This window comes from Muscardinus avellanarius, assembly GCF_963383645.1.
Source record: "Muscardinus avellanarius genome assembly, chromosome: 19".
NCBI lineage: Eukaryota > Metazoa > Chordata > Mammalia > Rodentia > Gliridae > Muscardinus > Muscardinus avellanarius.
In genome coordinates this window covers 7,803,974-7,876,062 of record NC_137805.1, presented here as the reverse complement: position 1 = coordinate 7,876,062, position 72,089 = coordinate 7,803,974, and the positions used below count along the sequence as shown (strand labels likewise).

The window sequence follows — 72,089 nt, the reverse complement described above, 5'->3', positions numbered from 1 at the left end:
GGCCTCACTGAGTAGCTGAGACTGTCCACGAACCCCAGTCCTCCTGCCTCAGCTTCCCAACTGCTGAGATTACAAGCGTGCACCACCATGCCTGGCTTCTTAATTTATTTTTAAAAGAATCTCCTTGGCCTCTGTGTTAAGAACAGATCGTAATTGTAAAAAGACTATGGAGGAAAATTTGTAATAAGTTAGTCAGTAAGTAACGATGACTTGGATTCACTGGTGCCAGTGAAAAGAGAACTAGTTGAATTTGGAATATATTAAGAAATAGAACTGTTAAAATGTGCTGATGAGTCAAATATGGAATATGAAAATGAGTGTCAAGATTGACACCCGAACAGCTAAAAGAATGAAGGCACCGTTAATGGAGAACGGGAGAACTGGGAGGCGCAGAGTTTGGGGAAAATTTATGAACTTAGTTTTGGACGTGTTAAGTTTCAGGCAACTGTTATACATGTAAGGTGTTGACTGGGGAACTGAATGTAAGAATGTAGGGTTCAGAGGAGACCTCCACGTAGAAATGGATAGTTGGTATTAAAAGTCACGACGCAGGATGAATTCAACTACAAAGAGAATGTAGGTGGAATAAGACCCGAGGATCGAGACCCAGATGATGTCGTAATTACCTCCATCTGAGCTGAACACTCCAACCTGTCATGGCACCCTGCTCAAAACTTCATGATCCTTAAAACTAAAGGCAGCATCAGAAGTTCTTTAGAGTGAAAATTACAAAGGTTCCCTGGGTGTCTTCGGCATCGGGGAGAAAATGGAAAAGAGAGAGCTTTGAAGATGAAATTAGCACACTCACTGAGTTCTTCTGTGATACCTGTAGCTGCTCCGGCTTGTGTAGTCGGGACCACAGGTAGAAAAGTCTCCTTGGAAGCGTGTGAGAATAAAAAGAATATAAAACCCAAACTGGATAATTGAAGAACCAGTGTCAAAAGGGTGGGTGTTCTGAACCCAATTCCGTGACACCATCGGACACTACCCAGTTAGTGCAAACCCATAGGTGAGGAGCCTGTTCCCGCAGTTGGCCCTCACTTTATTTATTATTATTATTATTATTATTATTATTATTATTATTATTATTTTGGTGGTGGTACTGGGGGTAGAACCCAGAGGCTTTCTACCTCCAGGCTATACTCCAAGATCTTTTTTATATAGTATTTGGAAACAGGGTCTCACTAAGCTGCTGAAAGCCTCACTAAGTAGCTGAGGCTGGCTTTGAACCTGTGCGATCCTCCTGTCTCAGCCTCCCAAGCGCGGGGATTACAAGCGTGAGCCACCACGCCCGGCTTTTGGCCCTCACTTTATACACCAGCACAGTGGGGTCCCCAGGACACTGCAGTTGTGAATGGCCAGTTACACATTTAGTGAATTCCTCTGACCCTCCTCAGGCTTGGCAATTTCTTACAAATATTTACAGGACCCAAGAAAGTCCTATACGTTTGACTGTAATTGTGTTATAAAGGATGTAGGTCAGAGGCAGGCCAAGGAAGGATGCTCAGGGCAAGGTCCTGGGAGGAGAGACGCGAGCTTCTATGCTCTGTCCTTGTGGGATCCAGGTGCGCGACCCTCTCGGCACACCGGTGTGTGTCCCAACCAGGAAGTACCGTTGAGCCTTGGTGTCCAGTGTTTTTACTGGGATTTCATTTTTTGAGCCTGATGGAGTAAATTGTCAGCATGTGGCTGGGCACAGTAGCACATGCCTGTGTAATAGGGGCTCTTTTAATTATTTTTTGTATGTATGTATGTATATATGTATGTATGTATTTATTTATTTATGCAGTACTAGGGATGGAACCCAGGGCCATGCTGCCGTTGAGCTAAACCCTCAACCCTATTTTTTTTTTTTTTTTTGAAACAGGATCTCACTAATTTGCAGAAAACCTCACTAAGCTGTCCAAGAACCACAATCCTCCTGTCTCAGCCTCCCAAGCGCTGGAATTACAAGCATGTACCACCATGCCGGGCTGTGATATACTGTTTTTTTTTTAAAAAAAGAGGCTAAACTGGGTGTGGTGGCACACGGTGGTAATTCCAGTGCCTGGGAGGCTGAGACAGGAGAATCATACACGTTCAAAGCCAGCCTTAGCTACTTAGTGAGGCTCTCAGCAACTTAGTGTGACCCTGTTTCCAAATAAAGAATAAAATAGGTCTGAGAGCCGGGCGTGGTGGCGCACGCTTGTAATCCATGCACTTGGGAGGCGGAAACAGGAGGATCACACAGGTTCGAAGCCAGCCTCAGCTACTTAGTGAGGCTCTCAGCAACCTAGTGAGACCCTGTTTCCAAATAAAATATAAAATAGGTCTGGGAGTATAGCCAAGAGGTAGAAGGCCTCTGGGTTCCACCCCCAGTACCACCAAAAATAATAATAATAATAATAATAATAATAATAGGTCTGAGAGTATATCCCAGAGGTAGAAAATCCCTTGGGTTCTACCCCCAGTACCACAAGAAAAAAAAAAAAATTGTCTCACTAGGTTGGTGAGTCTCACAACTTGCTGAGGGTGTCCTCGAACCTGTGACCCTCCTGTCTCAGCCTCCCAAGTACTGGGATTACAAGTGTGTGCCAGCATGCCTAACTAACTCTTTAATTTTTATTTTGACACAGAGCCTCATTAAGTTGCTGGGGAGGGACCTCACTAAGTTGGGTCTCAAACTGTGATCCTCCTATCTCAGGCTGCCAAGTCGTGGGATTACAGGCATGGGCCACCACGCCCAGCTCAAAGTTCTAACTTTCTAATCATATAATTGGTCTTCAATCACCAGCTCCTTTTCTGACACAAAAAAAAACCCGCCTTAAATTACTTCATTAGCACAACAACAAACTCCTGAGACAAAAAATCCCAAGGCTCTCTGAAGTTCTGTGTCAGAAACTGGGAACCAAGACCAACACATTGTCCATTATGCCCCAGCCTGGCAGATTGCAGGTCCCCCCTCCCACCCCCGCACCCCTCGCTCTTCTTGCCTCCTCCTCATGGAGACACAGGTCTCCTTAAATCTGGGTATGCTGCAGCTCTAGTGACTTTGACACTGACCTTTGAAGTTAGGTTATAAAAAGTAATGCAACTCCTGACTGGCTCCTCTACACTTGCTCTCAAAGCCCAGAAACCAGCTGTGCTGAAGCCGGCTGGAGAAGCTCCGTGTAGAAGCCTGTCTCCCAGCTGCCATCGAGGTCATGGACGGAGCAGCATCACTCAGAAGACACACGACTGAGAACAGTTTCCAGAGGACCTTCAACTCTGACCTCTCACTACGAGAGAGCCCTGCAGCTGTCCCAGTGAGCCTCCGCTGTGTTTTCTTCTCTTCTCTTTTCTTTCTTTGTGCTGGGGATTAAATTTAGGGGCATTGTATATCCAAGCTACACCCTCAACCCTATTTTATTTTTATTTATTTGTTTATTTGTTTATTTATTTATTTTGCGGTACTGGTGATGGAACCCAAGGGCATTCTACCTCCAAGTTACACCCCCTGCCCTATTTTTTATTCTTCATTTTGAAACAGGGTCTCACTGAGTTGCAAAGTGCCTCCCTAAGTAGCTCAGACTGTCAGCGAACCGTGACCTCCCGTCTTTTATTTTTAAACAGCTAAATTGCTGAGGCTGGCCTCAAACCTGTGATCCTCCTAAATACTGGGATTACAGGCAAGTGTTGCCACGCCTTTTTGTTTATTTTTTTGTTTTAGTTCTGTTGTGGTTCTGGGGTGGAACCTGATTAATAAATAAAGATGCGGCGGGTCCCATTCGCGCACAAATACACGCGCACAAATACACCCGCAGATCCATTATAGATGGTATGGATGTCTTTATTGGTGGGAGTCGGCCGCCAGCCCGGCTCTCTATCCCTCTATCGGGCTTCTCTCCCTGAACTCTGAACTCGCTTCTCCCTGATCTGGAGGCATGGTCCCCTCTTGGAATCACCGGGCTCCGCCTCCTAGCTTCTGGCCCTGCCCCCTGCGGGGCAGGGGCGGCTGGAACCTTTCAGAGCCTAGTGCCTCATTCGTGCTAGGCGAGTCCCCTGCCGATGAGCTGCACCCTCAGCCTGGATTGTTGCTGTTACACCACTGACTACACGGCAGTTGGTTTTGCATCAGGGGGCAACTGATCCACAGGCATTTCCTGTGGCTAAAATTTTGCCAGATGATGTAGCAACTTAATATTTCTTATCTTGGGAATAAGAACTGGGCGAATCCAGCACGGTGGTTCACTTCTGTAATCCTGCTGCTCGGGAGGCTGACACAGGATGACTGCAGGTTCAGGGCCAGCCTGGGCACCTTAGCAAGGCCCTCAGAAACTTAGTGAGAAACTGTTTCAAATTAAAAAATAAAACAGATCTGGGGGGGGGGGGATAACTTCAAAGTAAAAGTGCCCCTGGCTCCACCCCTAGTAACACACACAAACACCCACAGAGAATTAGATGAATTCATCTGTGCCAGTAGGGGGAATGACCTAGGAAGATTTGGGAAGGCTCTGATTATTAATATATTTCAAAAGAAAATAATTGGTATATTTCAAAATAGTTGTGTCAAGATGGAGGCAGACATGGATAAAGAAAGGACTTGGTTTGGCCTAACAACAGGCAGCTATTCCAGTGTAAATCAACCTAGCTCAAAGTACTTAACAAGTCAATAGAGGAGAGCTAGGGCTTTCTCTTTCTAAAGACAGATCTACATGATGATCTAGGGAGGATGGGGCAGGGTTTGACCTTGCCCTTCATGAAAGGAGACACCTCACCACACCTTGCTAGGGGAGGTACCTTACAGGGACGTTCACTACGTCAGAGTCACGCAAACAAGATGGAGGTCATGGGTATAAAAAGTCCGGTCCACGTGTAAGCCCTTTGGTGTACTCATTCGAGTCATCCCCTCAGGCCATCTTGGCATGGGGCTGTATTTTTATTTTCTGTATTTCTGTCTTTCTAATAAACTTCTTTAAATCTTCAGCAGCGGTCCACGCGATGAATACTTATTCTTAGTTTAGGACAAGAATCCACGGTTTTTCTGTTTGTCTGTCTGTGTGGTGGGGGGATTGCTTCTCCACACACACACCACGCACATCCCCCCCCAACATCTCCCGCAACATCATTCAACAAAATGAACCTGAGGGAGGAGAACTGCAGGCCTGCACTCCATGCTCAACTCTCTTTAGCTTCCTACAGGATCTTTGCATCCTTGTGGCCATCAGGTGTGTGTGTGTGTGTGTGTGTGTGTGTGTGTGTGTGTGTGTGTGTATTTTATTAATTTTTGTGTGTGTGGTACTGGGGGTGGAACCCAGGGACTTTCTACCTCCGGGCTATACTCCCAGACCTTTTTTCTATTTTATTTGGAAACAGGGTCTCCCTAAGTTGCTGAGAGCCTCACTAAGTAGCTGAGGCTGGCTTCGAACCCGTGCGATCCTCCTGTCTCAGCCTCCCAAGCTTTAGGATTAAAAGCATGCACCCCCACCCCCACCTGTGTGTATGTTTTAGAACTAGAGATTGAAAACAGGGACATTTTACCTCTGAGCTACACCTCCAACCTTATTTTTATTATTACATTTTTCATCTTGAAACAGGGTCTCACTAAGTTGCTGAGGCTGGCCTCGAACTTGCGATTATCCTGTCAGGGCCTCCCAAGTACTGTGATTACAGATGTGCACAACTACACCCGCCTGGTTTCTCATCTCTTAGGGATGGGGATGATCTCGCTGACTGCAAGGTTCTATCCAGTTGAGCCGCTTGGTTTTTCTTCTCTTTTTCACTTCTTTGATTTATGCTTTTCTTCCGCAAAGATAACAATGACAGATTGGTTCACTTGACATTTTATGTTGTACTTAAAGAAAAAAAGAAAGCAAATGGGGTGATAAATCTTCATTACCCATGACCCATTTTGAGGAAGGAAGAGTGAAATTGTCAGCAATTAAACTACAAGCTCAGATTTGAGCAAATGGGTTTAAAATATCTACCCTGACCAGGAAGCACTTTTCACTCAGAAAATGCTGTCATTCCTCTCCCAAATGTTCTGCTTTGGACAATTACTTGCCACAGATGATTTTTCTCCCACCTTTTTGAGGCTGAGGATGATTTATACAAGCCCTCTGAGTTCTAAGCCAAGGCTTTCATAATGAAGAGGTTCAGGTGCCCCTGGGCTCTTCCTATCACTCAGGCCAGTGCTAGCATAGCATAGACTCCTCTCATGCCCACTGATCCTCTGAGTGGAACAGAAATAACAAAGATAGGCAGAGGCAGGAGAATTTTGATTTTATGGTAGACAAAGTAATGTGTGATGTTTGTGTATTGGAAAGAGGTTTCAAGATGTATTAATGTGCCAGTATTGGGAAAGATTTCCAATTTTAAAAATATATCTTTGGTAGTGAAGAAAGCCAGGAGCTATGGGAGAGGGCCTGCAGATTTCTCCGTGGATAATTAGCAAAAGAGTAGAAGAAGCCTAGGGCCGTTTTACATTTCTAAAGAGAGGCAGAGTTCCTCAGGGATGGGAGGAAATCCCAGACTCTGGAGAAGCAACCTAACACATTTTGGAATGTAACAAAAGGTGTGGGGGTCTGTGCCAGAGCTGCCCCCTCCCAGAAGGGGCAGATTTGGCTGGGTTGGAGACAGAGAGGAATACCTGGATTAGAGATAGGGCAGGATATCTACATATCAAAGGACCTGCTGCAGACTTGGTCAGGATAAGAACACTCAGCACGCAGGGACTTTGGGTGTGTTCCTTCTAATCGCCCCCCCCCCCATGCCATTTCTGAATGGTATGGGACTGTAACTATCTTCTGTATTTCTATCTTTTTAATGAACTTCTTTAAATATTCAGCAAGAGTCCAGGATAATGTGTATTTACCCTTAGCTCAGGACAAGAACCCACGGTTTTTCTGTTTTGTTTTTGTGTGTGTGTGTTTTGAGGGAAATTGTGTCCGGAACCCTAACAGGGGTCCTCAGGGACAGTTTCCCCAAAAACCATATCATCTCAAACCGTAACAGCTTGTTCATAATATGGACTTTTTGCCGGGTATGGTGGTGCACACCTGTAATCCCCGTGCATGAGAGGCAGAGACAGGAGGATTGTGCAGGTTCGAAGCCAGCCATGCTGGCTTAGAGACCCTGTTTCCAAATAAAAATAAAAATATAAAATAGGTCTGGGAGTGTAGCCCGGAGATAGAAGGGTTTCCAGGAACCCAAGTACCACCAAAATAATAATAATAATAATAATAATAATAATAATAATAATAATATGGACTTTTTCTTTTCTTTCCCTTATACATGATTTTATGGCTTTTGCTCAACTTTGCCTGCTATTGCTAATTATTTTTAATTCAAGTTTATTTACACTGTATTCTTTTCTTTCCTTTTTTCTCTCTCTTACTCTCGCTCTCGCTCTCCTCTAGCTCTTTCTTGCTCTTTGTACTGGGAATCAAACCCCAAAAGTATTCTACCTCTGAGCTACACTTCCAGCTCTTTTGTTTGTTTGTTTTGAAACGCTGAGAGTCTCACTAAATTGCTGAGATGTGATCCTCCTGCCTGAGCTTCCCAAGTACTGGAATTACGAGCATACGTCACCACACCCAGCGCTACTCTGTATTTCTATTTTTATGGTAGGATAGTTTCAGTAGTCTTTTTGTTCAATGCAGGAAAATAAGTTTATACTGGGAAATTGATGAAAATTCTTATTATTTGCATTGAAAATTTATTTATTTTTATTGGTGCACTGTAGTCTCGGATTAAAATTCTTGAATGCATCATCTTGTTTATAAGCACCGAAGGGGCACATGAGAAACACTGGTAAGCATGCATTTACAAAAATATTTTAAGTGGGTAAGAATAAACAACTTCCTTTCTCCCCCTCCTCCATCAAATACGTTTCCATTAGTTCTGGTTATACACGCATGTGTACCTGATGTAAGACAAAGGTGGCTTTGCAAGGCAGTGGGTAAAGAAAGGTCTTTTTAATAAGTAAGTAGTACTTGATCAAATGATTTCTACTGTTTGAAACACACACACACACACACACACACACACACACACACACACACACACCACAATTTGACCCTTCTACACCTTATGCAAATATCAATTCCAAATGAAACAGATGTAAGTATGAAAGGTAGCAAAGTTTAAAAAATAACTCATGAGATATTTAAAAATATTCATGAACTTGGTTAGGTAGAAAAGGTTTGGGTTTGGCTATTTTTGGTGCTAGGAATTGAACTCAGAGGTATTCTACCCCTGGAATATACATGAGCCCTTTTTTATTTTATTTTGAAACAGGGTCTCAGTAAATTGCTGAGGCAACCTCTAACCTGTGATCCTCCCATCTCAGCCTCTCAAGTGCTGTGATTACAGGCATGTACCACCACACTGAGTTAGGGCAAAGATTTAAAAAACAATACAAAAGCACTCGCCACAACGGAAAGAAGCTAAATAAGTCCTTGCATTTTAGTCTTCTTAAGCTGGATTGTATTAAAATTATAAACTTTTGTTCATCAAAAGTTGCCACAAAGGGAATTATAATACAAAAAGATATTTGCAATGTAAATATCCAACAAAAAGACTTTTCTCCAGAATTTTAAAGAACTTCTTCAAGTCAACAGTAACAAAAAGAGACAAGGTAGACAGGCATGGTGCTGTATGCCTATAATCCCAGTACTTGGGCTGAGGCAGGAGGATCAGAGTTTCAAGGCCAGCCTCAGCAACTGAGTGAAGCTCTCAACAACCTAGTGAGATCCTGTTTCCAAATAAGTAAAAAATAAGGTTGGGAGTGTAGCTCCGAGGAAGAAAGCCCTGGGTTCAATCCCCAGCAACACATACACACACAGAATAGCAAGTGAGAAAATCTAATTTATGTGTCAGAAGTCAGCACTGTAGCTTATTTCTCTGTAGTAGAGTAGTTTCCCTCTAGGAAGGATTGGTAACAGAGTATGTTCTGTTTCTTTATCTGCATGCTGGTTACATATGTGTGTTCCGCTTGTGAATATTTATGTGTACTTTTGTATGTTATAGATTAATAAAGCATACAACAAGTCACACGAGAAATACCCTGTTAGTCAGCTTTGTGTCAATTTGACAAAATTCCTGATATCATCAATCTTTAAAGAGGAAAAGTCTATTCAGAAGTTCCAGTCCGTGGTCATATGTCCCTGTTGCTTTTGGGCCTGTGGCGGCACAAGACATCATGGTGTGCCGGGGGACAGCCCTAGCAAGAGTCGAGGTTTGTGTGTTGGTGAGAGGAGAGTCGAGGTCGTAGGAGAAGACACTGACACACGAGACCAGATGGCAGCTTCTCAAACTTTATTTTGATGGAAGCTTCTCCAGCTTCTCTCTTATTTTTTTTTCAGGATTTATTATCATCTTTATAGTCATGCAAACAGGAACTTTAAGGACAGAAAAAGTCTTTAACAGACTTCAGGGCACAGTGCCAGACGTTTAAATAGTCATAGAAAGTATGCTTTGTCTTATTTCGCGAGGCCAACTTGAACTTAATCTTATATATTGGCCCAAACTAAGGTCAGTTTGAGCTTATCTTTGGCCCAAACTTTATCCTTGGGAAAAAAAAAAAATCTTTGCTGTCTGAGTCTCTCACAAGCTTCTGCCCATCAATTTTAGTTATAATGTTTATATACAAAATTTTAATTATATATATTAATGTAAATAACCCTAAAATAATTTTTTGAAGAAGGAAATGCTAGACGTACTTCATGGGGGATTTACGCCCTTGCGAGTCCCCTGACTGAGCTTTCTCCAGGTCTGCATGAGATGCTGTAGCAGTGGTGAGAGTGTGGGATAGGAAGCTGTTCACCTCCCGGCAGCCAGGAAGCGGGGAGGAGGGACTGAAGGGCTGGTATCCCCTGCAAGGACGTATCCCAATTGACCTAACTTCCTCCCACTAGGCTCCGCCTCCCAAGAGTTCTGCCACCTCCCATAGCACCATGGGCTGGAGGCCATGCTGCTGACGCTTTTCAGTAACATTCAAGATCCAAAGGATAGCAATTACCGTCCAATCTTTTGGAAGATTCCAGCTCAGAATACAACCGCAGTCATAGCTGACGCAGCAGCATTTTGATCAGCGACAGATCACATACAGAAGAGGTATAAATCCCACAGATTTTATAACTCAGTGACAACATAGCCATCTTTGCCTATGCAAGTACCCTACGGGATAGTCAACGATGCTAACTCACCCACTGATGCATTTCTCAGAACATTACCTTGTCATTAAATGACATATATTATCATATCTAATAGATGTGTTCTTAAAAATGATAGAGATAATCAAATTGGGGTTATTTATTTATTTTGTTATTTATTTTACGTGCTCAGGTAGAAGCATCATTTTATTTTTAATTTTTTATTTTATTTTATTTTTGTGGGTCTGGAGATGGAACCCAAGGGCATTCTACCTCTGAGCTATACCTCCTGCCCTATTTTTTATTCTTTATTTTGAAACAGGGTCTCACTAAGTTTCGGAGGACCTCACTAAATATCTGAGGCTGTCTGCGAACCGCGATCCTCTGGTCTCAGCCTCTGGAATGCTGGGATTACAAGTGTGTGCCACCACGCCTGGCTTGGAAGCATCTTTTTAAAGGAAGCCTGAGGCAAATCTTTTGATGAAATGAATATTCATTGTTGGTGACATTTCAGAGTTCAGCTGTTCCCAAAGTGAGCCTCTTCCAAAATCTTTTTTCCCCATTTCAACTCTCCAATCAATAGGTGCAGAATTAAATTAAATTAAATTCTGTCCACTTGGGAGCCTAATAATTTCAAGACCTTTTGAAGATTTCTCAACTGTGAATCTACTTTTGTGTTTTTGTATTGAGCAAAGGTGGCCAAAAATGTCCTTTCTGAATGTCATAAACTATGAAAATCCTTAGGGACAGAGATTTAAATGCCTATTCTACCAATATTTTCATGTAGAAGACATTATAAAAATGCTACAGGACTTACACGACAATCAATAATTTAAAAGAGAAAATATTTTCCAACATATAATTATAAGATATATAAGTTGCTACTGCTTTCTTACAAGAAAATATTTTACACTTCTCTAACACATACAAAAATAGAGGATTATAGTATAATGCATTTTTACATACAAATCATACAGTATCAATCACCACTTACATAGTCTAAATATTTCCTTTTTATTCCCCACTGAAAGGTTCGAGCCCCTGCCCTCAGGCGGCGTGGCCGGAAGCTAGGAGGCGGAGCCCGGTGATTCCGAGAGGGGACCACGCCTCTCCATCAGGGAGAAGCGAGTTCAGAGTTCAGAGAGAGAGAAGCCCGATAGAGAGACAGAGAGACGGGCTCTCCCCCACCAGCCCCCGCGGGCTCGCGGGGGCTGGCGGCCGACTCTCCACAAATAAAGGCATCCATACCATCTATAATGGATCTCCGCATGTATCTGTGTGCCAGAGGGACCCGCCATATCTTTCAGTTGGTGCCGAAACCCGGTGGATCTCCACGTGTATCTGTGTGCCGGGGGACCCGCCATATCTTTCACCCACTACATTTTTTTTTTCTCAGATCTGGGGATGAAACCCAGGGGCATTCTATGTCTGAGATATAGCCCCGGCCTTTTATTCATTTTTACTTTTTATTTTGAAACAAGGTCACACTAAATTGCTCACTAAAAGCCTCGCCTAGGAGCTGAAGTGGCTGAGAACCTGCGATCTTTCTATCTCAGCCTCTTAAGTACTGGATTCCAAGCCTGCGCCACCAGGCCCAGCTCCTTACTACAATTTTAAATCAAATCTCAGACAAATTCATCTGTAAATCAACACACACACACACACACACACACACACACCTTTATAAGATTTATAGACCATGATGCACCATTATCATTACTAAAATATGCTCACAAAAAGTCTTTAATATCAAATAGTAAGCCAGTACTATAATTTTCCTCATTATCTTGTGATTTTTTTCAGTTTTTATAAAGTTGTTTTTTGATTCAGGGGCTATATGTTGCATTTGAATACTGTATTTTCTAAATATTTTTCTCTCTTCCGCATTCTCCTTCTTTATGGTGCTGGGTATAGACTGCAGGGCCTGGGGCACGCTAGGCAAGCACAGCACTGCTGATTCACACCCCAGGCTTTTAAGTCTCCTTTGAACAATAGAATCCCTACCCTCTCATTCTCTTCCAGACACTTATTTACTTATTTGTGATACTGGGGATGGAACCCAGGGGCTTTCTACCCCTGGGCTACACTCCCAGACATATATATATATATATATATATATATATATATATATATATATATATATATATATATATATTGTTTGTTTGTTTCTTTGTTTGTTTTTTGGAAACAGGGTCTCACTAAGTTGCTGAGAGCCTCACTAAGTAACTGAGGCTGGCTTTTAACCTGTGCAATTCTCCTGTCTCAGCCTCCCAAGTACTGGGATTACAAGCATGCCTGGTTTATCAGGATTTAAATGTACTAAAAAAAAATAATGACCCAGTTTCCAAATAAAATATAAAATAGGGCTGAGAGTATAGTCTGGAGATAGAAAAGCCCCTGGATTTCACCCCCAGTACCACCAAAATAAAATAAAATTTTATTAAGTTCTATATGTTACCAAAAGTCTTTTTTTTTTTTCCTTTGGAGGATCTGGAGATGGAACCCAGGGGCATTAGACCTTTGAGCTACATCCCCTGCCCTAGTTTTTATTCTTTATCTTGAAACAGGGTCTCACTAAGTTGTAGAGGGCCTCTACTACTACTACTAAGTAGTAGCTGAGGCTGTCTGCAAAAGTCCTTTCTGAAACAGAATTATGTTGCTGTAAATAGGGCTGTCCGCAAATATTTGTTGAGTGCTTCGTATATGTGACACTATGTTTAGCATGTTACACCATTTCACTGGGTTCTCACAGCTCCACTGTGAGGTAACTGTTATTATCCCCATTTTACAGATGAGAAAGGTGAGACAGAGAGGTGAAGCAACTTGTCCAATGCTGTTCACTAGAGACGAAGACTTGGGACTGAAATAAAATGTATTTAACATCAAACTCACACTGTGTGTGTGTGTGTGTGTGTGTGTGTGTGATACTGAGGATGAAACCCAGGGGCATTCTACCTCTGAGCTATACCTCCAGCCCTATTTTTATTTTGTATTTTGAAATAGAGGATTTCACTAAGTAACTGAGCTGGTAGCAAACTGCAATTCTCCTGTCTCAGCCTCCCAAATGCTAGGAATACAAGCCTGTGCCACCATGCCCGGCTAAACCCATACTCTTAATGACAACATTATTCTATGAGTTTAAGCCCTTAGAAAATATCCCAATTGTGACAGAGTAAGGAGATGCCACCCTCCAGACCTGACTTCCATGTTTTTCCAGTAATGTTTCTTTCCTTTCCTTTCTTCTCTTTTTCTTCCTCTTCCTCCCCCTCCCCCTCCTCCCTCCTCCTCCTCCTCCTCCTCCTCCTCCTTCCTCTCTCTCTCCCTTTCTCTCTTTTTCTTCTCTCTCTCTTTAGGTCCTCACACGTGCGGGGTAAGAACTCTACCACCAAGTTACATCCCAGGCCCTTTCTAAAATTTTTATTTTCAGCCATTTCATTTATTTATTTTTGTGTGTGTGATACTAGGAATTGGACCCAGGGGCATTCAACCTCTGAGCTACGCCCTCAGCCCTGTTATTTTTATTTTGAAGCAGGATCTCGCTGGGGTGATGAGTGAGTGTCTCATCACTTGCTGAGGCTGTCCTCAAACCTGTGATTCTCCTGTCTCAGCCTCCCAAGCCCCACCTGCCCAGCTATTTTCAGCCATTAAAAAAAAAAAAATGTAAGCTCTCTATACCTTAGCTACATTCCAGACCTCTTAAAATTTTATTTTCAGAGCCAGGCATGGAGGCACATGCTTGTAATCCCAGTACTTGGGAGGCTGAGACGAGAAGATTACAGGTTCGCCACCAGCCTCAGCTATTTAGTGAGGCCCTCTGCAATTTAGTGAGAACCTGCTTCAAAATAAAGAATAAAAAATAGGGCTGGGGTATAGCTTAGAGATAGAATGCCCCTGGGTTCCATCCCCAGTATTGAATAAAAAACACCCAAAAAACAATTATTTTCAGAGTCTTGCTAAGTTGCCCAGCTGGTCTCCTGAGCAGTTGGGATGATGGGAGTGAACCACCGAGTCTAGCCAGCAATGTTTCTTTATCTTTTGTTCTTCAAAGTGTGGCCCATGGACCACCAGGAGACATGCAGAATCTTAGAGCCCACCCCAGACGATCTGTAATAATGTAAGTGACATTAGGATGTTTGGTATTATATATAATAACCTTTGGAAGTGGGGTCTAGGGAACCTGTAACAAATTCTCTCGGCGAATTCTAATACCACCCTAAACTCGAGAACCCGAATGTTAAGAGGCTTCCAGCTTGGCGACTGGAGCTAGCTACACAACTATCTCTACTTTGAGACCCGTTGAAAGAGATATAAAGGGCAGCTGCAACACTGAAATATGTGTTTGGATTTTATGATAGAAAGTAATAAAAAATGCTTCTCCCATTTTTCTTTACTGTTTTTTTTCCCCCTTTTGGCGGCTTTTTTCCCTCTGTCAGTTTGGTTTTTCATCTCCCTCTCTATTTCCTTCTTCTTACCCACCCGACTCATAACCTCTCTAGGGCTATTGTGTTGGTCTGGAACTCCTGGGCCCTGAGAAACAGGCACCCTGTATGATGGACTTACCATGAGGAGGCCTCCCTCTGCATGCTCTCAAAGTGGCAAGCTGGGTGTGGTGGTGCGGTCTGTGATCCCTGTACTTGAGGGGCAAGAATCTCAAGGTCAAGGACAGCCTCTGTAAGTGGTGAGACTCATGAACCTAGTGAGACCATATTTCTGAATAAGAAATAAAATCACACTGGGGGTGTAGCTCGAAGGTAGAATGGCTCTGGGTTCAGCTTCCAGCACCCCTTCCCCACACACACACACGGTCCCAAGGCAGTGGTCTTTTAACTCCAGGACTCAGCCAGCCTACAAGCATTTCCTGGGCGAGTCCACTTTGACAGCCCTCTGTCTCCCTCAGACAGCATCTGTTACAACCTCATCTCCTCTCTCCTGGCACCTTGAACTGCACACACCCCACACCGTCTCCAGAACACTTATCACACGGCCTGTGCCAAATGTCGAAGAGCCGGCTTCCTCTACCCCACCAGCTTATGGCTTCTTGAGGGCTGTCGTTAACTTGTTTGTTCCTTTATGATCTGCCCCCTATATCTAGCACCCAGTAGGTACTAAATGATTTTTGAATTACTGAAGTGAATGCAATGAGTTACAGCCCTAGCATTCAGGTAATGGGACTGATCTCCAAGATACAGGAGCAAGGATTGTGTGTGGGCAGGTGTGGGGTTGTGGGCAGAGACAGGAGAATAAACACAGACCATGGAGGCGCCCTGGTCAGATGTGGAGGAGAGAAATATGCATTTACTGCTGATCCAGGCATAACGTCTTACAACCACTTTGGCAACTCAGGGGAAAAATCCTGACACTGGCGAAGAAGGTCTAGACACACCTGGATGCAAATTCCTTAAATAACAAAGTGCTGAAATTGTTTCTTCAGAAACAGCTTCCAGAAAGCCACTCAAGGACAGTTTGAAACAAGGTTTTTACAAATGGACAGGTGCAGAGGAAGTCAGCTCACCAGGCCAATGCCCTTTTGTTACAAGCTCAAACCCCCTTGGTAGGATGGGGTAAATCCCTCCCCAAAGAAACACAGGGCCTGTGAGGAGGTGCGGTGGCATCTATGCCTGGGCACTAAACCCTGACGCTTCCTACCAGGGTGCTATTCAGCTAGTCCTCTCTTACCCCTGTTTCCTGGCAGTCAAGTTTCACCCCCAGAGGAGGCTGTGGGATGGAGGGCAGAGATCTGAGAAGCAAAGAGTTATTTCTAGTTCAATAATAGCTGCAAAATGCTGCCTTTGGGAAGATTTACTTTAGTAAACATATTTTCCATTGGCTTGAATTAATTTCTTTTAAAAAGCCATTTTTTTCATCATATAACCAATATATATTTGCTGTAGTTTTGTTTTTTTTTTTTTTTTTTTTTTTTTTTTTTTTTTGGTGGTACTGGGATTCCTGGAAACCCTTCTACCACAGGGCTACACTTCCAGACCTATTTTTTATATTTTTATTTGAAAACAGGGTCTCTTAAGCCAGCGCGCTGGCTTCAAACCTGCACGATCCTCCTTTCTCCGCCTTCCAAGCGCAGGGATTACAAGCGTGTGCCACCATACCCGGCAGCTGTAAATATTTTTTAAAATGCAGAAAAATTGAAAGTCATTCATAATTTCATTACTCAGAGAAAATTAATATTTTAATGTAACTTTTTTGTGGTTGGGAATGAAACTCTACATAATGGTTTAATTTGAAATATATACATAACAAAATTTTCAATTGCCTCTGTATGTTTAAAATGCTTGAAGTGACATTAGGATGTTTGGTATTATATATAATTGATAAAATTCTTGGTAATGAGTATAGCTAACAAAATGAAAGTCCCTTGCTCTGTAGTTGAGGATAGAGAATAGTCTCAATCATTTCATAATTTATAAATAATTATAAATAAATATATAAATTATAAATATAATAAATTATATAAATTAAATAAATTAATTAAACAAATATAATAAATTATAAATAAATATAAATAATTTATAAATCAATATTTGTTTTGACTGAAAATATCAACAAGTGACCATTTAATCTAAATATTTTTCTCTTTTCAAAGTATATTTTTCTAGCAATAAATTGTTCTTATTTACAGAGCAGGTACACCAAAATCATCATTGTTTTATCCATTTTGACATCAAGTTCCTCAAGAATCATGCAGGTGGATAGGCAGGTCTGACAATCATAGGCCAATGAATGTTTTTAAGATTGAAATGATGCTCTCTTCCTAGATCAGTGGTTATTAGATGTACTTTTAGGCAGATTCATTACTTGTGTAGCAATTGGAAATATAAAAGCAAGGCAAAGGCAGTGTTTTCTGCTTTGCAGAAAATGAAGGCAATATTTATTTTAAGAGTAGTACTCATTAAATTCATTGGCAATCAGAGAGATACAAATCAAAACTACCCTGAGATTTCCCCTAACTCCAACTAGAATGGCAATCATTCAAAACAAAACAAATGCTGGCCAGGATGTGGAGAAGTAAGAACTCTAAAACATTGATGGGTGGGATTGCAAATTAGTGCAACCACTTTGGAAAACTGTAGGAAGGATCCTCAGAAGAATGGGAACAAACTTATGATCCAGCAATACCACTCCTGGGTATCTACCCAAAAGAATGGAAACCAAGCTACCAAATGCATTATCTATGTTCATAGCTGTACAATTCTCCATAGCCAAACTATGGAGCCAGCCAATATGTCTATCAACAGATGAATGAATTACAAAACTATGGGATATGTACACAATGGAATTTTACTCAGCTATCAAGAAAAACACATTGCATCATTTACAGTGAAATTGATGGAACTGGAGGACATTATGCTAAGTGAGATTAGTCAGTCACAAAAAATAAGAAATCGGATGCTCTCCCTAATATGCGAAAGCGAGGGAGAAAATGGGTCATAGGAAGAACTCTAGATGAAAAGGAGATACTACAGATGAGCAAATAAGGAAACCTAACTGAGGGAATGTGAGGGGAGAAGAGGGCAATTCTCTAATGCACATGATGTACTTTAACAAACGTATCAATGTCAGTCACTAAGCCAAACATGAGAAGGAGGACGGGGGAGGGAATGGGGTGGGAATTGGGTTAGGGCTAATTGGGTGATGTGTGCATGTATGTCTCTACCATCTTTTATCCCATTAAGATGTATGACTACAATGCACCAATACAAATTTTTTTAAAACTTGATTTTTGACACTTTATAACAGTAAAATAAAACCTACAAATTAATGATTTTCTACAGTACTCACTGTCTTGTAAATCCAAGCATTTGGGGACACTACTGACTACATCCTTTGGTTTTATATTCCAAATGATATGTTTCTTAGCCAATAGAGGGTTATAAATTTGGAAAACCTGGAAAGTCTCAAAAGAAAATAAAAGGAGTTCCAGTTAGGCTCCTTATCTATTCAAATTATACTGGTAGTCCTAGTAAATGCAACAAGGTTCTGCAAAAAAGGAACAGACAGAACTGTCATTTCTTTCAAGTATAATTATTTATTTTTAAAGGGCAAGAGATCTAACTAAACTATAAGAAACAGTAAGGGCGAGGAATTTGAGTAAAAGTCCAATATCCTAAAATCAATGCCCTGGACTTTGATAATCAATTATGTGGAAAGTTATAACCAACTGGAAAACGTGACATCACAGTTTCATTCAAGCCAGGCATGGTAGTACACACCTGTAATCCCAGTACTTGGGAAGCTGAGACAAGAAGATCAAAGGTTCAAGGACAGCCTCAGTAACATAGACTCTCAGCAACCTAGCAAGACCCTGTTTCAAAAATAAAAAATAAAAAGGGGTATAGCTCATAGGTAGAATGTTCCTGGGTTCAATCCCCTGTACCGCAGCATCCTAGTACTCAGTATCCCAGTACTAAGTATCCTAGTACTCAGTATCCTAAGACTCAGTATCTCATGGTACTGAGGATTGAACCCAGAGCATTCTACTTCCAAGCAACACCCCAGTCCTATTTTTTTATTCTTTACACTGAAACAGGGTCTCATTAAGTTGCAGAGGGCCTCACTAAGTAACTGAGACTGACCACAAACCTGTGATCTTCCCGTCTCAGCCTCCCAAGTACTGGAATTACAAGTGTGAGCCACCACGTCTAGCTAAAAAAAAAAAAAAAAAAAAAAAAAAAAAAAAAAAAAAATATTGCCCAAGATAGGTATGGTGGTGCATTCTTGTAATCCAAGTTACTTGGGAGGCTGAGACAGGAAGATCACAAGTTCAAAGCCAATCTGGGCAACTTAAGGAGACCTCATTTCAAAAATTAAAAAATGGGGGGCGGTCCTAGAGATACAGCTCAGTGGTAGAGTGCTTGCCTAGTATGAGTGACACCCTGAGTTCAATCTCCAGTGCCTGTGAAAACAAGAAGTTAACTCTAACTATCCACCATCTAGCAAAGCTCCTGCTGGATCTGTCTGCTGAGAGTATCTTTAGTCTATCCATGTCTTTCTTCTTTGACACCTGTCATAGGTTCTTCCCTATTCTACTGAATAGCTTTTTCTTGGTGGTACTGGGGACTGAACCCAGGGGCATTTGATCTTTGAGCTGTACCCTCAGAGCCCTATTTTATTTATTTGTAAATGTTGAAACAGATTCTCACTAAGTTGCAAAGGGCCTCACTAAATTGCTGAGGCTGGACACAAACCTGCGGTCCTCCTGTCTCAGCCTTCCAAGGGATTCTAGGTGTGTACCACCACGCCTAGCTACCTACTGATGAGCCTTCTAATGAGGCCAGTCTCCCTAAACTCACTACTTCTCTCTCTACTGCCCTCTGATGTCAATTTAAAACAATGTCAAGATTACCATTGTTCTTAAGATTAATCCCAAACTTTTCATTACAGTTTATATATCTCCACCTGGCTTGGCCCCATGAATGCTTTCAGAATCACCATCCATAGCATTTACCCTCACGATATAAGCCCTCATGATATAATTCCTCAGAGATGTTCTCTCCTGCCAACGGGCCTTTGCTGTTCTTTCTGCTTGGAATCATCTCATTTCTCCCTTATCCCAATGAACTCTAATCAGCCCTAAGATTCCATATCAGTCATCTTTTCCATAGGCAAGGTCTCCTCGATCCCCATGACACTCTTCTCTGAAAGTCATTATTATTATCTCTTCTTCATAGCTTATCTGTAAGTTTATCTTTAGGTGTGTGATTAGTCTTTAACTCAAACAAAACCAAGAGTTATGTCTTTTCATATTCACCATGGTCCCTAGCTGTGGCACTAGGTGCTGAAAAAAATTGTATAGAGAAATGAAGTCAGACAGGAAAAATATGTGCACAACTTGACATGGTCGATAAATAGGTCTGTCAGGCGGTGGCCCACGCTTGTAATCCCCGCGCTTGGGAGGCGGAGACAGGAGGATCGCACAGGTTCAAAGTCAGCCGCGCTGGCTTAAGAGACCCTGTTTCCAAAAATAAAAATGTATAAAATAGGTCTGGGAGTGTAGCCAGGAGGTAGAAGGGCTTCCAGGAACCCCAGTACCACCAAAAATAAAACAAATAAATAAAGACTAAAAAATAGGGCTGGGGCTGTAGCTCAGAGGTAGAATGGAATGCCCCTGGGTTCCAGCCCCAGTACAAAAAAAAAAAAAAAAAAAAAAAATAGGTCTTTATTAAATGAATGAGAGGAAACAATCTGCTTCTCAAAAAGTAAGTCACAGGTCAGAACACCAACTGCAAACGCCTTATATTTAATTTCATATTTTAAAATTATCTCCACAGCAGAGTCTCGGTATTTATATCATTAGAGTGAAAATAAAACCAGAAATGACTTAAAATATGAGAAGAGAGACTCAGCTGAGGGGAATCGAGAATTATTTTATGGAAGAAATGATTAAGATCTGTCTTAGAATGCTCAAAGAAGAGCAAAAAAAATATTTAAACAAAAATTAAATTCATCTGTTTTAAAGAATTTGGTTTCACATATTATAAATTAAAAGTTTTATTATATTTTATTATCAAGTCAATGTAGCCTAATTTAATAAAATGTTAATGCATAGTGAATTCCGAAGTAAAATAAATAAGATGGCTGATAATTTCTCTCGAGGAATTGATGGGAATTTCTGTTTTAGTTTTGAAAAAGCTATTAATTTTGCTAAGTAATCCAAGGATCTCTAAGTTGTTTTATAATCTTAGAGAGTTCCAAACTTATTTCAAGCATATTTATTAATTTCTTCTCACCAAAATACAAGTAAAAGCAAAGAGATGCAATATAATAGTTTTGATCATATTTTAAATACCATCAAGAATTATGTTAACAATTTGATCATAAAAATTAAATCCAATTTTTAAAATACAAGGCACATCAAATACCTTTGTAATGAAAGCACTTCCTCTCTATGCACAGAGCCTTTGTACTGATAAAGTGAAATATTATACAACAATCTCTATGTCCAGTATACCGAGATTGTCATGAAAATATAATACATATTCCCATTGTAGTTAGTCCCTAACATAACCTCAGAGAATTATAAGGCATCCAGTTAAGTCACTAACCCTTACAAAAAGACTTCAAAATTAAGCAAATGATTGAATATCTTTGGAAGTACTTAACTAAACTTAAAAATTTATAGTGCCTTATCTCAGCTATTTTTTAAGTTTTTTTTTATTTGGGGAGAATTTTAAAATTAAAGTGGAATTGTCTGATTGTTGGATTTTGTTGGAAGATTTTGTTTAGCTCCACTTACTGAATGCTGTTTATGGCCAGGCTCTGTATTAAGAGCTTTTAATTAATTGTTTTATTTGTTCTTCAAAATAACCCCACAAAGTTAAAAACTCACAAGCGTTTACCCAAGTATATAAACCAAGGTCTCAAAACACCAAAGTTCTTGAACATTTAAGACATCCTTCCTTTCATATAAATTGCTTAGATGCACATATTTCATCAAATCTACAAAAGTCTGTAGAACATGTCAATTGTGTGTGTGTGTGTGTGTGTGTGTGTGTGTGTGTGTGTGTGTTACTGGGGATGGAACCCAGGGGCCTTCTACCTCCAGCTCCACTTCTAGACCTAATTTATATTTTTCTTAAATTTGGAAACAGGGTGTCTTAAACCAGGGCGGCTGGCTTTGAACCTGCACGATCCTCCTGTCTCAGCCTCCCAAGCACGGGGAATACAAGCGTGCGCCATCACACTCGGCAAACATGTCAATTTTAATAACAATTTTTTTCTTATTGCAGTACTGGGAATGGAACTCAGGGGCATTCTACCTCTGAGCTACACTCCAGCCCTATTTTTTATTCTTTATTTTGAAACAGGATCTCACTGAGTTGCAAAGGGCCTCACTGAGTAGCTGAGGCTGACCATGAACCACGATCCTCCTGTCTCAGCCTCCCAAATGCTGGGATTACAAGTGTACACCACCACACCCAGGAAATAATAACAGTTTTTATAAGGAAAAGAAGGACAAAATAATATACTTGGATTTTAGTAAATGTTCTAATTTTAGAAAAGTTAAATGTGGGTAAAATAGCCATGTAGATCTTAAAGCTATGTGTGATTTATTATTTCCACTAGTAGTGAACAGTAGTCATACCTTGTTTGTTTGTTTGTTTGTTTGTTTGTTTGTTTTGAGATGGGATCTTTCTAAGTTGCCCAAGTTGGCCTTGAACTCAAGATCATCCTGCCTTAGCCCTTAGAGTAGCTGGAATTATGGGCATGGACCACTGTGTCCAACTTAACTTTTTCTTTTGTGCTGCTGGGGATTGAACCCAGAGTTCAGAGCCTTTGTAAGGCGTATGCTAGCGTATACTAGTATGCTCAGTATGCGGCTAGGCAAAAGCTCTATCACCGAGTTATATTCTCAGCCCTTTTTAAATTTGAGGGTTTCAATAATTTTCCAGTCTGGCTTCAGACTTGAGATCCTCTTGTTTTAAACTCCTGAGTTGCTGAGATTAAAGGTTTGAACCACTGGGCTCAGCTTTTCATGGTCTTTCAAAATTATAGAAATATAGTATTAGGCATTTAATAATGGCTAACTATTCAAACAGCAAGAAAATAATGAAATATGCTGGGCATGGTGGCACATGCCTGTAATTCGAGTATTTGGGAGGCTAAGGCAAGCGCCTCAGCAATTTAACAAGACCCTTAGCAAACTTTTCAAGACTGTTTCAAACTAAAAAATAAAAAACAATTGGCTAGGGGTGTAGCTCAAAGGTACACCCCTAGCCTCTAGTTTAAGCCCAGCACCACAAAAATAAACAAATGCAATGAAGTACTTATGAAGTAATATAGAAATACTTTGATACTTACAATGAAGAACTTTAATATCTTAATGAAGATCACAAGACCTGAATAGGGCCTATGGTGCAGCTCAGTGGTAGAGTGTATGCTTAGCATGCACAAGGTCCTGGATTTGATCCTCAGTACAATACAAAATGAATTAATAGAATGGCCACCATATTCTTGAGTGGAAACAATAATCCCAAATGAAATTTTTTATTATTATTATTTTTTTTTGGTGGTACTGGGGTTCCTGGAAGCCCTTTTACCTCTGGGCTACACTCCCAGACCTATTTTTACAATTTTATTTGGAAACAGGGTCTCCTAAGCCAGCGCGCGCCACTGGCTTAGAACCTGCGCGATCCTCCTGTCTCTGCCTCCCAAGTGCGGGGATTACAAGCGTGTGCCACCACGCCCGGCCAAATGATAATTTTTCTATGAATTAATATCTACGTTTAAAGTGAATTTCAATTCCAATTCATTGTATGTATGTATGTATGTATTTTTGTGGGTCTGGGGATGGAACCCAGGGGCATTCTACCTCTGAACTACACCCCCTGCCCTATTTTTTATTCTTTATTTTGAAACTGGGTCTCACTACGTTGCAGAGGGCCTCACTAAGCAGCTGAGGCTGTCCGCGAACCACGATCCTCCAGGTCTCAGCCTCCCGAATGCTGGGATTACAAGCGTGCGCCACCATGCCCGGCTCCAATTCATTTTAAAACTGCATAAAATTAGCTTCAAGTTCATGTGGAAGAATAAAACTTAAAAATAGCAGGATCATGTATTCAAGAGAAAATCAACTGGGTGAGGTGGCACACGTCTTTAATTCCAGCTACTCAGAAGGGTGAGGCAGGAGAATTGCAAGTTCAAAACCAGCCTCCACAAGTTAGCCAAACATATCTCAAAGAAATAAAAATATAAAAAAGTCTGTATGTGTAACTTGTAGAGCACTTGCCTAGCATGCCTGAGAACCTGGGATCGACCCTAACACTGCAAAACAAAGACAGAAACCAAACAGTGAAATAAGGGCTTCCTTTAGCAGACATAAAAATTTTATGAAGCCACTGTCATCAATAGATGTGATATTGGTTTACGAACAGGCAAATAAATCTGTAGAAAATGTTGTCTACAAATAGATCTCCACACGGATGAAAACATAACATATGACGAAAGTGCTATTTCAATTAATTAGAAAAAGAATGTTTTTAATTTTTTAAGATGAAAGATGTTGGCACAACTGGTTCCCTATAAGAAAATTAGGTTGAGTTTCTACACTATAACATATGCAAAGATAAATAATAGGTGGCTTCAAAACATATTTTTAATTGCTCAAATACGTTAAATTTTTTTCAAAGAGCAGGGGGTATGGTTTGGAAGTATAACTCCCTTAGGTCAATAGCTGACACCATAATAATAATAATAATAATAATAATAATAATAATAATAACAACAACAACAACAACAACAAAAATAATAATCAAACAAATGAGAACAAAAAGAAAGCACCACGTTTAGTCTGAGGATAGGCAGCTGGTTAGAATCATGATGACAGGCTTTTTGCTTTAAAAAGCTAAGTACTGCCAGGCATGGTGGCGCATGCTTGTAATCCCAGCGCTTGGGAGGCTGAGACAGGAGGACTGCACAGGTTCGAAGCCAGCCTCAGCTACTTAGTGGGGCTCTCAGCAACTTAGTGAGACCCTGTTTCCAAATAAATTATATAAAAAATAGGGCTGGGACTGTAGCCCGGAGGTAGAGGAGCCCCTGGGTTCCACCCCCAGTACCACCAAAAAAATAAAGAAATAAATAAAAATAAAAAGTTATGTACCTAAATATACATAACTTTAATGACGCATATAAGAAAATAAGTATAAAATATATGTGGGGCAAATTAATGTACCAAGTGAAAATGTAGAAGGCCTGTTAAGAAGTATTTGACCAAATTCTACTTGCAATGGTGAGACTACAATTAGCTAATGGTCCTCCAGGTTGCGCATCAATATACGCTAATCACCGTGTGTGAAAGCACTCACATTCCTGAACTTTTGCCAACACTAGTTACTATCTTTCTGTTATGGTTTGGATTTAGGAGGTCTCCTTGACGTCAGGTCATAGACAAGGCAGCCATGTTGAGGAGACTTGTTTCTTGTTTGCTGAGGAAGCCCCTGGGGGTGAGGCCTGGAGGTTGTACACGGTTCCTTCCCCTCTACTCACTCTCTGCTTTAGGTCTCCGTGATGTGAGAGCAGAGCCTGCTGCACTCCCTGCGTTCTCCATGCCATGTTCCAGGTCCTCTGATGTAACCTGGCCTCACATGGACTGAAGCCCTGAAAACTCTGGAACAGGGAGCAGGTAAATCTACCTTTGTCTAACTTGTGTGATCGGGTGTTTTGGGTCACAGCAGTGGAGAATGCTGACTGAAACACTTGCTAATTTAATAACAGAAAATAGACTCTTTTTAATTTGCACTTTAAAATTACTAATAAGAGTAGACAGTGTGTAGCCTTTCCATTCTGAGTACCTGTGGACCAACCAATCCTGATTCTATTATTTACCCTAAAGAAATAACTAGGAATATGGGAAAAAGACATATACAAGGTGTTCATTGTATTGTTGTTTATATTAATACAAAATTGAAAATAGATTAAAAGCTCATCTCTTTAATTAATTATGGTATAATCTCTACAACTAAAAGTTTCTTCACATGTTAAAAATGATACAATAGTAAAATATGTACTGATTTATTATTATTATTATTATTATTATTATTATTATAATGTTCTTGACTTTTTAAGTAGAAGGAACAGATTGTAAATAACATCCTATATGTTTATATTGTTAGAAAAGTCTTCACAAAAATAAATTTAAAATATGCACATAAAATGTAAGCAGTGGTTATCTTTCAACAATTGGACTACGCTTATTTGTATTTTCCGTGTGTGTGTGTGTGTGTGTGTGTGTGTGTGTGTGTGTGATATTTTCCAAATTTTTTTATTATTGCAAGGTAGTGTTATAATACTTGTATAAAATTACTTTAAAAAGTAACAGAATCAACTTCTTGAGGCCAGGAATTTTAACAAACTGCGAGTTTTCTTTTTTGGGGGGGGTCTTGTTTTCTCTTACTTTCAATACTATTAACTATCATGTCTGTCAAAAACCAAACAAACAAACAAAAACAAACCAAAACTTAATTAATACTTCCTGAAGTTAAATCACATTACTTCGAAAGCTAGAGGGCAGCTCGGCATGGTGGTACCCGCCTGCATTCCCAGTACTTGGGAGGCAGGAAGATCACATTTGAAGTCAGCCTCAGCAACTTAGCAAGGCCTTTAGCAACTTTGTGAGACCCTGTTTCAAACTAAAAAATAAAATTAGGGTGGGGGTATATGTTAGAGATAGGACCCTTGGGTTCAACCCCCAGTGACCTCCCACAATACACACAAAGCTATAGGGCTAGCTGCAATGGCCTGTGAATGTGATCTCATCTACTCCAGAAGCCAAGGCAGGAGGATCTCAAGTTGGAGTTCAGTCTGGGCAGCTTAGTGAGACCCTGTCTCAAAATAAAATGGGCTGGGAATGTAGCTCAGTGATGTAGTGCTTGCCTAGTTATTTGCAAAGTCCATAGGTTCAATCTCCAGTAATGCAAAATAAATAAAGAAATACAATTTTAAGAGTTATAGCATGCCATAATTACTCAATGTAAACAACTATATGGCAAAGTACAAAAATATTAGATATTCAAAATTGTCTTTTCCTTCAGATTAAGAGATAAATTATTTAGACCGCTCAAACAGAGCCCTAGACAAGATATTTAATCTCTTCGACTATTCCCCAAAGATTATCGGAAAGGAATAACCTAAATGAATATTTTGACAGGCCTTACTTTATGAGAGGGATTTTTGTCCATGATACTATTGAATTATAACCTTACTGATCTACATGACTACAAACAATGTTATTTTACTTTACAGTTATCCAGAAAACTGTCCCACAATATAAGAATTTAGAGTCTAATGGTTGACATAGAAGTACTTAAAATTTCTCTCCTATCATCTAAACATTTTATATCCAAACAGGTTTGGTTATACAAACTAGTGAGTTGAAGGATACCTATGATAATAAAAGATACTAACAGCATATAACTTAAGTATCCTGTATAAAATACTTTACCACAATGTTTGTTTAAAATGTGTAACAAATATTTTTGAATAAGACACAAGTGGAAGAATTAAGGCGTAGGGTATACGAGACTAAATAGTGGTTTGACTTAAAATGCCCTCTACTTTGCTTTACTTCTCCGCTTTTTTCTTTGTTGCCCCAAACCCTGTCCTCATTTGAGTAATAAGAGGCTAGTTCTGTCTCTGGCTAAGACACATGATACAGAAAACTTTAATACCTCAGGTCCTGTGAGTCCTGCAAAAGTCCTAATCAACTATCACGGACTTCAGCCGGTCTGACCGCGCCCCTCCTTTCCATTTCTTTGTGGTTATTGGGGTTTCCTGTGTGCGGAGGTATCGCATAAGGCAACATCCAGATCTCAGTCTTACTTTAAGCCACTGATCTGTACCTGAAGCTTAACCAATTTTTTTTTTTTTTTTTTTGGTGGTACTGGGGGTGGAACCCAGAGGCTTTCTACTTCCGGGCTAAACTCCCAGACCCATTTTATATATTTTTGGAAACAGGGTCTCACCAAGTTGCTGAGAGCCTCACTAAGCAGCTGAGGCTGGCTTCGAACCTGCGCAATCCTCCTGTCTCAGCCTCCCAAGAGCGGGGATTACAAGCGTGCGCCACCACGCCCAGCTTACTCCCAGACCTATTTTATATTTTATTTGGAAACAGGGTCTAAGTTGCTGAGAGCCTCACTAAGTAGTTGAGGCTGGCTTCGAACCTGTGCAATCCTCCTGCCTCAGCCTCCCAAGTGTGAGGATTACAAGCGTGCACCTAACCTTTTTTATTTATTTATTTATTTATTTTTTTTTGCTATTTTCCCTTATCATTTATGTCCCAATGAAATTTTCTGAAATTATTTTCAACTCAACTTTTACCATCTGAGTTTAAATGATGATACCCTTGAACTATTAAGAAAGTCATTTTTGTTTTTTACTTCTACTATTTTTCTTCTTCTCCTCCTCCTCCTCTTCCTCCTCCTCCTCCTCCTCCTCCTCCTCCTCCTCCTCCTCCTCCTCCTCTTCCTCCTCCTTCTGTATTAAGGATTAAATCAAGGGCCTTTTACCTCTGAGCTCACCCCCAGACCATTCTATATTTAATTTGAAGTAGGGTCTTGCTGAGTTGCTGAGGCTGGCCTCAAACCTCTGATCCTCCTGTCTCAGCCTCCTGTGTGCACCATACCCAGTAACTATTTTTCTTTTTATTGAGGCAGGATCTTGTTATATTTAAGGACTCAACTGGTCTTAAACTTCTGGTATTAAGCCATTCTTACACCTCAGCCTCCTAAGTATCTGAGACTATAGGTACACGTTACCAAGCCCAGATAGTCCTGGTATTTCCTACTAAGGCTTATACATAAACTTAGGAAACTCAAATTCAAAATCTGTAGACATTTAAAGGAGAAAGAAGGGGTAAAGAGAAAGACCAGAGGAAAAGAGAATGATATATAATGTAAATATTATATATCATATATATTTTATGATATGTAATATATATTTATACATATTATGTATATTATATATCATGCATAATATAGGAGATATAACATATACATATATAATATACACACGTGTATATATTATATATGCATATATGTGTTTATGTGTGTGTATATATATATATATACACACATATATGTACATATATGGAGAGAGAGAACATATGTGCAGAAGCGTGAAGAGTGTGTGAGCGTGTACCAGTGAACTTCTGCTCCACTTGGGACCACAGTCCCCGCCAAATACCTAAAATAGCATCGGCCTTCACCCACATGGTCCTTGGATCTGCTCAGTGCGAGGAACCAGTCTTCCGCCACCCTCAGAAGAGGGAGCTGTGACCAGTGGGTGGGTCGGGACTTTGTTCCAGGGCTCAGAAGGGAGGAAGAGGGCAGAAAAAGAAGCCGCAGCTTCTTAGGAGAGTGCGAGGAAGGCGGCTCAGATGGCCCAGCAGGTTCTTGTCCTCGGTTTGCCTCCTGAGCTGGCTCACTGGAGATGTCCTCTGCCTCTGGAGAGCCTCCCTGGACCCCGCCAGTGACGAGGTGATGATGCCTTCCCAGGTCCTCTGCTTCAGGTCTCTCCTGTGGCTGCAACAGCGGGCTGCACTCATCCCAGGCTCCCCAGTGAGAAACTCCTTCCAAATTCAGCTTTGTGGCTGTCGGCAGCATCGGTGCCTGGGGCTCTTGGCTGGGGACCGCTCTCAACTCGTGCTAAGCGGCCAGTTGGCAGTTTCCGTCGTGGCTGCTGGACTTCATCGGAGGGCAGATCAAGAGAGCAGCACATTCTTTTCCAGCCTGATGTCTGAAGTGACGTCCCACTGAAATCGGATAGGAGGAATAAAGTAGAAAGGGGGTGGAAGGGAAAAGGGAGACTCGAACATTCATCTGGAAACCTGGAGCTAAGGCTCCTCCTCTTTTCTCTTCAGGGCAGTGTTTCCCCCAGGTCACTCCCCCAGTTCTTGAGAAATGTGTGTATCTTTTTTTTTTTTTTTTTTGCGGGTCTGGGGATGGAACCCAGGGGCATTTGACCTCCGAGCTACACCCCCTGCCCTATTTTTTATTCTTTATTTTGAAACCGGGTCTCACTGAGTTGCAGAGGGCCTCACTAAGCAGCTGAGGCTGTCCGCGAACCGCGATCCTCCGGTCTCAGCCTCCCGAAGGCTGGGATGACAAGCGTGCGCCACCGCGCCTGCTTCTCACCTTTGAGGTAGCCTGCATTCTGCTCTGAGAATGTGTATCGTCAGTTCTCACTTTGTCATACCTCTGAAAACACCCTCTTGAGCCTTATGATGATACCATCACTAGGCCCAAACTGTACCCAAAGGTTGGGTCACCTGGATGTGAGATCACTGGGAGCCATCTTGGAGACTGTCTACCATATACACCCTCCCTTCCCGGTGCCCAAAGTCTCAATTTATTACAACATTATCTCAAACTCCAGAATGTCATTACTGAAATCAGGGTGGGGCGGCTGAGGCTCTGCAGATATATTTCTTTAAATTCACCTCCAGGAGCCTAGTTCCTTTTCAACCTCAGACCCATCAAGCTAAAGAGGGAAGTTGCTGGGCTGGTGTACACGCTTCTAATCCCAGTACTTGGGAGGCTGAGACAGGAGGATCACAGGTTCAAGGCTAGCCTCAGCTACTTAGTGAGGATGTTTCAAGATAGAGAATTAAAAATAGGGCTGGAGGTGTAGCTCAGAGGTAGAATGCCTCTGGATTCAATCCCTGGTATTGAAAAAATAAAAATTAAAAAAATAAAGACGGAAGTTATTTGCACATGCCCTCCTTCCCCACCGCCAAACATTTCTGTTAACAGAAGAGAAAAATAGGAGACAAAGAAGTGTCTAAGTCCAGTCTACATTCAAGTCCTAAAACCAGGAGGCGGGAGTCCTTAGGCCATCTTAAAGGCTGCCTGCATACTGCCCTTCTATTTGGTTCTAAAAATAAAAGGAGTAAAACTATAGAGAACTGCTTGAGGAAGAGCTAATTTTTCAATGTCTTCAGCATTGCTGTGAATTTGCATATTGCAATTTTTCCTACTAGAGGAAATTGGTTAAAAACTCCACTTTCCTTTATCATGGCATAGAAGTGATCACTGATTTTCTTTTTTTTTTTTTTCAGTACTGGGGATGGAACCCAGGGGCATTCTACCTCTGAGCTACACCCTCTGCCTATTTTGTATTCTTTGTTTTTAAACAGGGTCTCACTAAGTCGCAGATGCCTCACTAAGTAGCTGAGGCTGTCCATGAACTGTGATCCTCTTTCTCAGCCTCCGAATGCTGGGATGAAAAGCCTGCGCCACCACGCCCAGCTGATCACTGACTTTTTAATTCCTTAATTTCCCAAGACTTTCAAAATGTTTTCCTAGAGTTTAATGTGACACCTATTAGAGGGTCATATTTATTCCAGTAGCTGTTTTTATTTCATCTTCAACTATCAATACACATTGCTGTTTTGTGAAATTTGGATAGAATATTCTTTATTTTCCTCCTTTTTCTATCAGTCCAGACCAGTGGTTTTCAAACAAAGATGGTTTTGCTCCCTAAGGGAAAGTAGACAATATCTGAAGACAATTTTAGGTTTTCAACTTGGGTGTGCTATTGACGTATTAGGTAGAGGCTGGGCCCTGCTAACCTCCTACAATACACAGAACAACTCCTGCCCATAAAGAATCACCTAGTTTTGAAGTTAACAGTATAAAGGCTGAGAAAGTCTGGTCTAAAAACAAGTAAGTCCTTCCCACTTTACATATGAAGATATTACAAGGTCGTTCCAGCCTTAGCTATTATATAAAATGATTTTTTTACACAAACATTGCGTTTGTGTAAAATTCAAACTATATTCCTGGGTGAAATTTCTACTTTGAATATGTGAGCTGGTCTAGCTTCTTTTATTTACTATTGACTGAAGTAGAGAAATAACTTCTACTTCCTTTTTCTATGCTGTTTTGTGAAATTTGGATAGAATATTCTTTATTTTCCTCCTTTTTCTATCAGTCCAGACCAGTGGTTTTCAAACAAAGATGGTTTTGCTCCCTAAGGGAAAGTAGACAATATCTGAAGACAATTTTAGGTTTTCAACTTGGGTGTGCTATTGACGTATTAGGTAGAGGCTGGGCCCTGCTAACCTCCTACAATACACAGAACAACTCCTGCCCATAAAGAATCACCTAGTTTTGAAGTTAACAGTATAAAGGCTGAGAAAGTCTGGTCTAAAAACAAGTAAGTCCTTCCCACTTTACATATGAAGATATTACAAGGTCGTTCCAGCCTTAGCTATTATATAAAATGATTTTTTTTCCAATTACACATTTCCTCAAAATAACAAAAATATGAAATTGTGATCCAGACTAGGGACTGTAGACAAACCAGTTTTACATAAAAACTCAACTACCAAGTAATACAGTCTGAGATAAAGGACACTGAGTACAGTGATATTTCACTAAATGTGCAGTTTTAGAATTTCTTTTATTAAGAAACATATTATGTGCTTTGTAATATTTTGGAACCCAATTTTATACTCTAAACATCTACAACTGCTGAAAATTAGAAAATATCTTTAAATACATCCAAACTAGAGCATGGGTTAGAAATTCTTAAATTTTTGTATGTTCTTAGAATGACATTAAACAATAAAAGATCACAATGTACAGCAGTTGCCATGGAATTACTAAGATAACTACATCTTTAATAACAATGCTTCAGATTTTTATTATCCTAAGAAATTTTTATTCAAGAATCAAACCTTTCCTTAAACAAGTGTGTTTATATTTTTATGAATCCTCTGTCTACATATGCACTAGAGGATTTTGAGAGAGAACAATACACTCAATATTTCTCTTCCCCGATACCTCAATAGTTTGTTTCACAATATAAACATGTTACTCCATTGTATTAATTTTTATCTTCAATGACACATGAAATATCTAAAATCAAATTGGCCGTCTCTACAGCTGCCTGCAGGCCACTAAGCTTTGCGGTCAAACAGTCCACAGTCAGATTGGCAGCTGAGCCCACGACTTCATGAGGAAGGCATGTATTGGGTGCAAAAGGATGATGCGTGCTTTTTAAGAAAGACCAGCTGAGTTCTTCCTGGCTCTTGTATAATCCACAGCCACATCGTGAAAGCGAATCTGGCCAGTTAAAAACAGAAGGAGTATCTGCCTGAACTGACCAGAAGTGTCCATACTTCATGTCGGTGAGAACGTCGCCTCCATCGTGTTCTAAGGAGCCAGCCACAGACGCTAGGGCACTGCAAAATGCTTCAACAACCAGATGGAGTTCCGCCCGGGTACATCCATTATCACTGAGAATGCCCTCCGGTTCCTTAAAAGCCTAAAGGTGATAAAACCATTCAAAACATATGCAGAGCGATTAATATAAAAATGTTGCAGAGAAGATACTTGGTTAAAACCTTATTCCTAAAGTTACTACTTCCCTTCATATATTGCAGAGTTTGGCAACGATGCTAATGGGCTTGTCTGGATCGGGCCTTAACCTGGTCATGGTCAAAATGTCCGCTCCCCATCATGTTGCCCGATGATTGGGTCAGAAGAACCCCACCACCAGCTTATTCTACATGACTGTCTTGCAATGCCTCCTTTCCTGTATGAAGGGTAAGGCACAATGCATATATTACAGGCTTTCGTGCACACAGGGGGAAGTTCCTGAATAACAATAATACCCCGAATGAAGTACTTATCACATCATCAAAATGTTTCGGATTTGTTTACAATGAGAATGCACATATTACAAAGATACCATTTTGGGATAGGTACAATTTTCACTTCATTATTTTTAAAATGAAGATTCTTCTTATTAAAAGAAATTAATTACAACATTATAAGACCTTAAACTGCTTTTTGGCTCTACTACCCTAAAATGCTCATTCTAGAAATTTCTTAAAAGAGAAAATTTAACGTATTACCAAACTATTAACTGGATGATGGTTAAAAAACACATATCCTAACTATTTAAAAACAGCCACCACTTCTTTTGGTAACAGGTGAGATCATCTGTATTGCACATTTCCCCCCATATCCTCAATGCTACACTGTTTCTTCAAAATCTACCAAAGATATCTCCTTCAAGGCAGGCATGATGACACATGCCTATAATCCCAGTACTTGGGAGGCTAAGAAAGGAGGATCACAGGTTTGAGAGCAGCCTCAGTAATTAGTGAGACTATCAGTAATCTAGTGAGATCCTGTTTCAAAACAACAACAACAAAAATAAGGGCTCTGGATATAGCTTAGAAGTAGAATGTCTCTAGGTTCAGTCCCCAGTACCACACCTGAAAAAAAGATACTTTCTCCACAATACTTTCTCTAGTTTATTCAATTTAATTTGCAGATTTTATTATTGCCACTCAGTATTAGTAGATTGGCATGGACTTTTTCTCATAATGTGTATTTTGATAACTTTTCATGAATGAGCTTTATTTCCAATAGATTTTATTTGGGAAAGCAGAAAGGGCATGTTGATAGAAAAGTCTGCTCTGTCTCCTACCCCAACCATCCACCAGAAGCTCTGTGGAGCCTCTCAGAAGCTCTGGTCTAAGAAGTGAAATTGACTGTAAACATTTGGAAAACACATACGCCTTTCTGTATCTGTTTTGCAATGAAGTAGTCTAGGACTTATGAAATAATTATTCAGAACTACAATATACTAAAGTAATCTGACAACAGTCAGGAAATGGAATTTTTTTAGATTAATATGAATTTCTGTTCAATGGAACTAATATACCATACATGGATACAAATTAAAAATGATAATAAATCTGACATTTGAAATGCTTTAATACATTAACTTTTCCTGATGTTCTAGAAGGTACAGACATTTTGTAAGACCCTCAATTCTTTCATTGTGAACATCAATTATTGTTGAATTTCAGTAGTTCCTCTCTCTAAGATGAGAAGTCCCAATTCAAATTGCTAGCTTCTGTAGACAATGAAGAAGGGGATCATTTGCTAAAAGATCTGCAATAAAGAGCTTACCTTATATTTATAAGCATTGTCAAATATAACATCTGTGGTGGACTACTGAATAATTAGGCGTTAAAAGTTCTAGGGTATTACAACTGACTTATGATCTCTTAGAACACAAGCTGCTGAGGACTCAGGTAAGTGGAAGAGGCCAATCTAACTTACCTTGTGTCTGATATATGCCGCCAGATGGGTTTCAGTGCAGCCACCTCCCAACAAAACCCATGGTTCCCTGAGCGTTAACTGCAAGACGTGCAGTGCCGCTTGACATGTGAGCTAAAAAAGAAACTTGAATCAGGCACTGGATCAGATACAGGAAGAAGTACAAACGTGTTCTCAAAGCAACGCAGATGGTAGACTCAAAGAGCCCAATTTTAATTGAGAAGGAACAAAATCTGTTTTGTCAGGGTTGTAATGAGGTTAATACATTTTAGAAAAATAAAGATTAGGGGTAAGCCAGGTATAGTGGCACATACTCATAATCTTAGTACTTGGGAAGCTGAGACAAGAAGATTCCAGGTTTCAGACTAGCTTCAGCAACTGAGGGAGGATCTCAGCAACTTAGCAAGACCCTGTTTCTAAATAAAAAACAGAACAAAGCTGAGGTTGCCTCCAAGTACAACAAAATAAAATAGACAAATAAAATTAGGTATTAAAGAAAAACACTTTAGCCAGAAGCCTATTTTCCTAAAGCTAGATCAAAATTTTCTTACATATGCCTTTAGCTTTTCAAATTATGATTTTCAAATGGCCTCAAAATATCTGGGTCAGCAAGGTTTGCTTGTACTAACAAAAAAATTTAGTCTAAATAAATCAGTTGTATGAATGCTATAGTATTTATTTAAAACTGTTTTGAAATAGGCTGGCTTTAAACCCATGATTCACCTATCTCAGTCTCCCAAGTACTGGGATTACAGGCACGCACCACAGTATCTAGTTTATTATTTTCCTGTGTTACTATTATCAGAGAAAAATAAACTACTAAGATGGATGATTGGTACTGACTGGAACCAATGTTCTAAGTGACCTATTCATACACATTAACATTAAAGAATATACAATTACAATTATTATTTTTGTGTATGGTATTAGGGATTGAACCTAGGGGCATTCTCCCTTTGAACTACATTCCCAGCCCTTTTTAGTTTTAGTTTTGTTTTGTTTTGAAATAGGCTCTCCTAAGTTGCTGAGGCTAGCCTCAAACCTTCAATTCTTGAGTGTCAGCCTCCCAAGAACTGGGATTATAGTCATGTGCCATCATGTCCAGCTTAAATTAATTTCTTAAGAAAAAATCAGGGTTGGGGATGTAGCTCCACCATTGGGTAAAGTACTTGCTCAGCAAGTTCAGGGACTTGGGTTCAATTCCCTAGTATCACATTCGGGAAAAAAAAAAAAAAAAGCCATAACAAGGATCTTTTAGGTTTCTTGTAAATAAAATAATAAATAATAGAATGCCGGGCATGGTGGCGCACTCTTGTAATCCCAGTACTTGGGAGGCTGAGACAGGAGGATGGAGGTTCACGGACAGCCTCAGCTACTTAAGCAAGCCCTTTGAAACTTAGTGAGACCCTGTTTCAAAATAAAGAATAAAAAATAGAGCTTGGAGTGCAGCTTGGAGGTAGAATGCCCCTGGGTTCCATCCCCAGTACTCCAAAACAAACAAACAAACAAACAAACAAAAATTATAAATGCAAAACATCAAATTTACGATGTCACAATTAAATTAGCTTACTAAAAATAATTAATTAACTTACTTGTGACTTCTCTTTTTTTGGAGTTGGAAATGAATCCAGGACCTCAGCACCACCCCCACTTCTTTCATTTTTATACCACTACTGAAGTTATGGAGAAAAAGTCATGGCTCCCTAAAGTGAAAAGACAATTATGGTACCTGCTGAGTGACTACTTTATCCCTGCATCAGCCCCTGGCAATGGAGCTCAGAGTTTACTCCCTACCTTCAGCTCATCCCAGGCAGTGTCATTTCTGTTGCAGAGAAGCAAGCTGCAGATAGTCGCTTCATTAGGGATAAGATGAAAAAATTGTTTGGAGCCAAATTTTGCAGAGCACAATTCTTTCACGGTTCCATAACTACTAGGCGATATCAAGTCCAGGGAACCAATAGGCTGTGTTCCTATTTTTTTTTTTTTAAGTACAGAAAGCACAAGATGTATAAGTACAGATAGAGCAAACCACCATTTAAAATGAACAAATATCAATAAGTTAATATTTATTTCTAGCTAATATAAATGCCCCCCAAAAGCTTGTCACTTAAACATGAAATGTGAATAAAGAAATAAAAAGCATCTTCCTAAACCTGAAATTAGTATTCTGCTATTAAAATGATATGCAAATAAAGCCAAGACTCTTTTGGTTTACACACCTCTCTCTGAACATCTGTTAGAATCTATTTTGACTTTCTTCACAGAAAAAGGCACAGCGAATGTTGCACACATTCTTAGGAAACCTATTCAGAGATCAGAACCTCACTCACACAGAATGAAGGCGACAGGAGGGAAAAGGCTATTTTTTTTAAAAGGCATTACTATTTTAATTTAAAACAAATAAAACTATCCAAATATTTTAGTTAAATTTTTGGGGGGCTCTATTTAGGGAATGTTGAGAGCTTTTTTGGGGGGGTATAGTGACTGTTCTTATTTAAATAGCTACTTAAATTATGTTAAAATGACATATTTCATTTTTCTATTCTTTGATCTATTAAGTATTTTCCCTCCACCTGTAGAGATAAAATAGTAAGCCATAATCACAATCAAAACTATGGACAAAGGAGAAGCTATGATGGCGTGGATGTTTGCAGAGTCTCTAAGTGGAGTGACTACACCAAGCTTCTACAAGAAATAACAAAGTTAGTTTAAGTCTAAATTCTAAAACTGCAACAGTAGTCACTCTTTTGAACCAGTTTCCTTTTCTTTTAAATTAATGGAGTTCAAATGTTTAATGCTATTTTCTTGCGACATATGAGTTAAATAATAATTATCAACTAGTATGGTAACACACCCTCCATTCGAAATGTTCCATACTTTGATAACTGACTAAATAAGCTGGGCATGGTGGTGAACATCTGTAATCCCAGTACTCGAGAGGTTGAAACAAGGGATAACAGGTTCAAGACCAGCCTCAGCAATTTAGCAAGGCTCAGAGGTAGAACACCCCTGGGTTTAATCCCCAGCACCACAAAACAAAACAAAGCAAAACAAAACATAAACAACAAAAACCCTTAGTAATCTAGAATACTCAATATTCCTAAACTGGAAACTACCAGATTGATGAAAAGATAATAGATATTAAAAATGAGTCTGACCTACAGTATCAATCAAGAGTTCCAAAATATTATTTCGATTATTTCTTAATCATTTTTCACTTTGATGGTGATTCGAAAGTTACAAAGGTAAGGCAAACAGATAGAATATCTGACATGCATACTAAGTTTAATCACTTATAATAAGCCTATAGTGAACATAAAATCATTAAATAACTTAAAAATTACAGGCTGGCTGGGCAGTCTAGTGCACACTTGTAATCCCAGAATGCGGGAGGCTGAAAGAGGAGAAGCACAGGTTCAAGGCCAGCCTCAGCTACTTAGGCTCTCCAACTTGGTGAGACCCTGTTTCAAAATAAGAGTACTGGGGAAAAAAATTTACAGGCTGGGCATGGTGGCACATACCTGTAATCCTAGTTCCACAAGAGGCAAAGGAGGAATCATGTCAGCTCGAAGTTTGAGACGAGTCTGGGCAACACAGTGACACCCAGTGTCAAAACCAAAACAAATCAAGCTGGGCATAGTGGTGCTTGCCTATAATTTCAGTACTTCGGAGGCTGAGACAGGAAGATTGCAGGTTCAAGGACAGTCTCAGCAAATTGTGAAACTCTGATCAACATAGTGAGATCCTGTTTCAAAAAGAAAAAAAGGGGGGCCTGGGGGTGAAGCTCAGAGGTAGAATGCCCCTGGGTTCAATCCTAACTACCACTAACAAAACAAAACTATAATCAGCGCAGAACTAAATGATCATCTGACAGGTTGTCATGCAGTTAAAGAGATACTGAAAAGTGGTTTGAGTCAGGAGCTCTTTATTTATTTTGGCTCCAACAGGTGAATATAAACCTTATGTACACGTGACTTTATTTGGTGGAGATTTTGAAATATAATGAATCTCTTGCCTACTATAATTCATGTTACTAAATGTATACTATCATCAGTTTGACAAGAATTTTATTTACTATATATATATATATATATATATATATATATATATATATATATTGATGGTACTGGGGTTCCTGGAAACCCTTCTACCTCCGGGCTACACTCCCAGACCTATTTTTTATATTTTTATTTGGAAACAGGGTCTCTTAAGCCAGCGCGGGTGGCTTCAAACCTGAGTGATCTTCCTGTCTCCGCCTCCCAAGCGCGGGAATTACAAGCGTGCGCCACCACGCCCGGCATTGACAAGCATTTTAAAACACATATTGGGTAGCCCAGGTTTGTTATAGGTGCTGAAAGTAAAAAATGTCCTTGTTTCTCAAAGTGCTCAGCTGAAAATATTTTTTTATATTTAAAGACAAAACATATATGGACATGGGCCCCTCCACCCCTAATTAGGCACAACTATTTGGGCAGAAGCACTGAAGTTAGTTGGCATTACGATAAAAGTGAAGAAGGAGGCTATTCCAGCTATAAAATTACCAACTGAATTTTTTTCGGGGGGTACTGGGGATGGAACCCAGGGCCATTCTACCTCCAAGCTACACCCCCATCCTATTTTTTAGTCTCTATATATTTTGAAACAGAGTCTCACTGAGTTGCGCAGGGCCTCGCTAAGTAGCCGAGCTGTCTACGAACCGCGATCCTCTGGTCTCATCTCCCAAATACTAGGATTACAAGCTTGTGCCATCACGCCCGGCTACCATCTGAATTTAACATGGTTTAAAAGCTTTGGAAATTTGAGTAGTAGAATAATTTGGGGGTAAAGTATAAAAGACTATGGTTATGAGAATGACGTCTCAATTACTTGTAAAATATTTGGGGGTTAGATTATAATAAACTAGTACATTTTAAGGCTGGAAAGTATCCAGAAAAATGACCATAATCACTCCATTTTTAATAAGTGAACAATAGAGGTTCTTTTTTAGGAACAACCGTGTTGCCAGAAATGCTACACATGCTGTGAGGTTGGCGGCTTCTAAAATTTTTCAAGATCTTAACAGTGACACAAACCAAGAATATCTCTACTCAAAATATAGTGTGACTTATTAACTGTAAGGGGCAGAAGCTGAGCGTGTATTTTACCTGTCACCTTGCTCAGGGGCTCCATCAGAGCCGCTCCAACTCTGTCTATGGCAATAATGTTATGCGTGCTGAAGAACTGTTTCAAAGACGGGTGGATAACTTTCTGGCACAGGACGAGACCTACATGGTCACTAACTAGCTGCCTTCCTAGGTTAAGCAACTGTTCCAGCACTGCATTTTCAAGAGACATCCCGTAACTGACCACCAAAGTTCCTTCTCCGGGATCGGCAAAGTCTCCAGATAAAGATATACAAAAGAGAGCCACTTTGAGGGCGGCTGACTTTTGGATAGGTAATATTAGCTGATCTTCGGACATCTCAATGAGTACCCCAGGTAACACTGCAGAATCGCTAACTCTTTGACCTTTTAAAGGTACAATTAGACTCTTTCCTAAAATGATGTGATCTTCTGCATTTTCTGGAATTGTAAGCAAAAAGGCTCTCAGGACCAAAGTACTGATATGATCTATTTCCTTTTTGGTGAGCATACAGGCAGGTTTACTTGTTAATATACTGCGCACCAAACAGAGGAGGAGCTGGGCACTACCAAAGTCAACGGGGATTCGGCAACCACAGGCCTTGGACTTGAGATAATCGGTGCAAAGACTCAAAAGATGCTTATTTAACTTAATGACAGTGGTGGGTGTCAATTCTATTCTCTGAGCATTTTCAATCAGGTTGCAGCAGAGAATGGCTGTGAATAAGCCACAGTCACTGAAACACGACACGTGGTTCTGTATGGAAGTCGTCAGGATCTTTACTATGGGGTGGGTGACTGGCAGGTTACGAAGCAGGGCTGAGCACTGGGAGGTTGTGCACACAGACCCTCCCCGGCCGTTGTGCAGCTGCTTCAGCCTACCCTCTGGGCCGTAGCACGACGACACAAGTCCCCTGAAGACAGACAGTTTGGCCCTGACTTTCTCACTTGTCAGTGGTTCACTTTGACATAGTGATGGTTTCTTAGCTTCGAAACGAGACATTTTACTTCAGGTGTAGCTTTTATTGTGTTAACCATGTTTTTCCACTTATTGCATTGTCATGTGCTCTAACATTAACAATATATTCTTCAGGAATCAAAGTCTGAACGCACAGCATTGTGGTGATAGAAGAGCTCTACGCTTCTGAAGGTAGTCAGTATATAATGATGTGTTAATCAGATTATTCACTTTGCTTCATTCTTCAATACTCTTCTGTTTGCTTCCAGACTGAGATTTTACGGACTGTTTTGCAGCCCTCTGTATAAAGTATGTTCCAAGATGGACGCCTATGAAAGACAGCCCAGCAACAAGGAGCCAGTTCTTTCTAATCCAACTGGTGTTTTTCATTTCTTCTTTTAATATCAAGCTCAGATTCGAAGCTGCTTCTTTCTACAGGAAATAAAAATAAAAATATTTTATTTATTTATTTATTTATTTATTTATTTATTTATTTATTTGCAGGTCTGGAGATGGAACCCAGGGGCATTTGACCTCCGAGCTACACCCCCTGCCCAATTTTTTTATTCTTTATTTTGAAACAGGGTCTCACTGAGTTGCAGAGGGCCTCACTAAGTAGCTGAGGCTGTCCGCGAACCGCGATCCTCCAGTCTCAGCCTCCCAAATGCTGGGATTACAAGTGTGCGCTACCACACCCGGCAAAATATAACATTTTAGAAAATTAATCCTAAAACATTTTAAAGGGTGCAATTAAAAATTTTAATGCTCTGCTCCATATTTTAAAAATAGAAATTCTGTCACAAGCCTCCAGAAAACAAGAAAGTAAACCAACTTGGAATTAATATTCCTATATTCTTTATTGAATGTCCTCTTTAAAAAAAAGTGTTTATGTTTCAATGATGTGGGATTACACAATAATGCAGTTAGAAAACTTTCAGTACAGTCATCTGAATATGACATACATCTAGAGAAATGTTATACTATAAAACCAAGAATTTGGTCTGTCTGAGTCTTAAAAAGTCTCAAATTTGTTTCTTTTACAGCAAGATTTAATATTACATTATGTTTTTATCTACAACTTTGCTATGCTTGAGGTTTGAACAGATGTGCATTTTCATCAAATCATACTTATAAATAATTATGAAAACAAGATAGTTACTGCACAAATGTCCAGGCTACATTTACCCAAATTAATCTGCACAAGACACAGTATCAAAGTACACACCATATCTCAAACACTTGGCTAAAGTCAGAGATAATTTCCTATCATTTTAGTCTACCAACCAAGGATTTTCTGTTTTTCACGTACTGCCCAACTAACTCTAATTGGTTAATAACAATTAATAAAAAAAATCAGGGATTAGGTTGAACATAGAGAAACGATCTGATGTGCAGTTTGATTTTGACTAGTGTAAATGCTTAGAATGTCATCACATACCAAGTGGATAAGCAGAAATACAGTAATAGTTTCCTCAAGAAGGTAGTAAAAAGCAGGCCCCGAGACACAAACGCCTTCCACTTTAATAATAATGTGTGTAAAGAGTAAAGGTATCAGGTCACGGGCTTATACCTTGAGGGTTGGTGTTTTGCAGGTGAAGGTTTAGCCAGTTTAATTAGTTATTTTGGGGAATATGCTAACCGTGTAGCTATTTGGAGAATCGTAGGCATTAGTAACGCTAATCTACCTACTCGGCCTGAAGTACTTTAAGAAGCGCTTCAAGTACTTTAAAGATTATGGCATGAGCGTGGTGGTACAGACCAAAATGGTGATTTGAAGATGTGCAACGAGGAGGTGAGGAGAAGAGGAAATGTTGTACTAAGTGTTATCTTCGTCACTGCTCTCAATTTAGTTAAAAGGCTGAAACCATGGTAACCAGTCTCAAGTAAAGTGAAGGCAAATGATGGCCAGCTTGCTTACTTCAAAGAAAAAGCTATAGTGACATTCCCCCGAATAAAATGAGGAGGGGAAAAACAAACAAGCAAGCAAAGCCTTTTGATTTTATGCCGGAAACAGCCAAGATATTGAAGTCTAATTTCCATGATTAATTCAGATTCAGCAAAATCTGAGAAACTTTTTTTTTTTTTTGCAGGTTTGGGGATGGAACCCTGGGGCATTTGACCTCCGAGATATACCCCCAGCCCTATTTTTTATTCTTTATTTTGAAACAGGGTCTCGCTGAGTTGCAGAGGGCCTCACTAAGTAGCTGAGGCTGTCCGCGAACTGTGATCCTCTCGTCTCAGCCTCCCAAATGCTGGGATTACAAGCGTGCACCACCACGCCCGGCTCTGAGAAACACATTTACTTGAAACTTAGTGAAGTAACTTTTATATGGTAATCTGCACATGTTCAAACTTGCACACATACAAACAACAAACGAAACTATGACACCGAGCTATATACACAGCCCCTTTTATTTTGAGACAAGGTCTCACGAAGTTGCCTGGACTGACCTCCAACTTGAGATCCTCCTGCCTCAGTTTCTGGAGTAGATGATTGCATTCACAGGTCACTATTTTTCCTCTAAGAATATCATAGTTAATATTCCTTGTATTTGTTTTTGCAGAAGAAAATTACTTTTCCACAAAAGTTGGACTATACCTGGATCCTCAGCTTTTATGACAAAGAGGTCCAATATATACATACACTCTACTGGTCTCAGGAGCGTCTGGAAGACGGGATATATACAAATACGCATTTAATCCATTCTCTAACTTTCTGCTCTTCTAATATTAAGTGGAATAACTACTGCAAACTGCCTCAAGTCAGTTAAGATCAAATTTTGTCGCCAAAGAAGTTATGACAAACATTTTGGTTTTTAGAACCTTTTGGATTCTGAACCAGGGACTATAGCCTTGAATCAATTAGCTATGACCTCTTTATTTCAGTGAGTCTCCAAAGTAAAAAATTATTTTGAAGTTAAAATATTAGATGCTAAAGAATGAATATAACTAGTTTTATCTGTTTGGGGAAAAACAAAGAAGAATATGGGCCATAATACATATATCAGGTGACTTGTCAATTTAGCATTTTTTTCTGGCCATAACTCTATAAAATCATAATTTCCCATTACTGGAACATAAAGTGTGGTTGACCAAATTCAATGAAACTGACCTCAAAACTGCAAGCGTACTATTTCCCTTGCAGTTGGCTCTTTGGTGGACTTGCAAGCCCCAGACTGTCCGGCTCAGCAATGTTGTCCTTAGCAGGTACGTGGAAGACAGGGCTGCTTTTGAGTCTGTACCACCCCAAGTGTATCAGCCCAACCAAAGGTACCATAACCACCAGGACTTTGTAGTCTCTCAAGAAGTTCTGAAAGCTCATAGTCTCCTGGCAACAGTGCACCTGAGATTACAGTTAAAGGAGAAAAAAAAAATCATAAACAAATCATGTCCATAAATCACAACAAGTAGTACATGGCACTTCAGTAAAGGTTTACCATTTTTAATTATAATAGAGTGCAATGTTAATGAACAAAGAGAGGTACTGTAGACACAAAGGGATAGCAGGAACTCAGGCTGGGGAACCTAACAAACACAATACTTTATCTTTTTATTTTATTTTGCGGTACTGGGAATAGAACCCAGGGGCATTCTACCCCTGAGCTACACCCCCTGCGCTATTTTTTATTCTTTATCTTGAAACAGGGTCTCACTAAGTTGCAAAGAGCCTCGCTAAGTAGCTGAGGCTGGCCTCAAACCGCGATCCTCCTGTCTCAAACTCCCAAATGCGGGGATTACAAGGGTGCACCACCATGCTGGGCTCCAGAATACCTCTGTTTCCTTCCTTCCTTCCTTCCTTCCTTCCTTCCTTCCTTCCTTCCTTCCTTCCTTCTTTCGCGGGTCTGGGGATGGAACCCAGGGGGCATTTGACCTCCGAGCTATACCCCCTGCCCAATTTTTTATTCTTTATTTTTAAACAGGGTCTCACTGAGTTGCAGAGGGCCTCTCTAAGTAGCTGAGGCTATCTGCGAACTGCGATCCTCCGGTCTCAGCCTCCCAAATGCTGGGATTACAAGCGTGTGCCACCACGCCCGGCTCCACAATACTTATTAATCAACTATTGTTAAGGAACATTATCTGCTGGCAAAGCCATACAAACCTGTGAAAGCACTCATGCACAGAGCGGTCTTTATATTATTAAATGTTCTCTGAGTCACAATTAAGGCAGCGCTGTTTAACTTTTTTTTTTCCCCCCTCACTGGGGATTAAACTCAGGGCCTACACGTGCTAGATATTGGTCTACCACTGAGCTGTGCCCCCAACCCTTATTTTTATCTTTCATAATTACATTCAGTCACACTCTTAGAGAATAATCAGTGGTAATCCTTAAATATGCAGTAAGGATTTAGGTTCCCGGGTTGTGATGGGATCCAAGTGGCTTCAAGTGAGATAAGAATAATTAAGCACGGATTCCAAAAAAGTTGCAAAAGGCTTTGGGTTGCAAGTTATGAATTAGAATGAATTAACGCTATTTCCACATTTATGTGTTAAACCACTGTGTTCTAAAATGCCGGCCCCGAGTCACTAGTTATTATCAGTGCAGTTTACATTAAAACATTGGGGCTAGAAAACTGCCTGTTACAAAGCTAGTTGGTGCTGAAAATAGACTTTTTTCCCTGCCTTTGATTTGGAAAGCATGGCAGGGAGCCCAGGGAGCCTGAGTCCTGTTGACCTGCTGGTTTCTAACACCCTTTAGAGCCTCTGTCCACTCTTAGTTACGGCACACTCTGCCAGAGGTTAGTTTACAGACTGTGATGACAAGGATGGCCCCGTTCTGCAAGCTCCCTTCTGAGAGAGAATAAGGACTGTGAGTCATAAGATTTGCTTCAATTGTACCTATGAGATTTTAGTACCACAAATTTGACTAAATTCCGTACATTCTGGGTAAATACCATTAATAAAATGTGTAACCAGAATTTCTACTTATTTGCTAACATCTATTTATTTATTTGTGGTACTGGGAATTGAACCCAGGCACATTCTACCTGAGCCACATTCCCAGCCCTATTAAAAAATATATATTGTTTTTTGAAACAATGTCTCATTAGGTTGATGAGTCTTAATACTTGCTGAAGCTGTCCTCTAACTTGTGATCTTCCTATCTCAGCCTCCCAAATACTGAGATTACAGGTGTGTGCCACCACACCTGGCTATTTACTAAAACATTTATTTTTATTCATTTATTTTGTGTGTGTGGTACTGGAGTTCCTGGAAACCCTTCTACCTCGGTGCTACACTCCCAGACCTATTTTATATTTTATTTGGAAACAGGGTATCTTAAGCCAGCGTGGCTGGCTTCGAACCTGTGCGATCCTCCTGTCTCCACCTCCCAAGCGCGGGGATTACAAGCGTGCGCCACCACGCCCAGCTTACTAAACATTTAAATCAGTATTAAAACACACTAGTAAGCTGGGCATGGTGGCAGACATGTGTAATAGCAGTATTTGAGAGACTGACACAGGAGGATTGCAGGTTTGCAGCCAGCCTCAGCTACTTAGAGAGGCCCTCAGCAACTTAGTGAGACCCTGTGTCAAAATAAAGAATAAGAAGTAGGGCTGGGGTGTAGCTTGGAGGTACTGGCTCAATCCCCAGGACCATAAAAATAAAGTAAATAAATAAAACACAATAGTAATGGATAAAATAGCCTGAATGTCTGTTTTTGATGTGTATATATTAAAAGTGAACAGAAGGCTGCAAGTGTTATGCTTACATACATATATACCTAGCATTAGAAACCGTTTCTCCCCAATGTCTAAATGCAAGTTCTAAGGACTTTATTGTTAAACCACTAGATGAACTGAACTTCTGAGTTACATCCCTGGTGCTGTGTACATTTTCCCTCTTCTGTTCCCCCTCTCTCTATATATAATTTTTAAAATTTTGAGACAGGGTCTTCCTGAGATTGTCCTCAAACTTGTGATCTTGCCTCAGCCTCCCAAGTAGCTGGTATCACAGGCATGTGCTGCTATGCCTGCACTGAGACATCTTTTCTTGGTATGTGTATGTTCTATTTTTGGAGGAAATAAAAATTATAAATAACTGTATCATGACTAAATTTCATTGCGAAGCTCACTGCACTAGTTTTTAGAGCATTTGAGATTTGTGGGCTCAATAAAATAACTGGGAGAGAAATGAGGTGATTTGAAGCAATGAGGGAAGGATTCTAGTGTAAGGCTTACTGCCTCAGGAAAGGCTGCACCAGCCACCTGGCTTGTGGGACTGACATGTGGCGTTCCTGCCACAAAACCTCTTGAACAGAAGGTCTAAATGATACTGCTGTGGTTTGGATAACTGTCCCCCAGGGCCCATATGCTAAAGGCTTGGACACCAGCCCATGGTACTACCTGGGCTGTGGTGAAAGGAAATCAGCTTATGGCCGTCATGACTCTGAGGGGATAATGGAACCCTGGCCCTTCTCTCACTCTGCTTCCTGACCACTGAGAAGCTCCCTCCACCAGCACTCCCACTGTGATGTACTACTCCACTGCCAGTCCAAAGCTGAAATCTCCAACACTGGGTTAAAGTAATCCTTTCTTCCCTGTAATCTGATTTGTCTCAGGTATTTTATCTCAGTGATGGAAAGCTAACACAGATATCATCATTCATATCCAGTCTCCTTGACATTTAAGATTACTTTAGCACCTCTCATTCTCAAGTTGAGGTTATAAAAGCCATATCATTTTTTTTGGTATGTGTGTGGTTACTGGAGATTGAACACCTTCGACATAATTTTCTTTTTTTTTTTCCTTTTGCAGTACTGGGAATGAAATCCAGGGGCATTCTACCTCTGAGCTATACCCCCAGCACTATTTTTTATCCTTTATTTTGAAACCAGGTCTCACTGAGTTGCAAAGGGCCTCACTAAGTAGCTGAGGTTGTCCGTGAACTGCGATCCCCCTGTCTCAGCCTCCCGAATGCTGGGATTACAAGTGTGCGCCACCATGCCTGGCTCTAATTTTATTTTTTATTTTCAAACAGAATCTCACCAAGTTGTTGAGGACCTTGCTAAATTGCTGAGGCTGGCCTTGAACCTGTGATCTTGTCTCAGCCTCCCAAGTACTGAGATTATGGGTGTGTGGCACCACACCCCGCTTCCAGTACTTTTTTCAGAGGACATCTCTCTAATTCACCGTTTACTTCTCCAAGATAACTATTATAATTTCAATATTACTTAGTTTGTCTCTGAATCATGAACTTTCAGAAAAGTAGCTGATTGAAAAGAGACTAGTTGGAAAGGATATACTAGTAAGATTGGGACTAATAATATCTAAAATTCAGAACAAATTAACCTATACTTTCTAATGGCAATATTTGGGAAAGCTGTCTGATCTCCGTATGTAGATCACAGTATATAACACAAGATTCTGTGAGCCTTCCTGGAGAAGACAGGAGCGGATCTCAGACTAGGATCAAGTTAGCCCCTTACACATCATCTTGTGGATCATCTGTGAGCTAAAGACAAAGAGGCACTCTATATTCCATGCACACTGTGTTTAACAGGCTTTTATTACTTTTATCAGGATAATTTAGGGAGTTATGTATCCTTTCAAGATTTATGTTTAGCTAAATCTGGGAGTTAGTATCTATTTGGCTGAAAATTCGTTATTTGTCACACATCATGGAGCTCCATTACAGCACTTCTTGATTAGCAAAAGCTGCTGGCCAATTTAAGATTAATTGCTTTAATGTTTACTCAACACTTACATGTTCTCGGTTCCTTTAATCTTCTATATCATTTGTTGATTTGGCTAATGGAAGCAAGAGGTAACTATTTTCTGACAGCTCATTCTATTGTCTTTTGAGAGGGTTGGAAAATGTACAGGATAATATGGTTTTTACTTTCATAAAATAATTTTAGAGTCCTCACATTCAATCCACATAAAAGCACCGAGTCTCGCACTGTACTTAAAACAGCCCCTTTCTACTCTAGAAGATGAAATCTGCACTCTTAAAATGACACTGGCAGGGACTTTAACCTACTTTGTTACTTCTGCTTAACAGCTTTCTAGAACATTACATATGTTCTGTTATCCATATAACCATCTTCCCGGGGATGGACACACAAGACTTCACTAAAGAAGGTTTATCACTCATTTTTCAGAAAAATACAAAATAGCTTTAAAATTTCATTATTTGATATGGTAACTAGTGAGGGGAGCGTGTTAATCTTTTTGTTTATATCCTCTTATGGAGCTTTTTCAAACATATACAACCAATTATACCTGTTTGGGGGATCTAATTTTAATACTCAATTTTTCTGTGGGATTTTTTTTTTGTGTGTGTGTGGTACTGAGGATGGAACCCAGAGGCATTCTACCACTGAGCTACCCACCCCCAGTCCTATTTTTTATTCTTTATTTTGAATCAGGGTCTCAATAAGTTGCAGAGAGCTTCACTAAGTAGCTGAGGCTGTCTGCAAACCGCGATCCTCCTGTCTCGGCCTCCCGAATGCTGGGATGACAGGAGTGCACCACCATGCCAGGTTTCTGTGGGATTCTTTTCAAAATGAAAATTAGCATTATTGCCCTTTTTTTAATATAGGCATACTTTTTAAAGTTATAAAGAAAAGGAATAAAGAAATACAGAATCTAAAATCTTTGGGGTTTTAAAAAAAGTGATCATAAACTGGGCATGATGGCATATGCGTATAATCCTACCTAGTACTTAGGAGGCTGAGACAGAAGGATGACAAGTTCATGGCCAGCCTCAGCTACTTAGTGAGCTCCTGTTTCAAAATAAAGGGCTGGGGTATAGCGCAGAGGTAGAATGCCTCTGGGTTCAATCCCCAGTACAACAACAACAACAAAGTGATCATAAGATAAACACTGTTTTGCAATCTTCTCTCATGATTTATTGCTATCTAGCATTTGATTGTATGGAGATATCCTAATTTGACCAATTCACTGATTAGAAATTTGACATTTTCCAGTGCTTTATTATTAAATTCTTATATTCTTAGCTTATACGTGTTGCTTTTGAGGATAATTTTAAAATTTAACAGATTTCTTAACACAACTCATTTTTCATGAACTTGGCAGAAAGGCTTCAAAAACTTTGACTTTTATAAAGGTTCACAGGGCTTGGAAGGGAGACAAGGAGATCCAATTTGAGAAACAGACTTAACCAAATATAATTTACCTAGAGACGGTCCCACTCTCCACCCTCAAAACGCTTGGAAGAGCAAGTCATTCCAAGTAGTATGAAATGATCGTACGGCCACCAGAGAGTTCTCAATTTAAAACAAAAAATTCTTAAGAATGTATTTGCGATGATCAGGTTTCATAAGCAATCACAGGCCAGTCCCTAAAATAAGTTAGCGCCTGTTTTGCATTCACTGAACGTTTCAAGTTTGAAGGAAAGCAGCAACAAAAATGACACATGTCCCCCTTTCACTATTTCACTGCATCTACGATGGCCCAGTTCTTATTTCTGTCTTTGTGTTATTAGGTGTTGAACCCAGCAGCATCCTATGTCTGAGCTATTTTATGGTCTTGCCAAGTTGCTGAGGCTGGCCTCAAACTTGCAAACCTCCTAATTCAGCCTCCTAAGTACTGGGATTATAAGTATGCACCACCACGTCTGGCTTTCTTCACTCTTCTTTAAATACACTCCTAAAAGAAAAATACACTCTTTCAGAGATGGAAGAAATCAAGGGAATTAAAATAAGATTGGTAAATCTTAGGCCAAGTAAAATACAGAGTAGATATTTATTTTATTCACTGAAATACCTTTTGTTCTGTCTAGAAAAGCTTAACATTGGTTATGCTTTTTATATTTCCCCCAAAATATTACGTATTATTGAAAACGCTTCATACTTTAAATTTCATTTTGTTTTCATGGCGATTTTATGACGCCACTTTAAGTAAGGAATCATTAAACTGACCCTAGGATTATTGCCAGTTAATTGGAGTACTCAATTTAGATTTTAGTCTTAAAAATCTCAGCTGGTATCCTACGAAACAGCCTAGGCAGTGTCATCTCAGAATTTGCAGCGCTACGAGGACAAGGAGAACATTCGGAGGAGGCGGTGGTCGGAGGTCCACTAGTCCACGCGTGAAAACTGCCTGGCGTATTCTTCTCATTCTCCTGTCCAGCACAGCATAGGTTAACAGTGGTCTCATGAGCCTTGTCCAAAACTTGAGGGCAAAGTGTCTACATCCTCCAGGGAGGTGAGATTAGCGGGGCTAAGTTTAGCTCAGTTTTCTTTGGCTTTGTTCTCTCCACAGAATGCACAGCAAGGCATTAATGAAGGAGAGAAGCCTGCTCTACCTCTACCCGGATATAAATGTTGCAGTCTTTTTGAGTAGGTACAAACATAAAAGCCAAGAAAGGAAAACACTAAGACTTCAGACCACAGACATTCTTTACACTTAACTCATTTTTAGGACAGACACTTGCCCTCTTAGTTTGCATTAGAGATCGCTCTCTTCAGTTTCTACCTTTAGAGCCTGATGGGTTTTCTAGGATCTGTTACATTCCAAGCTAAATTGGTGTTTTTCTGTGACAGAAAAGGTAAGTTTAGGTAAAGGGCAGAAAAGAAAAGTCCAAACAAAAATTCCAAACAAAAAACAAAACAACAACAACAAAAATTCCAAACAGATAGACTCTATATATTAGACCACGCCTTCTATATCCACAGAGTCAATTAAAACCATCAAGTTTTACTACTGCTCACTACAAAATGAGGCCTAAGCAACCTGGATGCAGGGACTATTTTATAAGATTCTCATTTTGCCTACTGGGCTTACTGGGCGCCATCTGCTGGCTTTTTGGATACAGTGTAAGGTACATCCTTTTTTCCTAAGTCTTCATTGCTGCTCTGCTTAAAGTATGTAAAAGCAGTAATATTTAAACTTTCCATTAAATGTAATTTCATCATAAAGACAATTTTTCATAGGAAGACAATCAGTTAACTCAGTTCTTATGATTATGATATTTGATGAAGTTTACTGGAATTGTATAATGCTTTTTCTTTCACAGTGACAGTGTTGGCTTAAGGTATTCGGGAATGCCCCATTCCTGAATTCTAATCATCAATGTTAAAAATAGTTTGTTTTCGCCGGGCGTGGTGGCGCACGCTTGTAATCCCCGCACTTGGGAGGCAGAGACAGGAGGATCGCGCAGGTTCGAAGCCAGCCGCGCGCGCTGGCTTAGGAGACCCTGTTTCCAAATAAAAAATGTAAAAATAGGTCTGGGAGTGTAGCCCGGAGGTAGAAGGGCTTCCAGGAACCCCAGTAACACCAAAAAAAAAAAAAAGTTTGTTTTCTTTTTAAATTCCCAATTTTCAACGAGGCAGTTCATGTTTTGGCATTTATTTTGTGTGTATACACATTGTAAAGAACTGCAAGCAAACTAGAAGAGATTTTGAAAGTTCTCTCCATAAAGAAATGATTAACATTTAAGGAGACAGGTGTTTAATCTGATTTAAATGCTATATAATATAAATATTACATGGTTTCTCAGTATTATGCATAATTTTTATGTATCAGTTTAAAATTTTTTTTAAAAAAGGAACACATGCGGTCTTCCTGCCTATTCAACTGATCAGCATGGCAAAGGCATAGTTTTCTATATATATGGGGTAAAAATAACCTGTTTTCCTAGAATTTACCAGTTTTGTTAAAAAAAAAAAGTTAAAACTATACATCAACTCTTGATGAACCAATGGGTCACACTTGAGTCCTATAATTTCCATTCTGCAAAATCTGTTTCTACCCCACCCTTCCAGGTCCATTTGACTTTCACCCAGGCCTCTGACAGCACAGTGACTTCAGGAATAGATCTGTAGCCACAGAACATTTTGAAGGTAGAAACAGACGCATGTAAGTTTAGGGTTTTTGCTACACCCTTGCTCTTATTGGAAAATCAATATATTTATAACTTAAAATAATAAGTACCACGAATCTTAGATGGGAGCTTCATTAACAATAGGCAGTCCACAATCTGGAGTGACTGATTAGTGACTAATGAGAAGTGACAGTCGGCCTAGTGGCAGGCCGTGTCACTTATCAGAAAGGCTGTAGTGTTTACAGAGCTGTCTCAGAATCCTTCCATCCCCTTTCACTGATTTTACATCCTGGTTACTTGATGTTGGGGTGGTAGGGGAGGAGATGGTATCATGCCAACAACCGAACTGTTCCAGATTCAATGTCCAGTTGATTGTCCAGTTGAATGTTCAGTTGATTGGACATTGGTTCAATGTCCAGTTGATTGGACAATGTCCAGTTGATTGGACAACAGCCAAACTGTTCCAGATTCAATGTCCAGTTGACTGGGGTCTATAGTGGGTTTACAGTGGTGTTTTCATGCTACCCTCGTCTTCTAAGGAGATCCATTTCTATCTCTCAACATTTGGGGGATTTTAATTTTACTTTCCACATTTGTTTCTGCAGACGCTCTCTTGGCCAGAGGCCACTGTGACTATGGCACATCGACACGCTAAACTTCTGTCCTCACCTGTCTACCTAGGCTTCATCTTTACCCCTTTCCTCATAGTCCCAAACAAGGCACTGGTCCTCCCGTTACCCATGCTCCAGCTCTACTCTGTACTGTGTCTTCACCGTTCCATCCCCACAATCTCCCTCTGGAAAGCTTCTCCTCTGCATAAGCATGGCCGCTTCTTTCCAACTGAAAAGCACCAAACACTTGCCTTTCGGGTCTCTTTCCAGGTACCACATGATCTTATTCCTTTCAGAGAATGTCTTCCATGAGTCACCTTTCATTCTATCTTTAAAGCCAAGTAATCACTTTCATTCTATTTTCCACAAAACCGGCTCTGACTATAAAGATCACTGTTTGGGTCAGCTTTCCATCACTATGACAAAATATCTGAGTATCCAACTGCTACCGTTCACCTTTAACCTAACTAGTCCCACAAGTCTAAAACCATCTCAGAGAAGAATGAACCCTCTTTCCTTCCCAAACTGCTCTTCCACCTGGATTTCCTGTTTTGGGGGCGGGGAGAGAGAGAGAGAGAGAGAGAGAGACAGACAGACAGACAGACAGACAGACAGAGAGGCAGACACACAGACAGGAAGAGGGAGTGGAGAGTGTGCACAAGCATTAATATACTAAGCCATTTAATTAAAAACTAAGATCTAGTGGATTCAGCTCTTCTCCTCCCACTCAACAGTCACCTCATTCTGCGATATGACATGACATTTCCCTGTGCCACAGTCCAGACCCTTTCTGACCTCTCAGAAGACCTTCTGGTTTAGCCCAGTGGTTCTCAAAGCGTGGTCTCATTACCATCATTAGCCAATACCTGGGGACTTAATAGAAATGAGAATTCCCAGGCTGCCCCTGACCTACTGAGTCAGAAACTCTAGAATGGCACACAGTAGTCTATTTCAGTACATTTTCTACATAATTCTGAAGCTAAAGTTTGAGAACCATCACTCCAGTCCACTCCTAATTCATTCTCTACACTCTAACACAGCCATCTTAGGGGGGGAAAAAAAAGGTCATGGTTCTACATGCCTTTCTTCTTTTTTTACTGGGGTGTTGAACCCTGGGGAATTCTACCTCTAAGATACACTTCCAGCCCTTTTTAGTTTGGAACAAGAGTGTTTCTAAGTTGCTGAGGCTGGCTTTAAACCTGCGATCCTGGCCATGCCTCTGTTTTTCTTTGTGATGTTTCTGATGAGAGGGTGAGATCTAAATTTCTTCGTACAGCATAAAGAGCCCATCAAGATCTGTTTTCTGTCAGTTTTCAGAAAGCACATTAAATCAACTTATTAAGAATGTATGGTCATGTCGTGATTAAAGAATGAGCCACGGAATCATACTATCAGGTCTCTGAATCTCTACTTGTCCACTTTACAGCTGGCTTGTGGTATTGGATGTCTTCTTTAATCTCACTAAGTCTCAGCTCCATCGTTCAGAAAGATGAGTAACAGGGACTTCCGTATCACAAGGCTTCTGTGTACTTAGCCTGGGCTCAGTGATTATTAGCTATTATTATTATTATTTTGATTATCAAGAGTTTCCCTGGGGCTGATGGTGGCTTTTCTTAAGACAGCCCTGCAGCTCAACTTCTTTCATCTGTCCAACTTCATCATTAGTTACAACAGAGGATCAATCAACCACCACCCACTATAACAGAAGGCAGCAGCCTCTTGTTTTGCTTCTCTGCTGTGCTTTCAGCATAGAGCAGGAAATATAGAACCTCACTCTCTTGGTTCCAGGTCAGGTGCCTCCTTCTATGCTTCGGCTCCAAGTTCTGGTGTTCCCGACTCAGAGCCTTTTCCTGAGCCCCTCCTTTCTTTCTCTCTAGCACCTCTCTCCATTTCCTTCAAGGTTCCACCTTTGTGGTGGATGCTGTGTTGGGCCACCCGGATTCCCCTTTAGGAGTGAAAGACACACTTCCCCACGGTACCCTGGGAGCACTGAGACAGGACACAGACATCAGCTCACTCTCAGGATTGACCAGAGAGCTAAGTTGTGCCCTTCTAGGGTGGCAGGCACCATATTACTGGCCAAAGCCAGTAGGGATATTAAGTCCTGGCCTTTCTTTCCAAACTGGACAACTCTGAAAGGCCTATGGAGCACTAGAGTTTCCCTGGGGCCGATGGTGGCTTTTAAGATGGCTCTGCAGCTCAACTTCTTTATTTTTGTTTTTGTGGTACTGGAGGTGGAACCCAGAGGCTTTCTACCTCCGGACTATACTCCCAGACCTATTTTATATTTTATTTGGAAACAGGGTCTCACTATGTTGCTGAGAGCCTCACTAAGTAGCTGAGGCTGGCTTCGACCCTGTGCGATCCTCCTGTCTCCGCCTCCCAAGAGTGGGGATTACAAGTGTGCGCCACCACGCCCACCTCAACTTCTTTTATCTGTCCAATCTTGCTTCCTTTCTTCCTTGGTAATGATCCAAAAGTTCTTCTCTAGTAAATATCCTACCCACAAACCTCAGAGTCTGCTTTCCAGGAAAAACAACCCAGAACAATCTAAAAACATCTTGCTCCTTTATGGATATACTTGTTTGCTGTGTCCCCCTCCATCACTAGAATATAAGCTATACAGGGGCCAGGCCTGTATAACAGCTCAGTGTTGCAAACACACACATGTATTCAGGTAAAGGAAAATGGACGATGTTAACGAGTACAACGAAGTCTCTGAACTTGCAACAGGGTTTGGGTCACTGACCATCTGGGAGGAAAACGGGCATGACCTGAGGAGGTGGGCCCCGCTGAATCCTGTCCCTGCCTTCCTACAGCTGGGATCACCACGAAGTCCAAGAGTTCTGCCATCCAGTTCCAGGTCGGGGGTGGGCCCACCTCCCATCAGCCTCGGGGATGCTCTGTACCCTTCAGATACAGGCGCACACTTGCCCTTCCCAGAGGGAAGGATACAGGGTTACAGGCGTGGCCGAGGGGTCTCCACTACGACGTGGGGCGCAGGGGACCCCTTTTCCCATCTATCTCACTGTGCAGGGGAGTGCGAGGAAGCTCTATTCCACGTCTACCTACGACACTGGAGCATCTCCTCGCCACTCACATTGCAAGGATTTACACCTACAGCTATTTTAAGGGGAGGCCTTTGGCCTTTGGGAGCCGGCCTCCTCCGTGTCCCGCCTCCCAAGTATCCTTCAGTGAGGACACCGACGACCTGTCGGGGGAGGCCCCTACAAACAAACCTCTCTGAGGACGGAGAGAAAGCTAGTTTTCCACGTGAGGTCCAGCGATCTCACCTGCCCACCAGACGCTGGGCCTACCTAGGCCGCCGCCGCCAGCGGACACCGGAGGCAGAGCTTCGCCCTGGCGGAGGAGGGCAACCTTCGCCCCGCGCGGCCGCACGGCGCATGCGCAGCCCCGACCGCTCCGATCCGCTTCTCCGGGTTTTGGTGAAGTTCTAGCCCTGGAAAGCGGAGGAACGGAGGCGGAGTACGTTCCGAGTCAGTCTCGGCAAATCACTGAAACTTGAAAACTTAATACATAGAATTGAAGTAATACATGGTAAGTAGGAAACTGCCTTTCAGTTCGCACTTATATTTCTTGACTGGAGAGTCAATCAGACGCTGGCGCGGTGTGCTGCCCCAATCGACCAATCAGAAAGCGCCCGGTGCTGTCGCTTAGCAACAAATCCCGCCTCTCCACAGGGCTATCCTGAAATCGAGGATAATACGAGAATCCCGGGTCGGGTTGGGGAGCGCGCATGCGCAGTGAGCCCTGGGCGCCCTCTAGGACGCCTTCGCCCTCCGTGGCGGGGTTACAGGGAGGCCGGAAGTTCTCCAGTTTGGTGCCTTTCACTTGTTTCCGCGTTCTCTCCGCTTTTTCTTTTAAGGGCAAAACTTTTACTTTTCCGATCCTTTTAAAATAATTATGTCGAGAGTTATGTCTAAGCGTAGCGATTAAAGTTTCTCCGGCATTATGAAAGCCACCTTTTTTACTCTCCGTATCGAAAAGCATTTTCCACCGTTGTGCGAGCAACTTTTCGGTATTCATAAAACATACCGTCGAAATACTGCCGTTTACTTTTTTATCTCCGCAACACGCCGTGCGTGTCACCTGCTGATCACGTCATAGCCCTTCCAGCCTCCATCGGTCTACCTCTGCCGCCATTTTTGTTTAGGGCTTTCCGGGGACGACGAGGGAGCCTGGGCGAAGGCCATTTTTCTTTTGGGCAGATTCCCAGCGCCCTTCAGGCACTTTACCTGAGGTTTTGCCGCCATCTTAAAGCCGGGCTCTGGCTTCAGGTGACCGCGAAGCTGCCGGGGTCATGATGCGTTCGGGCGGTGGCTGCGTTCCCAGCGGCGCGGGGAGGCATGGGTAGGGCAGGCGGCTGGAAACCCGAATCCTCAAGCTTCAGAAGGCGGGCCTGGCAGTCTCACCTTCTTAGTTCCCACAGCCAGGTATTACTCCTCCAGTGACCCTGGACAGTAGCAAAGCATACAAATCCCGAGCCCAAACCCTGCCACGATCGTAGGTAAGAACACGGAGATTCTGGGACCTAAAGTATTCCTTCCCTTGCATTAAACTGTTTGCCCATCTCCTCTACCCGTTTTTTTCTTTTTCTTTTTCTTTTTTTTCTTTGAGTTTTGAAACTTTTCTGAATCCTTCTCCCTGTGCCTCAACCTCTTTTGATTGTTTTCAAAGAGCTGAAGAGTTTCTCAACTTGATGGTGAGGGAAGCTTGGACTTTTAAACGAAAATATTTAGGAAAGCTCTTTTAGGACAAAACCAGAGCCCAGACCATGAGCCAGATATTTGTATCCAGTTATGGCTTCCTGCATCCCTATATACAGATAGTCCTCTTCCTAGATGATTTTGGGATTTGTCGAAAACAGAGTACCATTCATTCATTCATTCATTCAGTGTATTTATTACAGAAGGCCATAAAGAGTCCGCAGGAAAAAACAAAATAATAAAGCATAATCACCACTCTTTGAGACCTCAGTCGCCCCGATGTTTACTAGGTTGGGACGAGGAACGCAATATTCTGTGGTTCTTAGCACTGATTGGCCATAAGAACCAGTATTTGCTGGCATACTTAGCCATATATAAGCTTGAACTAATAAAGCATTTAATACTTGTTTTTGAATTCTAGATACAACCACATTGGTAAGCCAGTTGGCTAATGTTAAAATCAATATTCCAGTTACTCGGCCTTGTTCCTTTAAAGTATGGTCCCTCAGCAAACTCGGCATCACGTGGGAGCTTGTTAGAGCTAGGCCTCACCTCAGATCTGCTGAATCAGGATTTTCCAGAGGAAGGAGTGTACCTTAAAGTTCAAAGAGTGTTTATTCAGGGCTTGGGCCATAGGTATAGCCTGACTTTTTTCAACTTGTGCTGCTCAGCCAGATTCACAGCATATTACCAACCCATTATTTGTTTTAAATGCAGTGATATTGCAGATGTGTTTCTGTGATTTTTTTTTTTTTTTTTTTTGTGTGTGTGTGTGTCCACTGACTTGGTGTTGTAATTCCAATTTACCATTCCAAAAAGTTGGGAAGAGATTGTGTTAGTGCAGTATGCATTCATGTAACCTCTTATGACAACATCCAACGTGTAGTTTTTTTCCCTGCAAGTTTTTTTTGAAGGTTTAAATAAATTTATTAAAAAGATAGAAATACAGAAATAGAAATACAGCCCCATGCCAGAGTGGCATGGAGGGGTGACTCGAAATGAATACACCCTTCCTGCAAGTTTTAACTTCCAAATTACTACTAGTTTGCATTGTGTAAGAAACGTCTTTACTCTGTTTCCTGCGTTCTCAAACCATGAACATTTAAGTTTTTTTTCTTATTTTTTAAAAGTATGACCCCAAAGTTTGCACATGAGCAACAGCTCAATATTGACTTGTAAAACCTTGGGCCAAGCTTTTGGTGGCACCTTGCTTTCTTCTGTGGCTTCCTTTCATGAGAAATTGAAATCAGGAGTTTTCAGTCTTGACTGCACGTGGCAGTCACCTGAGGGGCTTTTAAACCAGACTCCAGACCAGTTATCAGCAGAGGGGAGACTGGATGGAATTAAGGAGCCAGGAAGATATTGGAGAGAACAGCAAGTGACTTTTCTGGTTTTCAGCCTGTGTATACTTTAGGTTTTTGGGTATATGTTAGATTTCATTTTTCTCCGTCGTCGTCTTATTTAGGGTTTTGAAGGCAGCTTGGAGAATTGGGTTGAGAATGTGGTGAGTCTCCTTCCCAGTAAATTCATCAACCTGCCATTTATTTCTTCTGTGTCCTAAGCAAGTTTTCCAGCCTATTTTTCCTTCATTAATTGGGAAAAGAGGAATGAAGGGCACTGTTGTTTAATTTTGTCTTGTGTGACTATTCTATGAATGTGAGAAAGAAAAGGACTGCAGTGCAACTCAGTGCTTGGGATTTCCTCCTACTTCACTGTGTATTGTGGGTGGCCGTGGAGCATGGTGGGTAAGGAAATGAACCCTGGAGCTGGGTTTCCTGGGTCCAGATCCTACCTCCTCCACCTGCCAGCTTTGTGAATGACTGTGTGTAGATGATCTAAGCTCCTCATTTGCAAACCACGGTCCTCCAGTTTCAGCCTCCCAAATGCTAGGATTACAGGTCTGTGCCACCACGCCTGGCAGAAATACTAGATTTTAAGATAGTTGCACTAATAATTATTAGATTTTCTTTCTGTGGCGAAGGTTGTACCAGTATTGGGAATGGCTTAGGAAGATTTGAGAAAGCTCCGATTATTAATAGATATATTTCAGAAATAATTGTGTCAAAATGGCAGACCTGGAGAGAGAAAGGCTTGGCTTCGGTCAGGAAGCAAACAGCTATGGAAACTTAGATTGACTTAGCTAAAAGTAATTAGGAAGTCGATAGGAGAGGGGAGAACTAGGGCTTCCTCTGTCTAAAGACAGATCTACATGATTAGATAATGTAGCTAGGATAGGAAGAGGGGGTTGACCTGACCTTTGAAAAGAGATGTAGAGGGAAAGGACACCTGAGCTCCACCTTGGCAGTCAGAATTACGTAAACAAGATGGAGGTCATGGGTATAAGAATTTTGGCCCAGGTGTTGAATCTGGTGGGGCATTCAGTTGAACTCCCCCCCCCCCATGCCATTGGGGCTGTAACTATCTTCTGTATTTCTATCTTTTTAATAAACTTTAAATCTTCAGTAAGAGTCTGAGCTAATGTGTATTTACCCTTAGCTTAGGACAAGAACCGTTTTTCTGTGTTTTGGGGTTTTGTTGTGGTTTGAGGGGAATTGTGTCCAGGACCCTAACAGGGGTCCCTGGGGACAGTTTCCCCAAAACCATATCATCTCACACCCTTACAGGAAGGTGACTGGAAACAGTAATTGTTAGAGTAAGGCTTGGGTTGCAGAGTGGATTAGTTACGTGCGTTCTGCTAATGCTCTCTGTTCATTTTTCAGTTTAACAGGCAGCACATCTGCCCACTGTGTGTCAGGCGGTGGGCCAAATGATCACATATCTGATCTCGTGTGAGCCTCACAGGACCCATGAGGCAGAAATTATTACCTTGTTTTATAGATAAGAAAACCAGAGACTTGGAGGACTTGAATAATCTGCAGTCACGTGAAGAGGCAAAATTGGAAGGGACGTGTTTTGCTAGAACTCGGATGAGACAGTGCTAAGTGTGGGTGTCTGTGTTTGTTACTTTTAAAGTATTAAGTAATAATAGATATTGCCTGTCAGTGGAGAGCCCCAGGCAGGGCCTGCTGGGCTCTGGGCGCAGCAGAAGGGGAGACCCACATCCTGGGTCACTTGATGGGATAATACAGTGACTCAAAGGTAGGGCTTCCATGAAGTTTATCTCGGTAGAAGATTTCAGTATTTAGCCTGCCTTTAATAACAGAAGAAAGCATCATTCATTTGTTGCTTGTACTGTCCTCTCTCCATTGTTGGAGTTAGATTGGTTTAGCTTTTTTTACAGCTATAATTTGGCATTCAAAACTACTACACGAGTAATGGGAAAAGCCAATTTTGAAACTTTATCTAATTACCGCCAGTAAAACTTTTGTCTCTTTACAATTTTTTCTTATATTTTATTCTTTTGTTAAAGTTGGTGAGTCCCTCCTTGAATCTGATGATAAAAATTAGTATGAGTGTATATGCGGGGGGAGGGGAGGCAGCCATGAAATGATTTCTCATTTTTGAATTGTAATCGTAACTTCAGAAGTTTAGGGCCTTCGTTTTCTAGTTCTGCTTTTATAGCTAGTGATATGATAGAAACAATAATTTTTCTAGACAAAAATTGAAATCTAGGGATTAGAAGCCTCAAGTTAATTTCTGGTTTTCTAAGCTAAAATGGTTGCTTTCGCTGTGACACAGGCCAGCAGCACTAAAAGAAAGACGAATGTGGACTTCAGCACGCCTTAGCTTTTCCCACAGAGTAATCTAGAAGGTCACGGACTTTCTTTATTAGAGTTTATCTCTGCTCTGTATTTAAATGACAGGACAATCATGTGATATCATTTAATCTGTTTCCATTTTCTCCCCAAATTAATTTTCATGAGGCTCTTAGGACCTTTCCTGTCCTTCTCAAGACACGCGTGTACACATATTTTTGATGGGGTCACACTTTATCAGAGTGGCCTCTTTGTGAATGAATTCTTGCTTGCAGGCCAGAGCAAATAGTCTCAAGAGTTCAGAGCAGAGGATGAGCTTTTCTTCAAGTTGTATAATATACATTGCGATAGCTTCTTTATGTAAATGATGTGCTGTCCTGTCTTTGGAAAATGGATTTTTTTGGAGATTGTTGTGAGTTTTGTAAAAGTGGGCAACAAAACAAAAATGACCGTGAATAGTGACTGTAGCTGATAGCAAAAGCTTTAGAACATTTGTGGGTTTTTTATTTTTATTTTTTTGCAGTCCCGGGGATGGAACCCAGGGTCATTCTACCTCAGAGCTACACCCCCCAGCCGAATTTTTTAGTCTTTGTTTTGAAACAGGGTTTCACTGAGATGCAAAAGGCCCACTAAGTAGTAGCTGAGGCTGGCTGCAAACCAGGATCCTCCAGTCTCAGCCTCCAGAATGCTGGGATTACAAGCATGCACCACCACACCCAGTGGGCTTTTGCTTTTTAGTGATCAGTAAACAAAGTTTAGTAAAGCCTTGGGATGTTCCTAGATTTAAAGCTTAATACAGAGGCCAGTATTACTTTTGCCATTCAAATCAATGTTAGAGTGTCAGATTTTTTTAAATTTTTTTTTATTTTTTGGTACTGGGGTTGGAACCCAGGGGCTTTTCTACCTCCAGGCTATACTCCCAGACCTATTTTATACTTTATTTGGAAACATGGTCTCACTAAGTTCCTGAGAACCTCACTAAGTAGCTGAGGCTGGCTTCGAACCTTTGCGATCCTCCTGTCTCAGCCTCCCAAGCACTGGGATTACAAGCATGGACCACCATGCTATGCAGAGTGTCAGTATTTTAAGGACCAAAAAACGTTAATGCACTGAAAAACTCATTTTTATGGCCTAAATTTGAACCACATTTCTGATTTCTTTTCCATTATTTTTAGTAGGAAACACTAGGATCTTCTTTGTATGAATTTACATATGAATTACGACTTTTTCACCTTTGCCCATATGACACATAAATTCTGAGTGTTATTTACTAAACTGGGGTGTAGCTCAGTGGCAGAGTGCTTGCCTAGCATGTTTGAGGCCCTGGGTCAGATCCCCAGCACTGCAAAATAAGTGTTATTTATTTATTGAGTTGGTGCACAGTGCTTTGACTTGCTTTTAAGAATTCTTAATGTAGACTTTTGGATTTGGAGACAATAAAGATGCCTTAGATAAATGGGTATAAATCTAAAAAAATAAAGTGATAGTATAGCCACTAATTCAGTTCTATCAGTAGACTTGAGTCAGAAAACTTTTGCTGCACACCTGTGCCATACCCCAAGTATTAAAGAGGTGGGCATGGGCCCTGTCCCCAGGAAGCTTAAAGTCAAGCAGTGGGGAGAGACTGAGGACCTACCAGAGTTGTTTGAGACCCCGCGGTAAACGTGAGGGTGCAGGTGGTTCAGATGTGGCACGGAGGGGGTGATCCAGCCTGTAGCGAGGAATGGGGGCATCCGCGTTGGGATTTGGAGGGTAACTTTTCTTGGGAGAGAGAGGATATCCTGTAGCTCCGCACATGTGGGCGAAGGTAGATCCAGGCCCAGCCGAGAGCTGGCTGCTGTGGCCTTGCAGATGTGGCGTTTCCCGTGCCCTTGATGGAGGTGTGGCAGTGAGTCCCCACGCTGTAGATCCCGGTGAAGGGTTTTGAATAGCAGGCTCCTGCTCAGAGAGCTCTAGAGATAGTTTGGGAGATGGAGAGGAGCAAGGATGGAGACGATGTTTAGAGGCTGTGATTGGAGGGCAAGATAGGGTACCCCTCTGTGAGGTCTGGATCTCCTGGCTTCACCACGCCTCTCACTCCATTTGGGCTGGTATAGCAAGATACCTTAGACTGGGTAACTTACAAACATTAAAAATGTATTGTTTAAGCCGGCTTTTGGGAGGCTGTGACAGGAGGATCAAGGTTCAGGCCCCTACTTAGTGGGACCCTTTGCAACTCAGTGAGATCCTGTTTTAAAAAATAAAGAATAATAAGCCGGGCGTGGTGGTGCACGCTTATAGTCCCCACATTTGGGAGGCTGAGACAGGAGGATCGTGCAGGTTCGAAGCCAGGCTCAGCAACTTAGTGAGACCCTGTTTCCAAATAAAATATAAAATGGGTCTGGGAGTATAGCCCAGAAGTAGAAAGCCTCTGGGTTCCACCCCCACTACCACCAAAAAAAAAAAAAAAAAAAAAAAGAATTAAAAAAAATAGGGTTGGGGGTATAGAACGGAGGTAGAATGCCCCAGGGTTCCATCCCCAGTACCACAAACTAACTAAATAACTAAATAAATGTATTGTTTATAGTTCTAGAGCCTGAAGGCCCAAGAGCAAGGTGTGGGCAGATTCAGTGTCTGGCGAGGCCGGTCTCGGCTTCAGAGATTACACCTTAGTGGAGGGGCTCTAGAGCTGGCTTGAGCCTCTTTTCTGAGGTCCCTGGTCTTATAGTGAGGTTGCAGCCTTCATACCTTTCCACTTTCCAAAGCCTCCCCTCTTATACTGTCATGTGGGTTATGAGGTTCCTACAAACGAATCTGGGGAGATAACATGCAAATACCCACGTACTGACTTCTCCTTCTCACGGGAGGCAGAAAGACCCATCCGTGGCTGACGCCCGTCATGACCCAGACGACGGCTGTGTGCCTGGAGGAAGGGGAAGCGAGCGCCTGATGCCACAGATGCCCTGGCAAATGGCAAGTCTGTGCTGGGTGCTACACTTCTTAGATTTTACAAAAGAAGAGTTAGGAACACCCCCCCTCCCAATGGAGTGAGGAACTTGTGGTTGGATGGTGTACGGTGGTTGTCAAGGCATAAATAATAGGAGTCAGGACACTCTCCCTCTGCTGCGCGCCCTGCCAGACCTGCAGAGACTCGGCTGCGAGACAAGGACGATTACTCTGGTACTACCTTTGCCCGATTTTCTATTGAATTGTCTTCTCATCTTTTGCTGGACGTATGTCTTTGCCGATGCATCTCCCAGCAATGACTCTTCCTCATTTCTTTTTTTTTTTTTTTTTTTTTTTTGGTGGTACTGGGGTTCCTGGAAACCCTTCTATCTCCAGGCTACACTCCTAGACCTATTTTTTATACTTTTTTTACTTTGGAAACAGGGTCTCTTAAGCCAGCACTGCTGGCTTCGAACCTGCGCGATCCTCCTGTCTCTGCTTCCTAAGTGTGGGAATTACAAGCAAACGCCACCACGCCCAGCTTCCTCATTGCTTTATGGTGCATTTGATGAACAGAAGCTTTAATTTCTTAAAACATTGCATTTTGAAATAATTATAAGTTCACAGGAAATTACAAAAAAACGCACTGGGAGACCCCATAAACTCCCCCTAATGGCGACGTCTTGCATAACTATAATACAAATATAAAAAAGAAAATAAACATTGGTTTAATTCACAGAGTTGATTGGATGGAGTCAGTTGCACATCATTTAGTTTTGTGCAGCGTAATGTGTTTTATACATGTGTGCATTCATTTCCAATGTATAAAACCGTTCTTTTTGGTTCCATTCTGTAGCCGCACATTCCCTCTCCCATCCTTGAGCCCTGGCAACCACTAATCTGTTCTCATCTCCATAATCATGTTATTCCACAGATGCTGGGTAAAAAGAAATATGCGGTACTCATGCTTTTGACACTGCTTTCTCCATTTAGTCTAACTTCCTTGAGATCCGGCCAGGTTCTTGTGTGTATTGATACTTTATTCTTTTATTAATCAGTCTTATCACATGGGATACATATAGTGCAGTTTGTTACCCATTTACCCACTGAAGGACATTTAAGTTGTTTCCAGTGTGACGACGATGATGATGGTGATGACGACTTTTGGTACTGGGAATGGAACCCAGGGGCATTCTACCTCTGAGCGACACCCCCCACCCCCAAACTCTCTTTTTTATTCTTTATTTTGAAACAGGGTCACACTGAGTTGCAAAGGGACTCACTAAGTAGCTGAGGTTGTCCTCCAGTCACAGCCTCCCAAATGCTGGATTATAAGCTTGTGCCACCACACCTGGCTTTCTAGTGTGATAATTCTTCTTCTTCTTCTTCTTCTTCTTCTTCTTATTATTATTATTATTTATTTATTTATTTATTTATTTATTTTTTGGCGGTACTGGGGTTCCTGGAAGCCCTTCTACCTCCGGGCTACACTCCCAGACCTATTTTTACATTTTTATTTGGAAACAGGGTCTCCTAAGCCAGCGCGCGTGGCTGGCTTCGAACCTGCGCTATCCTCCTGTCTCTGCCTCCCAAGTGCGGGGATTACAAGCGTGCGCCACCACGCCCGGCCCAGTGTGATAATTATTAAGACTAGAGTTGCTATGGACATTTTCAAACAGGTTTTTACATGAGCCTGTTTTTGTATCTCTGGGATAAGTTTTCAGGAGGACAGTTTTGGGGTGGCATGGGAATTGCTTATTGGATTTCTAAGAAATGGCTAATCTCTTTTCCAGAGATTTTTCTCTCCACATTGTCTTCAACATTTGGTGTTATCACTGTTTTATATTTGCTGTTCTGCTAGGGGTATAGTGATACCCCATTTTGGTTTTATTTTAACATTGCTATATCTTTTGATATTGAATATCTTTTAAAATGTTTGTTTTCTCTATATTATCTTTGGTGAAATATCTTTGTGTGTGTGTGTGTGTGTTGTGTGTGTGTGTGTGTGTGCATGTGTGTGTGTGTATGTAGTCCTAGTGTGGTCCTAGGGTTTGAACCCAAGGGCATTCTACCTCTGAGTTAAGCCCCCAGCTCTTTAAAAAAAAAAGTTTTTTAAAACAGAATCTGTCCAGGTTACCGAGAGCCTTACCACATTGCTGAAGCTGTCCCTGAACCTGTGATCCTCCTCTCAAGTCCTGGGATTATAGGTATTTGTCACCACGCCAAGCTATTTCTGTCTTTTGACCATTTTCTGATCGGACAGTTTGTTTTTAACTAATCTGAAAATAGCAATCCTGTTTTTGAATATGTTGATTGCAAATACTTTCTCCCAATTTGCAGAGAAGTTTTAACTTTAATATGGCTAGATTTACCATTTTTTTCTTTGTTTCCATTTTTTGTGTCTATTTTAAAAACTCCTTTTTATAAAAAATTCTTAGTTCATAAGCATATTCTCGAAAAGGTTTTAATTTTCCACATTTGGGTTTTTAAGTCATCTGTTATTGACTTTTGTGTGCTGTGTGATAGTGGTGTAACCTTGTTTGTATTCCGAATGGGGACAAGCAGTTGTTCAGCCGCAGGTTTTTTTTTTTTTTTTTTTTTTTTTTGGTGGTACTGGGGTTCCTGGAAGCCCTTCTTTCTTTGGGCTACACTCCCAGACCTATTTTATATTTTTATTTGGAAACAGGGTCTCTTAAGCCAGCGTGGATGGCTTCAAACCTGCGTGATCCTCTTGTCTCCACCTCCCAAGTGCAGGGATTACAAGCGTGTGCCACCACGCCTGGCTATTAAACCAACCTTTAACTCCCAGATACCTAACCTGGCATTCAGACCACTTCTGTTTATTTAGGATTTTTGTGTCCATGTTCATGTGTAGAATTGACTAATTTTTTTTCCTATGCTGCCCTTGTTTGGGTTTGCTATTACAGCTCCATAAAAATGAGTTGTGGGTGGTTCCCTCCTGTTTTCTTCTCTGGAAGAAGTTGTATTCGGGCAGTATTTATTTCTTGAACTCCTGTTGAGTTTTGGATGATAGGGCTTTAAAAATAGAAGAGACCTTAGAGGTTATCCTGTCCAATTTCACTGTTTTGCTGAGCCTCAGGAAGAATTAAATTGGAAGCTCAAATCCAGAGGACACTTTCTCAGCAATCTCACCCTTATAGAAACTCTAGTTACTAAATAAAGGTAAGAGTCGTTTTATTACCTAAAACAGATGACTCAAAGGCTTCTCATTGAAGGCCAGGCAAACTCATGTAAGAGAGGTGTAGAAAACGTCGCATTAGCTGGGTCTCAGTTTTCTTGGCCCATCTGATTCAGGTTAAGCATGGAGAGGAGCGAGGAAGGTGCAGGAGACAGGCACTGGCAGCTCCTGGGAAGCCTGCAGGAGCTGGCCACAGGCCTGCTGCTCCGCGCTGTGTAGGAGCCTGACCCAAGAGGGCCACCGCCCGCTGTGATGATGGGTAGGAACTTTCATCTTGAATATCAAAGAAATATTCAATTGGTATTTTTATTAATGTTATTAAAGGTTAAGTAATTCTTGGGGGGGTCCCTAAAAAAAGCAAGAATTAAAAGGATGTGTACATAAGTGACTGAGTCCCAGTAATCTGGAACATCTTCAGCCAGCAGACATTTCTTTTTTTGGGGGGAGGTACTGGGGATGGAACCCAGGGACATTCTACCTCCAAGCTACACTCCCAGCCCTATTTTTATTCTTTATTTTGAAACTGGGTCACACTAAGTTGTGGAGGGCCTCACTAAGTAGCTGAGGTTGGCCACGAACCTGCGATCCTCCTGTCTCGTCCTCCCAAGTACTGGGATTACAAGCGTGCGCCACCGCGCCTGGCTCCAGCAGACATTTCTTGAGCACCCCCTAGTGTTAGGCACTGCAGAGGGCGGCTCACCCACGAGAATCTCCTTCCTCCAGGGACAACGGGGATTTCATGGTGGTTGGGTGGACTCATTTAGCAAATGGGTTCATTAGAAAATTCATTAGTAAATGGATTCATTTCATTTCAGACGTCAGTTCACCATTTAATTCATTCTTAGCATCTGTGCCTAGTGCTATAATGAATCAAAGGAACAGTGCTTCCCTTCTCTGAAGTGACTAACAAATATGCAAGCCCAAGGTCTGTGCAACTGCCCAGATGTGTTAGGGACCTTTTCTTGGTAGAATTCACACACACACACACACACACACACACACACACACACACACACACATATATTTCAGTATGAATTAGTGTGCCATGCTGTACTGCATAATGATAACTTAAACTTTACATTTTAACTAGAATTTCTTTGTATCTGTCCCTTGCTATTTGCTTTTTTGATTAGAAGAGAACTATTTATTACTTGAAGTTATGCTCTGCACTGGGACTCCTCTTCCTGGGGTGGGGGATGGGGCAGGGTCTTAGGGAGGAAGTTCACACCTACCTTGACAGTCCAGTTAGCCACTGACCTTGGCAAGTCTGCGTGGTGCTAGTTTATCCTCAGTGGGCTCAACAAGCCCCTAGCCCTTGGCTAGGCCATCAGCTATGGCCCTTGAGTTCTCATTAGGCCAGTAGATGACTGGAAGGTCTCCTGTAGCTCCTAACTTAAGACTGAGTCTCCAAACATTATGGAATAAGTGCCTAATGGTATTCAAAATGGATTAAAATATTTAAAATATGCTATACTCTTTCTTTTTCCATTTAGCCTATTTTACTTTATAAGACAGAATTATTTTATATAAAAATATTTGCTTATTACCTCTGGGTTCCTACAGATTGTATTTTTTAAGTTGGGCTTTCATGGTACATTTTGAAAAATCTTGACTTTAAAAAGAAAATGTATTCTTTATTTTGAAACAGGGTGGGTTCCATCCCTAGTACTGCCAAAAGAAATAAAGGAAGCAAGGAAGGAAGTAAAGAAAGGAAGGGGGAAGGAAGGAAGGAAAGAAAGAAAGAAAGGAAGAAAGGAAGGAAGAAAGGAAGGAAGAAAGAAAATGTAGCTTGGTGTGGTGCCTCATGCCTGTAATCCCAGCTACTCAAAGGCAGGAGGCGTGGAGGAGCAGCTCAGTGGGACACAGTCCCCTGTGTTCAATCCCCAGTACTGTAAGAGGAGAAAAAAAAGTAAATGTAGCTGCTCCTGGTTGGCTGACAGAGATGTGCAAGCTTGCGTGCACGCGCGCAAACACACGCACACATGCACCTTTATTGTAAGTTACAGAGTGTAACCCTCGCTGGAATGTGGTACATCATCTATCCAATGGCAGATATGATTTATTTATTTATTTATTTATTTATTTATTTATTTATTTATTATTATTATTTTTTGTGGTACTGGGGTTCCTGGAAGCCCTTCTACCTCTGAGCTACACGCCCAGACCTATTTTTACATTTTTTATTTGGAAACAGGGTCTCCTAAGCCAGTGCGCACGGCTGCCTTCAAACCTGCGCGATCCTCCTGTCTCTGCCTCCCAAGCACGGGGATTACAAGCGTGCGCCACCACGCCCGGCGGCAGATATGCTTTAAAAGTCTTGCCTTGGCCTTCTGTGTGGTCCTCCTGTCCTTTAGAAAAAAGGACATTTGGGAAGACCCATGTATAATTTTAAAACAAATTAGATCATGTGTGCTTCACCTTTGGCTGGGCACGTGCTGATAAAACCCTCAAAACTTTCCTTTTTCTCTCTGTCTAGCTGACCCATCTAACTCTGCTTAAGTTCATCCACTAAGGGACTCTCAGAATTTTTAGTAGTTATTCAAGCCTGCTTTAATATATTTAAAAGGACTGATTTTATGTTCACGAGGCTAAAATAATGTAATTTTAAAGATCTATCTAAGGCCAGGAATGGTGGCTCATACCTGTAATTATAGTGCTTGGGAGGCTGAGACTGTAGGCTTAAGACAGCCTCAGCCACATAGTGACACTCTCAGCAAAAAGATACTGTTTCAAAAGGAAGGAAAGAAAGAGACTAGGGGTGTAGCTCAGAAGTACAATGCTCCTGGGTTGAAACCCTAGTTCCATAGGGGGGAACTCTAAGGTTTTCAAACTAACGTTTATATCTTCAAAAATGTTCTTGAATTTCCAAGAACTTTTATTTTTGCCAGTTTACACTATGTCTAAATTGACTTTTTAAGATAAAGATGAATATAAAATTATTCTAAGTCATAGGTATTTTGTTATTCAAAAATGGAAATAAGTAATGAAAATGATTTAGGGTTCAGATAAGGATTTTTTTTCCCATTTAAAAAATAGCATCAAGCCAGGCGTGGTGGCCGACGCTTGTAATCCCCACGCTTGGGAGGTGGAGACAGGAGGATCACGCTGGTTCGAAGCCAGCCTCGCTGGCTTAAGAGACCCTGTTTCCAAATAAGAATATAAAATAGGTCTGGGAGTGTAGCCCCCAGTACCACCTGAAAAAATTAAATTAAAAGAAAATATAATCAAGCCAGTCACGGTGGCACAGTCCTATAGTTTCAGCTACTCTGCAGGCTGAGACAGGAGAATAAAATATTAGAGCTGGGAATTTAGTGAGACCCTGTCTCAAAATAAAAAATAAAAAGGCCTGAAAGAGGTAGCTCAGTGGTACAGTGTCCCAATATTCAATTCCCAAAACACACATCACACTTAGAACCAGTTTATCTGATTTTTTTTTTTTTTTTTTTTTTTGCGGTATTGGAACCCAGGGGCATTCTACCTCCGAGCTACACCCCCAGCCTTATTTTTAATTCTTTATTTTGAAACAGGGTCTTGCTGAGTTGCAAAGGGCCTCACTAAGTTGCTGAGGCTGTCTGTGAACCACGATCCTCCTGTCTTAACCTCTCAAATGCTGGGATTACAAGTATCTTATCATTTTTTTAGATGAAACCAACGTTTTTATTAAAAGATTTTATTATAAGCCGGGCATGGTGGCGCACGCTTGTAATCCCCGTGCTTGGGAGGCAGAGACAGGAGGATCGCGCAGGTTCGAAGCCAGCCTTGCTGGCTTAAGAGACCCTGTTTCCAAATAAAAAAGTATAAAATAGGTCTGGGAGTGTAGCCCGGAGGTAGAAGGCTTTCCAGGAACCCTAGTACCATCCCCCCCCAAAAAAAAACATTTTATTATATAAAAGCAACTTAGAATTCTCAATTCTGGGGCAAAGGCAGGCCCTTGGAAGAACAAGAAGGCCTTGAATTGAGGGCCAGTATCAAGTAAGTGCAAGGCACTGTGGAATCATCTTTAATATCATAAACATAATATTAGGTCAAGTTTCAGTATTTGCTACTATGACTATCCATGCTATTGTAACTGAGCTGCATGTCAAGAGTTGTTTACTTGCCATTTTTTGCACAGCTCTCGTTTACCCTGGAACCACTTGCTGCCTTGTTATTACCCAGTTGCTCAGCTTTCCACGTCCCGGTCCTAACTCCATCTCACGTTCTCGCCAGCTGTTTAGATTCCATCAGTGTGCACACAGACCTTCCAGGACGCTAGAGCCTCGGAACCTGCCTCCCTCCTCAGGGGTCCCTTGGATACCCACAGCTCTCGTGTAGAGAGGAGACCACTTCAGGACTCTGGACTGCCCTCAGCCTTTCTCCTTTCTTGGCCTTCCTATCTCCTCTGTCTTCCTCTTTCTTGGTTAATTT

At 41.1% G+C, this 72,089-nt stretch overlaps 2 protein-coding genes across 3 annotated transcripts; both read right to left on the bottom strand.

Annotated features, from left to right (window-relative positions):
- Nucleotides 1–32,447: 32,447 nt before the first annotated feature.
- MKKS (MKKS centrosomal shuttling protein) lies at nucleotides 32,448–40,822 on the bottom strand (the record flags this gene model as incomplete). Of its 2 annotated transcripts, XM_080716229.1 has the most annotated exons (5): nucleotides 32,448–32,888; nucleotides 34,703–34,813; nucleotides 36,494–36,669; nucleotides 39,844–39,919; nucleotides 40,109–40,822. In XM_080716229.1, the coding sequence occupies 5 exons, from the start codon at nucleotides 40,820–40,822 to the stop codon at nucleotides 32,448–32,450; spliced, it is 1,518 nt and encodes a 505-aa protein (XP_080572355.1). The 2 variants fall into 2 exon arrangements, with proteins under 2 accessions (XP_080572355.1, XP_080572354.1); XM_080716228.1 differs by having other exon boundaries at nucleotides 39,844–40,822.
- Nucleotides 40,823–41,014: 192 nt separating this feature from the next.
- On the bottom strand, nucleotides 41,015–41,167 carry LOC308277096 (uncharacterized protein; the record flags this gene model as incomplete). The annotated part of the gene is made up of 1 exon (XM_080716165.1): nucleotides 41,015–41,167. One exon carries the CDS (start codon nucleotides 41,165–41,167, stop codon nucleotides 41,015–41,017), a length of 153 nt encoding a protein of 50 aa, XP_080572291.1.
- Nucleotides 41,168–72,089: the final 30,922 nt, after the last annotated feature.